We start from the raw sequence: 61228 nt of genomic DNA, 5'->3' as shown, positions 1-61228 counted from the left end.
GCAGCTCTCCCCTTGCCAGAGGCTGCAGAGAGGAATAAATGGAAATGTTTCCAGCCTGCCTGCCAAGGAGCACAGCGGGCCCTCAGTCCAGCACTGAGCTTCTCTTCCCGCACCACTTCCCAGTGGAATTGAAACCCTGGAGGTCTGCGCTCACTGGGGCACAGCTGAGAGGTGCCTGGGGAGCAGGGAGGTCACTCGGAGCATCCTGCCCTCAGGGCAGTGCCAGGCAGGGTGCCAGGGCCAAGCAAGCATGGGGAGGAGGGCGGAAACACAGCCCCAGCCTCCCAAAATACCAGATGGAGAAGGAATGAAAGGTTCTGGCTGGTCAGAAAAAACCTTTTAGTTCAGGTGAAGGCCTGGGCTGGCTATTACACCAAGGGAGGCAGCTGTGGCTGTGTCTGCCAAAATCCCCAGCTGTTCCTCTGCCCCCAGCCCTGGTGCTGAGCTGGCTGGGCCAGGTTTGCTCCCCAGCACAGGAGCTGTGGAGGAAGAGGAGGAGGAGGTGTTGGTTCACAGCCACGGAACAAAAATCACCCATGGAACAAAAGCTGTCCATGGCAGAGAGCCCCATCCCAGCACAAAGGTCTCCCTATCTGCCAGATCTCCAAACAATCCCTGAACTTTACAGCTGGGATTTATCTGGGGGAAGATCTGCAGGAGAATCCTCTGGGATTCTGCTTGGGCTGGCCAGGGAGTCAGCTACAGCCAAGGGAGCTAAGAGGGGCTGTTGCTCCTGATCCACACACAGCAGCTATCCTGATCCACACACAGCATTTATCCTGCCCCTGATCCACACACAGCAGCTATCCTGATCCACACACAGCATTTATCCTGCTCAGCAAACACTGACCAAGCCATTTGGGGTGGGACAGCCAAGCCTGCTCCAAGGTGTCCCTTGGGGATGGGCTGAGCTCTCTGCGTTCCCTGGGGCTGGCTCCCGGCCACTGCTCCTGGTGACCTCAGTGGAAGGAAAATCCAGCAATGCCATGAACCAAGGGGGCTCAGGTGCCACTTTCTGGGCTGGATGGACACTCAGAGAGCTGCTCTGGCCAGCCCAGGCTCCTTTCTCTAACCTGGGGGAATATTAACTCCCTGGCAGCACAGAGCAAAGTTTCTCCCTGTGATCACTGCCACAGCAGAAGACAGAGCAGAGCATCCACTGGGATCCCAACTGTGGGCAGGAGGGGAGGAGGAACCCGAGGAACAAAGAGCCTCCATGCACAGAAGTGTCTTCCCAGGGAAACAGAAAGAAAACAAACCCCAACCAGATTTCAATGGCCTTACAATGCAAATGTATGCAGGCCCCGCAGGGCACTGCTGGCTCTATCCAGCCACCTAATGAGGATTTCTTGCCTGCCCTGCTGCTGCCATTGCTTCTTCCTGGGGCTGCTGATCACCCACAGCCAGCCCCTGTGAGCCTGGGGCCATCTCTGTGCTGCCCATGGTGGGCACAGCCCGTGGCACTGCTGGCACTGAAGGGCAAACTCCATCCCCAGCCCCACTGCCCAGCCCTGAGTGCTGCCAAGCTGGGGGAGCTCAGGGCTCTGCCCCAAATTCTGGGGGCCAAAACCCACTCAGTGGGGCTGTGCCCAGCTGGCAGAACACAGGGATGCACAGGGATGATGCACCCAGACCCAGCTCCTCCAGGGAGGATGTTGGCATCTCTGTGATAATGATTGAACCACTGCCATGCCAGGGCAGCACCAATGAGACAGACAGGACTCCCAGCCCTCTGTGCACCCTTCCTGCTCTTCTGCAGGGCCTGGCACCTGAAGGGCAGCTCCCCCAGCCAGGAGATGCAGCTGCTGCCACAGTGGTGCCCATGGGCAGAGCTGATCCCAGATCTCCCCTTTGCAGCTTCTTTACAAACCCTTCACTCTTTGCCCAAGCAGTACTTGCTGCTCTCACTTACAGCTTTAAACTTCAACTCTTCTACTCAAAGGCTTTTCAGCCTCATAAACTTTACATTTATTTATGATCTTCTTCAACAGTGACAACCCGCTCCAGAGTTAACCCTGCAGTCCCCATCTCAGGCAGCATCACTCTCAGCCTGCCAGCACTCAGGGGCTGCTGTCACAATGCCACCAGGGGGGTTTGTGGGCAGAAATCACCTCCCCAAATGCTGCCGGGCCCCAGAGCAGATGGAGACAGTTCAAAGGTCCCCAGCAGGCACACACACACACACAGACACACACACACACACACACACTCACTCACTCTGTGGTTTTGTCCTTGCCTGAACAGCTAAAATTAAACACTGAGACTCTGCCTGCCCTGCCCTGGCCAGAGGAGGAACTCTCAGCCTCTTCAGAGCCAAACAAGCACTTTCTAACAATGGGGAAATACAACAAAGTAAAAATTTACTAACTAAATACAAGGACACAGAGGTGGGCTCTTGGAGAGACACAGCTGCCCCCCACTGCACCTCCCTGATTTGGCACCAAATCCCATCCAGGTGCTAAAGGAGGGGAGGTGGATGCACAGGCCATGCAATATTTCACCTTCCTTGGGCTGTGGGATCACCATTCCTTCCCCTCCTGCCCCAGGCAGAATGAGATGCACCAGGACAAACCCTGGACTTTGCTCACTATTTTCCATTCTGCTTCTGCAGAATATTCCAAGAAAGGGATGAGGAACAAGCAGGGTCTAAGCAGGACAGAGCTGCCCCATCACCTCCACAGCTGCAGGGAGTTTTTCTGGGACAGACAGAGGTGCCACTTTTGCAGCAGCAGCAGGGATGGAGTAACAAGAACAAGCCCTGACTTTATTCAAATCATGCCAGGAGCCCCCAGCATGACACCCATGCCAATCCAGCCCCCATCTGGGCACACAGGGGTGAGGTGGCCAATGCCACAGGAACTCCAGATGCCCCAGGGTCCCTTTCCCCCTTCTGTGCTCACCACCCTCCAAGGCAGGGCCTGCTGCTGCTGGCAGCTCCCTTGCCCTTCCCAAGGTACCAGAGAAGGCAGTGCAGCAGAGTGGGGAGAAGAGCCCACGTGACTCCAGAATCTTTCCTTGAGAGAAACTGTAATTCCAGCTGTTGCTGTCTCGGCTGTTTTATGGCCTGGAAAGGCTCGAGATGGCCTTGGGCAGCCCGCGCTCCAAAGGACGAAAAGAGTCTTCAGGTTTTTTCTCGGTCTTCAGTGTTTATTAGTTTCTTATCTACAATATTTTCTCTCGGCCCGACAGAGGTCTGCACAGCACGCCAGCCATGGACACACTGACTGCCTTCAGGGCAGTCACTTATCTTTATACCCTAAACTACGTACACAATATTTACCTATTTTCCCCAATACCTCTCACCCTTATTCACCAGTGCACTTTTAGTAAGAACCAATCCCAAAGTGCCACCATCACCACAGAAGATGGAGGCCAAGAAGAAGAAGAAGAAGGACAGGACACGCCCCAATTCCTCCATCTCACTTCTCCAGACCCCCCTGTACAGAAATCCTAAACCCTGTGTCTCACACTCTAATTAACTTATCCCTTCACCATTTATCCCAGTGAAATCCTCCCGTCCTCATACAGGTGTCGTCTCCCGTGCAGGATCAAAGTCCAGCCACCAGATGCTTCTGGCAACATTCCAGGACCTCCGAGCCCCCCAAGGGTGGTCTTGGTGACTCGGCACATCAGTCCTGCTGTGCTGAGATCCCACATCCAGCTAAACACAGGGCTGGGGATTCACTTACAGCACATCCCACAGCCTCAGCATCCTGCTGTAACCAGATCCACCAGCTCACGCCATCACGGACTATTCCAGCTGTGCCAACGCTCCCCACCCTACAGCTCATATTTGTGGGGTGTAGAGCACTGCACAGGGCAGCTCAGGGGCTCCCAAACCCCACAGCCTTCCAGAGGAGCTTCAGCTCCATGGCAAAGCCAGCCTCTTTCTCTGCTTCCCAAGGACAAACCCAGCACTGAGCTGCTCCCACCTCTGCACTACCTGGCTGTGGGCATAAAGCATCTCCACTGAGCATCACCTCATCCTCCTCTGGGCCACCAGCACCTCCTCCTGCTCAGCCCACCCTCTCCAGGCTGCCACCACCCCACAGCCCTCCATCCCTCCGCGCTAACAGGAGATGGGAGCAGCAGCCAGCCCGAGCCCGCACTGCACACTCAGCTGTGTGCTCAGCCACAGGGACAGGTGACGGCCAAGACGGGGGGAATTTCAGCCCTTTCCACGCCTCATTCTGAGCCATCTGCTCGCTGAGGCTCAGATTTTGCTGGTCCCAGGAGAGCTGGCACAGGCGCTATCTCAGATGCCAGGATGGTGTATCTGGCTGCCGCACGCGCCGCTCTGGTGCGATAGCCCCAGACGGGCATCTTGCAGATTTCCTCCCTTTAAATCAGATTAATCACAAGCTACTTAAAGGAAAGCACTGTGTTTCCCTGGTAATTCCCATAAAGATGATATTCAACACTCCTTCACTGGCTGTCCAGAGGGTGCTTCCCAAGGTTGATACAGCTGGGGACTGACTGCATTCAGCCACAGCACCACTAAGCTCCAAAATTCACATTAAAATACTGAGGGACCCAGGCAGAGCAGCACTAACCGGGTTACACACCACCAGAGTGCTGGCAGGAAAATCAAACAGCACCACAATCATGAATTTTCAATTGCATCTGAAACATAGAGAAGTGAGAAGAAAACAACAGGAGCACAGGGTTAACCAGCTGTCCCTGAAAGGGGGATCCAGGCAATGACTGCACACCTCTTACTGCACTCTCAAACTCTGCTCTTAAATGTCAGCCCAGGCAGAGCACACAGGGGCCCTTAGAACGCCCAACAAAGAAAATGCTGATGCCTGGGAAAGGCCCAGGACAGGCCCAGGACAGGCTGGGGAGGGCTGTCACGGGGCAGGGGGATGCTTCCTCCTCTGATGAGTGCTGGAGCTGCTGACCCTGAGGAAGATCCATTTAGGGGAGGAGGAAGAGGAGGAGGAAGAGGCCTCATTCAACCACAGCTGATGCAATTTAGGACTTCAAACTCTTGCCAAAAGACTGCAAAGGGCTGGACCCCTCCAAGCTGTGAAGCCAGGACCCTCAGGGGCTTGTGCTGTGCTTCAGGGAAGCCCCTTTAACATCACCCACCGACCTGAGAGCAGCCTTGCACCATCCTGGCTTTGGAAACATCTAGGAGCATAACCCAGACATAAAAAAACACAGGTCTGAGTGTAAATCACAAGGATTTGTGCTTGGTCGCTCTGATGCACTGGAGCCACTTCAGCCACAGAGCAGCTCACCAAGAATCACAGCCTGTGCCTGCTGCTGGGAGCTGGAGAGGGGCTTGGAGCAGCCCTTTGGAGGCAGCATTCCCAAGGTCCTTGTTCCTGGGCACAGGCTCCCAAAGCTGACTGGAGAGCAGGACAAACACTCACACGTGCACAGCACGGTGACAACACGGAGAGCAGCCACATACTTTGGACATTTCACCTCCAGGCAGCTCAGGAAGGTGAAGTGGAAACTTCCTCCAGCACTGCAGACTAATGCAATAAATATAAATGAACTAAATATTAAGCACAATTTGACATCAGAGCACTTGCTCTCCAGGCAATCTCGAACCAGCACGATACGGCCTCGGGGGGAAACCACCACCCCAAACAATCGAGCGAGAAGAAAATTAACTCAAGTCAGCTGTGGAATTAGCAGCATTAAAAGTGACATTCCCTAGCTGCCAGGACTGTGTTTGAACCGGGTTTAATGCTGATGCAATAACAACTTCCAGGCCGCGGGAAGTAGGACAGTGTGACGGCTGACAGTGCCTCCAGTGCCACCACACAGCCAGGCACTTGTGAAACAGCACTGTCCTCAATCCACCTGGAGAAACGCCCCGGGACATGTCACCACCCCGGCAAGGCTCTGCTTCGGAGCCTCCAGGATTTTCCCGCGGGAGGTCACAGGGTGTCACCTGAGCAGAGGTGTTCCCTGAGCCAGGAAATGACTCCTGAGCAATGTGCCAGCCCCAGAGCCAGAGGTGGCTCGTGGGACACTGGGCCACCACCGAGAGCTGCAGGGCACCGGCCAGAGCCACCCTCCCTCCTGGCACACCCAAGGACGGGGCCTTGGCATGGGATGTCCCTGGGAGGGGGACAGGGAGGAGCAGGGGCTTGGGGTGACCTTAGTGGCTGCACAAGGGCTGGCATTATCTGTTCCATGGGGACGGCAGAAGGACTTTGGGCATCCTCTACTACGTTTCGGCATGGGGTGCTCCTGGGACACGCTGGGGCTCCCGTGCCGAGTCACAGCTCGGGCCGCACCAGCCGGGTGGCACGGATGGCACAGGGGCTTGGGATTGCCTTTAGCCTGGCACGGCAGGAGCGCAGGAGCGGGGATGCCCTCGGCCGTGCACGTTCGCCCTTGAGCGTGCGGCGGGGCCGGCTGGGGACACGCTGGGGACACGCTGGGGACACGCTGGGCTGGGGACGGCTCCCCCTCACCCACCTGCCGAGGAAGCGTCCTCCGCGTCCGAGCTGCCGGCGCTGCCGCCCTCCGGGGAGCTGCCCGCGGGCCGGGGGGCGGCGGGGGGCGGCGGGGCCCGGGCCAGCGCCGCCTCCAGGTAGCCCACCTTGAAGCGCTCCTCGGCCAGCGCCCGCTGCAGGCGGCGCAGGTGGCGGCGGCAGCGCTCCAGCTCCCGCTCCATGGCCCGCACCGAGCCCAGCTCCATGCGGGGCGCCGGCTCCCCCGGGAACTGCGCCTGCCAGTGCCGAGCGAAGTCCGCCCGGGCCGCCTCGCCCGCCGCCATCCCCCGCCCCGAGCCGGGCTTCCCCCCACCCACCCCCGGCGCCGCCGCCTTCCGCCCCCCGGAGCCGCCGCCGCCGCCGCGGGGCCTGACGTCGGTGCCCGCCCCCGGCCCGCCCCGCCTCGGCTCGGCTCGGCACGGCCCCGCCGGGGCGGGGGCAGCGCTGCCACCGCCCCCCGGCTCGGCCCCGGCTGCGGGAGCGGGCGGAGAGGGGATGGAGATGGGATGGGGACACCGTGGGGACACCATGGGGACACCAGCGGGGCGCGGGTGCTGCGCTCCTGCAGCTCACACACTCCCGGTGTCCTCTCCGGGTCTCCCCGAGGAGCTGCGGATGAGGGAATGCCCAGTGCTGGCAGCTCAGGGCAGTAACGAGGTGATAATTAATGCCAGAACCCATCCCACGTGCTCCGGGACATCCCCGAGCTAGGAATGACCGAGCCTTAATGGCTCCTGTGACATGGAGTGGCTCCTGTGCCTTCCACAGCTGCCTTCCATGTGCCCTGGCCTTCACTGCAGAGCTCCGTGTGTCCCATCCTCGTCCTCTGGCCGGGGAAACTCAGCCAGGCCTGCTGGTGTCAGGATGGATGAGGGATGAGCCGTTCCTGGCACACGGAGCAGCAGGCACAGGCTCCTGTGGTGGGCAACAAGGCCTCCAACTCCCTGAAAGGAGTGTGAAACCTGGTGGGGGTTTGTCTCTGCTCCCAAGGAACAAGGGACAGGACAAGAGGAAATGGCCTCAAGGCTTAAATTGGATATTAGGAAAAGTGGATGGAGCAGGCTGCTCGGGAAAGTGATGGAAATGTCAAAAAAACATGGACGTGGCATTTAGGGGTTTAATGGTAACAAGGCAGTGCTGGGTTAACATTTGGGTTTGATTAAAGGGCTTTTCCACCTGGAACGGCTTTGGGATTCTGTGGAGCCTTTTGCCGCATGTGTTTAAGCCCGTGCCCGTGGCTCACTCCTGCCCCACAGGATGTGGCTTTCTGCCCTGTGCCAGGGCTGTTCCCCGGTGCTGGCGCAGGGATCTCACCCACAGGCGCCTCCAGGCCCTGCAGCGTGGCTGCCTGGCCGTGGATGAGTCACCAGCCCGTGTCCCGTGTGCCACCTGGCCCTGCCCCAGCAGGAACAAAGCACCCTCTTTATCTACCGGCGGGCAGTGTCGCAAGAGCCGCCTCCTCCTTCCCCTGTCACCAGGAGTGGGCACCTCCCTGCCTGCCCCGCCTCTCATCCATCCCCTGCCTTGCTCTGGCGCGTCCATTCCTGCTGGTGCAGCCTTCCCAAGGAGCATGGAGGGTGCTGGGACAGTGCCAGGAGCTGGGCAGCCCCCCAGCCCATCAGGGTGTGACCTCCAGTGCTCCCAGGTGGCTCCAGCAGCTCCCACATGGAAGCATCAGCAGTTTGGGGGTGCTGGGTGGACGTGGCAGCCAGCCCAGGGCTCCTTGCAGGAGCTCAGCAGCAATGCTAGGGATGCATACCCCAAACACACCTTTTGAGCTGTGACAACGGGCAGGTGCCCAGCACTCAGCAGTGCTCCAGCCCAGAGTGACACAGGCTGGGAGCTGGGGAGTCCCCAAAGGCCAAACCCCTTCCTGGAGGCTGGGGAGGGCCATGAACGGCCTGATCTATGTGTGGCGACAGATAATTACTGCTCTTCCCTCATCTGTCAGGCAGACGGGCCCGGCAGAGCCTCACAACACGTTTCTGCTCCCCATCTCAGGCCATAAATCTCTGCAGCACAGGGTGATAAATCAGCAGGGGCCGGGGGAGCAGGGCTGGGGGGTGTTCCTGCTGACCTCCCAGCCTGGAATGGGCACCTGGGTCGGAAGCGCCCAGGACGAGGTGGGGAAGGCCCAGGGATGTGCTAATTACAGGTGGCATCAGACTCCCTGTGATTTATGGTCTGGCCTTGCCTCCTTCTGAGAGCTGGGGCTGCATCCCTGCAGCCAGGGCTGCCCAGAGAGCCATAAAGCCTGGCAGTGCTTCCCAAGGAGCTCCCAAGGGCTGTGGGTGGCATGGGGACAGCTTTGGGACGGGCTTTGTGCCAGCTCAGCCAGCTCTGTGTCTGCTCTGGACTGCCCCTCCTGACCTCCAACACCAGCAAAAACACCCCCATGGCAGGGATCTGTCCTGCTCAGCTGGGTTTTAGACAGGCACGTCTGTAGGTGGATCTGACATCCATGTCCTGCTGGCACTCAAGCGTTCCAAACACCCCCTGGCTCCTGAACTGAGCTCTCTGGGTAAATCAGTGGTTGGGGAGCCTCCAAGCCTGGCAGAGAGAGATGCTGGGGAGAACAAGGGGCTCACAGTGAGCACAGGTGAGTGCTCAAAGATGTTTGCAAGCTTCACCTGCCTTTGAAGTCCTGCTGCCTCATCCTCCCCCCGTCCCCGAGGCCCTGGCTCCTGATTTATTGGGCTCCTGGAGCAGAGGCACCTAAATCAGCTCCAGCTTCAAAGAGCCAGGAGAGGAGAACGGCAATAGACAAATAACCCCCTACTAAGTGTGGCTATTGATCAAACATGAGCTGGGATGATCAGATAGGAAGGGATGGATCAAGGAGGGAGGAGCACGTTCTCCCAGAGCTCTGCTTTTTCACCAGATTCCCCAACAATTTGTCAGAACTGCTCCCGGGCCATTTTTCAAAGCATCACCCCTGGCACAGGAAGGCATTTAGCAACTGCTGGCTAATGGGATGATGTGCAAACACACGTGGCTGTCCCCCACTGCTCAGGGGTTGGGGAACCGGCCCTGCCCATGGCCTCCGGACCTGCTGCACCTGGCCAGCCCCTCATCCCACCAGCTCGGGATGCAGGAAACAAGGAGCTGCTTTCAGCCCCTCCATCCTCAAGTTAAGCACCGGGCAGGGCCGGGAGCGCCGGCCCAGACAGCTCTGCCCCCAGGCTGCGGGAAGGGACAGGGAGGCTCCGGAGGAGGCAGCACTTCAGCTCTTTTATCACTGCCCTGATCCCCCTGCCTCATCCCTGCTTCCTGCTCCGCGGGGCAGAGGCGTGCCAGGCCCTGCACATTCCTGCGGGGGTCTGCTCCTGCTCAGGACCCACCTCAGAGCTCTGCTCCTGCTCAGGACCCGCCTCAGATCTTCTCTGCTCAGGATTCATCTCAGACCTTCTCTAATCCTGCCCAGGACCCACCTCAGATCTCCTGCTCCTGCTCAGGACCCGCCTCAGAGCTCCTGCCCAGGACTCACCTCAGACCTCCTCTGCTCAGGACCCACCTCCCCCTGTCCCCAGGGATGCTCCCAGCTCACCAGCACTGTGATCTCTACACAAGCACAAGACTTGCTCCTTTCCTGCGTCTTCTGTACCAAGCACAAGACTTGCTGCTTTCCTCAGCAGTGGCACCATTTCGTGCTTCAGTTTCCCTCAGCTGAGAAACACCAGAGGTGCTCAGGACCGGTGAGCAGGGGAAGGGAGAGCCAGGCTGGTGGTGCCCCTCAGGGCTCTCTCTGCCTCACAGCACCATGAGAACCATGGCATGGCCTGTCCGAGGGTGAGCCACCTCTGGCCAGCAGAGGAGAGGGCAGAGCAGCACGGGGGAGCTCCTGCAGTGCCCAAATTATCAGCAGACGCTAAAGCAGGTGTGTTTGGTGGAGGTGCTTTCCCAGGCATCTGTGAGCACCCCACCACCCCAGCCCTGGAGCAGGGGGCAGGCAGGGCTCTCCCTGTGCCTCACCTGCGGCAGGTGAGGAGGGTCGGGGCAGACACGTGACGAGCCCCGCTGAAGGCTTTAGAGGCGGATTCCTGTCCCTGCAGGAGTGTCACCCACACCCTCGGCAGGCAGGAGCACAGCAGCGCCTCTCCCGCTGCCATGGCCGGAGCAGCCGCGGGGAAAGGGGGGCCCGAGAGCTCCGAGGAGGAGCTGGACGCGAGGGACGCGCCCCAGGCGCGCTACAGGCCGGGTTTGTGGGTGTCCCAAGGCAGGGGAGCAGACTGCAGCCCGGGGGACACGGACGGGATGAAGGTGAGGAAGAGGAGCCGGCCGGTGCGCTCCAAGGCCAGGAGGATGGCTGCCAACGTCAGGGAGCGTAAGAGGATCCTGGACTACAACCAAGCCTTCAACGCCCTGCGCCTGGCCCTCAAGCACGACCTCGGCGGCAAAAGGCTCTCCAAAATCGCGACCCTCCGGCGGGCCATCAACCGGATCGCGGCTCTGTCGCTGTCCCTGCGCGGCGCCGGCTGCTGCTGGCCCTGCGCCCACCCCGAGTGCCGCGCCCGGGCCGGGGTCCCCGCGCAGGAGCCGGGGCCGAGGGGCAGCCGCCCCCAGCTGTCCTGGGAGCCCGTTCCTGCCGGGACACGCTGCCCTCCGTCCCCTCTCAGCGCGGAGTTTCCCCTTCAGCGGCAGCTCCATCACTACGAGAGCCCCAAGGAGAATCGCGCCTGTGGCTCCGGCGGGACCCCGCACCCCGGCCAGCAGCGATTCACGGGTTCAGCGATTCAGGGCAGCCTGCAAGAGCCCCTGGCCGGGAATGTCCCCTGGCAGCCGGGCTACTGCCAGGGCTGGGGACAGCAGCGGTGCCTCCCCTCGCAGTGACCCGCAGGGCCGTGCCTGGATTGGTAACGGAGCCTTGGGACACTTGGGGGGAGCGGGAGGGACTGCAGGGTGAGGGAGGGAAGCGCTGCTGGATGTGCAGCCCAGCTGCGATGCTGGCGGGCTCAGAGAGCCCTCACACTCCGTACAGGACCCTGCTGCGTGTCTCCCCTCTGCGGGAAGGTGGGAATTCCTCTGGAAGCGCCGGCTCTGTGTTCCTTACAGCGAGGTCTCGATCGCCGCTGTTATTTATTCCCTGTGGCTTGCTCTGCGAGAAAACACGAGTTGCAAACCCGGCAGCAGGGCAGCGGCTGTTAATGTGTGTGGGATGGACAGATGGGCCGTGGGATGACGCTAAAGCCCCGGCTGGCGGTGGCTCTGCTGCCGCCGGTGAAGGAGGGGAGCAGGAGCAGGCAGAGGTTGCTGCCCTCCCTGCCACTTTTGACGCTAAGCTCATTGGTGCAGACGTTTGTGCCTGGCAGATTTGCGAGGCCGGGAGGGGAGACAGATGTCGGCTTTCATAAACCCACCCATCCAACTGGGGTTTCCTTCTGGTGCCAGGGAAGTGGCTCTGTTGGGACGGGCCAACAGCAGGGTGGAGGGGAGGAAGGGGAAATTTTACTGAGAAGGTCCCTTTTGGTTCCATTCCTCTGGCTTGGAGAGCTTGGAGCAGCTGCGAGGGCTCCCTCCTGCCCGAGGCTCAGCAAACTGGAATTGCTGCAGGAATCAGGCAGGGATTTACAGCCACACACACCACAGCTGGCAGCGTTTTGGGCAGGACATTTTGCACCGTGGGATTCCCACAGTGCTGAGCCCTGCAGAGCTCCCCCAGCCCCTCTGCTCCCACCATTCCAGGAGCAGCCTGAGCTCCCTCCCTGCCCAGGGACATGTGCTGGAACAACCACCCCGACCTCCTGCTGCTGAGTACCTGGATCTCCTCCTCCTTCCTTAATCCCTGGTGGGACAGGGGAGCTGATCCAGGAGCAGAGGAAAACTGGCGGCAGCCAGGAGAGAGAGCTCTTTGCTCAGCAAAGGAGCCTCTTGGAAGTGCTGATGGCGTGAGGCATCCTGGCTCCAGCCTCTCACAGGTGCTCCCCTGGCCAGAGAAAGGCCTCCAGCCACATCCCCTGAAGGAATCCTGATTCTCCCTGCAGATCTGGGTGAATCTCCCTGCTCGGGCTCTCCCATGGCCCTGCCCTGCCCTGTCAGCAGCCATCACACGGGGAGTGAGAGCCCAGCAAGAGCAGCATGCAAAGAATGTTTCAGTGGCTCCCTAGCTCATGAAGGAACCCTCCTCCCGAATTTGCATCTCCCTGTTTTTCCCACCCCAGCTTTGGTGGCCAGCCCAAGAGAGGCAGATGGAAACAAACGGTCCCAGAGGCAGGAGTGGAAGGGAACCAAAACCCCGTGAGACCCCCCCGAGCAGGGTCAGCCCACTGCTCTCAGATCCACACTCACAAACTGCAGCTCCTCATTCTGTTTGGAGGCTGTGGGATGGGAAAAGGCTCCGGGCAGGGCTGGGCAGCAGGTCCCGAATGGCAGGAGGCTCTTGGGCACCTCTCGGGGAGGCAGAAGGTGCTGGGTGTGCCCCGTAGATGGCACTCACTGCCAGGGAAACCCCTGGCAAATTTGGAACTGAAACATAATACACAATGGATGGAAAACATCAATTTTTTCCAGGCATCCAGGCTCTGAGGGTTGTTTTAGCCCTCCCTCCTGTCCCTCACATCATCCCTGCTCCCAAGGGTGGAGAAGATGTAACTCACGCTGCACAGGCACACTTTCTGCTCTGCAGGTCCTGTGTAGGGCCGTGGTGTGGCACTGATCTGGTGTCCCTGTCCCCAGCTGTGGTGTCACCACGGTCACCCACACACAGCGAGGGCAGGGCGAGCTCAGCACGGCGTTCCCAGAGCCTCTCCCAACCCTGTGCCTGGGACGATGCTTTCCCAGAGCGGCTGGAGCCAGAGGGCTCCCACACCCTGCCCGGGGCAGCTCCAGCCTCTCCGCAGAGATGAGGGGCTCGTGGCTCTGCTCCGCGTCGCATGTCCCCCAGCTGCCTGGGGAAAGGCTGGCAGCCAGCGGGGACAGCAGGGACAGAGCGGACAGCAGGGACAGCAATGCTGTGCGTGCCCCGCACGACGCTGCTCTCGGCATCCCCCGCGCCTCCGGGGCTGGAGGCGGCCCCGAGCCCCGCGGACACGGGCGGGGCCGGCTCGGGCTGGGCTCTCACGTCCCGCTGCAGCGGAGCAGAGCCCGTGCGAGCCCCGGGGACGAGCCGGGGGTCGGTGGGGCTGGGCCGGGCTGAAGGCGGCGGGGACTCCCCGGCTCCGCCCCGCCGCATCCCCGGGGGCCGCACGCACCGGGGCGGGCGGGGGCCGAGCGCGGGAAGGCGGCGCGGGCAGGGGGGGCCGGGGACACCCCGGGGGCGGTGCGCGGCCCCGATCCTGCCCCGGGGGCCGAGCCGGAGGAGGGGCCAGCCCGGCTCGGCCTCCCGCGGGGCGGCGGGCCCCGAGCGCAGAGCGGCGGCGGCGGCGGGGCGCTGCCCGAGCCCGCTCCGCTCCGCCGGGCCATGGCCAGCACCGGCTCCGCGCCCGGGGGCCCGGGCCCGGGCTCGGGCACGGCGCTGCCCACCCGCTTCCAGGAGACGGAGAAGCTGCTGTCGGCGACGGAGGGCCGGGAGGAGAAGGGCCTCCGCGGCTCCAAATCCTTCACGGCAGCCCTGCCCGGCGAGACGGAGCGCAACGGGCACGGGCTCGGCTACAAGTCGGTGTCGGTCGGGCACCTGGAGGCGCCGCCGCTGTCGCCGTCCCGGCTGAGCCTGGGCAGAGCCTCGTCCACGGCCACCAGCACGGCGGCGCCGGAGCAGGGCCGCCCTCGGGACTACCTGGTGCTCGCCATCTTCTCCTGCTTCTGCCCCGTCTGGCCCATCAACATCGTGGCCCTCGTCTTCTCCATCATGGTGAGTGCGGGACCCGCCGGGCGCGCTCGGACCCGCCCGGTTCGCTCCGGCTTCCCCCGCCCCGACGGCCGCCCCGGAGCTGTCCGCGGTGCTGCAGCCCCGGCAGGAGCCTCTCGGCTCCCGCAGCGCTCGGCCGGGCTGGGCCGCCCCGCTCGGCTCCCGCAGCGCGCTCCGGTGCGGGGCCGGGGGGCGCGGGCGGGCGCAGGCGGGCGGGGAGCGGCGGCGAGCCCGGGGCAGCGCTCGGGGAGGCGGCGGGATGGAGATGGAGATGGAGATGGAGATGGAGAAGGAGGCGGCGGGATGGAGATGCAGAGGGGGTGGGATGCCAGGGCAGGGCTCCGGGAAGCGCGGTCCCCGTCCCCCGGCAGCGCTCCCGGACTCGGCGGGATTCCCCGGGAAGGAGCTGCGGGCAAAGCGCTGACCAGGGACCTCCCTCCGAGCCCAGCCCAACCCTGCAGCACCGGGGAGACCCTGGCTGGAGGCTCCTGCCTGGCCTCAGGCTCTTCAAAGGGACAGGCTGCACCTGCAGCTGCTTTAGCCGCCCCGGAGAAGCAATTTTCCTCCATTAAACATCCCCCAGAGCTCAGCAAATACACCAAGAGCCGAGCAGGGGAGAATGAAGGCAGCCCGGCCTCCCACCCATCTCGGGTACAGGTGGCTCAGCCAGCACAGCCCTACAAGCGCAGCCACCCCCTTCCCCAGCAGATGCTGCTCTCTTGTACACACCCAGCACCTCCCATGCCTTTGATTTGCAACAAAGGCAAACCTTTTCTTTGAAAATCAGCTCCATTACCTGCTCACCACACAGAAATACACCGAGGGGCACACGCAGCCAGCACTTCCCCCCAAAAACCACCAACAACTTGAAGGCAGGCACGGGCACTTGCCACAAAAAGCCCTCCAGGGAGACCAATTTCCATTTTGAGGAGGAATCATCGTTCCTGCCAGTGCCAGCTGTCATCTGCGTAGTACAGTTGTGTGGCACAGCCTGTTTAGGCAGCAGCCAGGGAAGCCAGCCAGCCTTGTCTGGCTTTGCACTGCAAGGAGAGGGAAAGCAGCTGGGAGTTGCATATCCGTGGTAATAAACAAGGGCTCTCACGGGGATTTGCCAGCCACATTGGCCTCCATGCAGAACAGATCCTCACTCTGTCCCTTGCAGGCGTGGGGATGTGCCTTGGGCCACACCAGGAGGAGAGTTAACAGTGGGAAAAGAGCAGGAGCTGGTTCTCCAGCCAGGCTGAGATGGAGTGGTGGCTGTCACAGCCCGGGGAGGCAGGAGCAGCAAGGCAATGGGATTATTGGGCTGCCCTCTGCTTCCAAGGCAGCCCTGCCCAGGGCTCAGCCAGAGCTGGGGAAGGGAGGCAGAAGGTGCATTCAGCTGAGGACAAGGTTCATGGCACACACAGCACACCAGCAGCCAGTGCACATCCTCTGGCCCCTGCACAGCCGCCCCTGCACTCTCTGTCCTGTGCTTTAATTAATGATCCCAGCCCTCTCTAGTCCTGCACCATCACCTGCTCCACACACCCACCTGGCAGCCAGGGCTGAGGATGAGGAATGATCAGGAATCATCCATCCATCCATCCATCCATCCCCCTTCTCTCCCTGAGGAGCCAGGGAACATCTGGAGCAGCTCCCAGGGCAGGGGTTGATGTTTCACCTCCTCACAGCAGGGAGGAGCTGAGCTCCCAGTGCCCCCCAGGCTCAGCTTTTCTCTCAGAGCAAAGCCCAGGTGTGCCTGATCATGCCCAGGTCTGAGCAGGAACCAGGTTTTTGTGATTCCCATCGCCTGGGGAACCAGGAGCACCTTTCCACAATGTGCTGACATTCCTTTGGCTCTGCCATTGTGCTTTTCTTTCCTCAGTCAAAGCTTTTGCACATGAAAGCTTTTTCTTTTTTTTTTTTCTTTCCTGGGTAATAAGCAGCATCCAGAGAGGAAAGTAAATGAATGCTTTTGAGCTTAGTGTCTCATAAATCATTTTTCAAAAGCTGCTCTCAGATCCCAACAGGGCCTATGGCCAGAGGTGGAAAAAACCCTGCTCTAGCCATCCCCAGCTCATTCCTGCTAACACTGATTTCATGGAAATTAATTACCTGGAGGCTTCTCCATGGACTCTTGGATGTGTTTTCCTCACCAAGTGGTGATCTGGGTGTTCTGAAGGGTTCAGGTTGCTCCCCAAGAGAGGGAGTGGGACTGTGGACAAGGATATCCCATCTCCTAGGATTGCAGGGCAATGCTGGCTACCACACACCCACCCTGCATTCCTGCTCTGAATCCTTTCCTCTTCCCACCAAAGTGCAAAGCAGCCACATCCCAGAGCCCGAAACTCCAAATAAATGAAGGAAAATTAAAAAATCCATCCAGAACCACCACGTAGTAACATCAAGGGCACTTCTGCACAGCACTTGGTATCCAAAATAAATTCTGTCATTGCCAGAAGATGTGGGAGAAGTCAGGCTGCCCTCACCCATCGTCTGCCTCACTCTGGAGTTGACTGATGCCTCTCTTGGAATGTTTCCCTCAACAAAAACCCCAAGTATCCAGGATTAATGATTTATTCTGGGTAATTGGTGGACGGCAGCAGAGAGCATCCAAAACCAGTTCATCAGCTGGGAGGGATTGCAGGGAAGAGGATGGGATGATTTGTCTTCCCCATCCCTGGGACCAGCACAGCAAAGTAATTGCCTTCATTTGCACAAGGCCACTTAGGGGAAAAAACCCATTTTGGGCAGTAAGAGGAGCAGACAGCAGTGGGAAAGAGGTAAAATTAATAATCCCTGAGTCACCCAGGCTCACCTGGCCCTGGGGGCTGCAGAACAGCACCCACTGCCCAGGCCCTGCAGATTTCCTGGAGCTGGGAGTCCCCTGGCACTCTCACAGTGACTCACTCCCCCAGAGCCCTCGAGCTTTTTGGAGATGTTCTGCCTTGGTGAGCCTCGATTAATAAACAAGATGTTAATGTTTTTATGTGGAAAGCAAAACAGGGGTTTAGTGGTACTAGAGAGCTATAATCAAACTGTTCCACTCTGATTAATAATATATGTACAGTACCAAGTTCTTGCTAAACAGCCCATGCCAATGCTGATGTGTTTCTCATAATTGTGGAGCATAAATGAGCAGTAAACACTTCCAGAAGCTGTAGTGATAAATATATACATTGAATTTTGCCTGGAAGACAGCTAAAACTGCATATTTCTCTGCAATCTAACCCACACCCGGCCAAAATATTGTTGCAAAATTTGTTAAAAAAAACCAGAGCCTGAAAATTGAAATCCCCATAGCTGGAGCTGTCAGTGAGCAGGGCAGGGATCCTGTGGATCCCCGGGCTCCTGCATCCTCCCCATCTCTCACCACCAACCCATGAGGCTTCATTTTGTCACCTCCTGTTCTGGGATGAAAATAGCTCTTGGCTGCATCCCTTTGCTTTCAGAGTGGGTCTGGCAGAGCTGCTGGTGAGAGCAGGAGCAGCGAGGTCCTGAGCACTCCTGTGTCCCTGCTGGGGACAGCCCTGCCCAGGGAGGCTCCTGAGCGGGGCAGGACGTGGGCAGGGGGCAGAGGCAGCAGCCACCCCCTGTTTGGGGCTCTGCTGGGTTATTTTCGTGGTGATACAAACTCAAAGGAGCACATGGAAACCTCCAAAGCTGTGCTTTTCCTACGGAGCAGCTGCCCATGCACAGCCCGGGATGTTCTGGTGCTGCCAAGAGGCAGAGGAATTAAAGCAGGGTGAATGGGAAATGGGGCAATAACATCAATTATTGGTTCAATTCTCTGTGATGTTTCATGATTATTACTGGAGCTGACCTAAACCTCCCTGCTCTCATTATTTATTTTTTTAACATGAGGCAGGGGACCCTTTCCGTCACAGCTATTTCTGAGATTCACATTTTTTGAAAGGAAACTGGGGTTGCTTTAATCCATTTCCACCTTTAACTCATTTTAACTAGTACACTCATTTTTTTTTAAACTGAGAATTTCCCCAGTTTTAGCAGCCATGCTCCAAAGGGAGGAGCTGTCACACAGCACAGGGCTTTGGGGGCTGCTGCCCCACAGTTTGCCCCAGACCCCTCTGTTCTCCTCCAAGGCAGCTTGGCTGGGGATGGATGGGCCAGGGGAAGAAGCCTTTAACCCATGTTACAGTGTTAAATACATAAAAACAGCCCCAAAGGAGGAATATCTGCTTCAAAGCAGTTAAATCATCAATAAAACTCCACTCCCAGTGAAGTTTAGGGGGTTTTTTCCCAACTCCTCCACTGGACCAAGGATGCTGGGCTCCCTTCTCCCCCTATCCCACCTTGCTTCCTTTCCCCTCACTCCAAGCTTTCCCAACCAGGTGAAAATATCACCAAGAGGCCTTAAACCCCCTCACCCACTTTTCCTCCCTCCAGACTCCCTTCCCAATGGGTTTTGGGGGTGGCAGAAGGGCGCTGCACAAACCTGGGGAGGTTCTTTGGTGCCAGGGGCCGGGCTGGCAGCAAATGCTGACGCACGGTGAGTAATTCCAGCACAAACCCTCTCACAGCTGCCCTGTGCTGAGTGCTGGGTGCTGCCCCAGCCAAGGGCAGGATGCCCAGGAGATCCTTTCCAGCAGGACCAGGATCAGGAGGACCTGTCCCCAGCAGTGATGCTGCTCCCTCACCAGGAATCCTCATTTTTTACTTAGGAACCAAGCGATCGCCAGTTAAGGAGCAGGATAGAAAATGGGGCTCAGTGTGGGGTTCTACAGGCAGGGAGTCACCCCTGGAGCTGCTGCCCCTCTCAAGGGACTCTTTCTGTGTCTCCCCAGTCGAGGAACAGCGGCCAGCAAGGGGACACGGACGGCGCCCGGCGGCTGGGACGCATGGCCAGGCTGCTCAGCATCGTCTCCATCGTGCTGGGGGCCATCATCATCGTGCTCTACATCTCACTCAGCATCTGAGGTAACCCTTCCCTCTCCTCCCCTCAGCCCAGCTCCTGCAGGAGCCTCACCTGGCTCCAAGCTCCAGGGCATAGGACAGACCTGCCCCACATTCCCAGCTCAGTGCAGTGGGAGGGCGCTGACTCCAGCTTGGTTTGGCCATCACCAGCTGCTCAAACACCTAAAAAACACCTCAGAGAATGGGCTCCTTCCAGTAGAAACACGCTTTTCTACTGGAAAAATTGCCCAGTAGGATTTTTGCCCAAATGGCCAGCACGGAAAGCCTTCCTCTGCTGTCCAAAGTGCCCTGGTGACCACACAAGCTCTCCCTGGTGAAAGGCAAAGCCTGTGGTTGGGTCTAGAAGAGTGGAGTGCTGTAAAACCAGAAAGGTTTCAGGACACAAATCAACCTGCCCAGAAATACAACCCCAAAATATCTTGGGAATCCCCCAAAATCAGCCCAGCTCAGGCAAACAGGGACCTCAGAACCACCCAAAAGGAGAGTAAGGGGAGCATCTGCTGCCTGCGGGGAGCTGCCCTAAGCCACTCTTTCTTTTACAGCTTCCTAGAAGACGTTTCAGCATGCAAATACCTTGAAGAGGAGGAAGACAACTTTCCTTTTGGGGTTTTTACTTTCAGCCTTGCAACAAAACAAAACAAAAATTGTCACAGTGTAGGTGGGCAGCCCTAGACAGTCTGCTCTGGAGCGCCGTCGGAAGGAACGCATGCGTCAATTCACCGCCTCCTGGGAATGAGCCTGGGCCAGGGACGGGATAAAAATCACCCTGAGGAGCAATGGGAGAGGCCACTGAGGAGAGGAGAGGAGAAGGGGGAAATCCACTACCTCATTCGTGCAAGAGGAGGAGAGAGTCTCCAGAAGGAAGCTGGTTGTGGAAGGAAAACACAAGGCGAGAACGGGACGTTTCTGAGGAGTCCTCTTGAGAATTCTGGCACAAGTCACTGGATTTTTGGGGGGTTGTTGGTTTTTAAATCGTCAAATTCTCTGTCTCTACAAAAAAAAAACAAAACAAAACAGCAAAAACAAAGCTCAAACTGCCATCAGGAGCTGAGAGCTGTTCCAGGGAGGAGGAGGAGGGAGAGCAGAGCTGCAGCAGGACCACGGCTCTGCTCCGAGCGAAACGCAGCCGCCAAAGCTGGAGGATGTGGTGGGTGCTTTTGTATTTTTGATGAAAAAAAAAAAGAAAAAAAAAAGAAAAAAAAAAAAAGAGACAATGACCATTTGCATGCCTTTGGGAATGTTCTCCATGTCTGTTCCTACGAGCTCTTTTATCACTTAGGGCAGATCTCAGAGCTGGCAGAGGAGGATGTTGCTGCATGAGAACCCCGGACTCCTCCTCACCCCCATCCCAAGGTGGGCTTTCTAAAGGAAGGCAAAATCAGGCGTTCCCTGTGAACCCCCACATTTCTCTGTGCACCCAGAGGGAGGTTGGCACCCCTGGCACTGAGACAATGAGACAAGAGCCTGGTGGATGCCCAGCAGCAGCGCCAGGGCATGGAGAGCCCCCTCCACCCACTCACCCCCGATGCCACGGCACGCAGAGGCTTCAGCGTGATCCAGCCCCCAGCACTGCCAGTGCTCACCCCAAAACCCTCTGCGGCTTCAGCTTAGGGCCTTCCAGGAGAGTTCCAGGGGCACGGAGCAGTTTTAGACTCCTGCTCCTCTCCTTGCACCCCTCACACAGCTCTGAAAATCTCCGGCACCCCCGGAGCTGCCTGGGGGCACTTCCAGGAGTTGTTGTATTATTTTTTAATGTTTTGTATTTACCACAACAAGAAAACAGACTCTGCTCCTCCCACTCTGTCTGCAGGCACCACAGGCCCTGCCACGTCTTCCACAGCCCCTGGCTCCCCCAGCCCATCCCTGTGGCACCCACTGCCCCTGGAGGCTCCATCCAGCCCCAGCCCTTCTCCTCGCTGCTGTGGGGCCTCCCTGGGGTTGTTTCTCTACCCACCCACCCACCCACCCAGACTATGCAAAGCTCCATTGCCTGTTGTTTCAGCCAGGCTTTGTGACTTCTGGCCACGTCCATTGGCTCCCTGAGGCTCTTTGATCCAAACTTTGGGGACACACGACCAAGAGCTGCACTGCCTCACCCTTCTGTTGTGTCACAGCCTGAGAGCATGGACTGACTCAGAAATGCTGCCCTGCAGGGCATTTCTGCTCCCTAACACCCCAAATTTAGAGCAAATTCAATGCTTCCCTGGCTTGTCTACATGGAGAATCCACCAAAAGAACCCTCCCAAGATGGGAACTGCTTGGCACTGGCCCCTGCCCTGGGCCCTGAGTGGGCACCTGGCTTAGCACAGGGCAGGGGTGGGTGTAAACCACCCTGTAGTTACTCTGTAGTAACTAATGTGCAAAGCCACAGGCATCTCTGTGAAAATTCTCCTGTCACCTTTTCTGATTGCTCCTCTTTCAAGTGTTTTTTTCCCTCTAGATGTTGTTTGAATCCAGGGGGTGAGGAAGCCAAATCCCCCAGACATGCTGTCAATGTTTTGCTCTCCACTGGAAGGGGTGCCAGGGGCTCACAGCAATAGCACATCACTACAGCACCTTCTTGGGCTCCATTCCCATCCACCCCTTTGCCAGCACTCCATCACAAACTGCTGGCACCTAAAACGGACCAAATCTGCAACTTTTCCTTTTGCAATTTATCTTTTGTGAGTTCAGCAAGCAGGGAGTGCTGAGCATTGCTGGGTGGGAGCTCCCTCCTCCATCCTCTGCCCAGGAGCTGCCTCTTTTCCTCCTGAGCCCTTCAGAAACCCTCCCTTGGATGGTCAGAATTCATTTTATGGCTATTGAAACCCCATCAAACCCCCCAAATGTTTCCTCCTTTAACTCCTGGACTCAAAAGCTCCTTGCTGGGGGACATGTGGGGTTTTCTTGGAGCTACATAAGGGCAGTGCTGCCTGTCCCTGATTCCCTGCCCTCTGCCCCTGGAGCTGCTGGGATTCAGCTGATGGGAAGAGCCCAGGAAGCAGGAAGGGCCCTTTTTTTCAGGGAAAAGTGCTGGAGGCAGTTCTAGGACTTGAAAGCGCTGAGCGTTTATTAAGTAAGGATTTAAATGCTCTTTTATCATTTTATAAAGCCTTTCATCTAAAGTGCTTCCCTGCATCCAAAGGATCAAACCCTGGCACCCCCCACGAGGGGGGCTCACATTACTGCTCTAATTGCAGGGATGGCAGAAGCTCAGGCTCTGAGCTGCTCCCAAACCAACCCCATTTTCTTCTCTTTTCATCCTCCTCCTTAGCAGAACCATGGATGAGCACAGATTTCCTTGGAATCTGTGGGGTTTTTTTTTTTTTTTTTTTTTTTTTTTTAGTGGGATCTAAACAAATGTGGTTCCAAATGGGATTCCTGCAGCCAGATCAGAGATGGGGTTTGGGATGCAGCTGCAATGCTCCAGGCCAGGGCAGCACAGAGCAGTGGAGGCACCAGGATCCCCCTGGATGCAGGAAAAGGCAGAAGATTTCCCCAAAAACCCCAGGGTGATGATTTGTTTGTGCCTCCTGTCTCGTTGGACAGCTCAGGTGATGCTTCTCACCTCACTGTCAAGTCTAACAAAGGAGAAGAACTCTGACACTGAATCTAAGACACTGAATCTCTTTCATTCTAAAATCTTCCTGACTAGACACAATTGTATTACACCCTTGAATTCAGCTTTTTTTTCCTTCTTCTTATCCTGCATTTAAATCCAGAGGAAAGCCCCCTGACAAAATATTTACTCTGTTTGTAACCTGCCTCTGCAGTGCCTGAGGAACAAACTCTCCAGGGACACCCCAAAATCCCTTTCCCTGCTCTTCCACCACCTTCTCCACACATTTTCCAGCCTGTTTTGCAAAGTTTTGCCACTTTGCTCTCCCCATCCCCCAGCCCAGCTCCTTCTTTGGCTCTTTTTGGGTGGAATTTGCTCATTTTGGTGAAGGAGGAGCCTGCAGAGCCCCCAGCCCTCAGCACTCACCTGAGCAGGGTTACAGCTGAAACAGGCACAAAATCCTGGCCAAATTCTCCCCCCTGGTGAAGGAAAGGTGAGAGCAGGGGGACAACCCAGCCCAGGGCAGCTGAGCTGGCAGGAGGAGAGCTCTGAGGGGATGGAGAGGGAGGGAAATGTCTCTAAATGTGAGCTGGAGTGGGAGCCACCATCGAGTGTCGGCTCCTGGTGGGATGGAAATCCAGGGGAAGGGTTGGAAAGAATGGGAATCCAGGGGAAGGATTGGAAAAAATGGAGATCCAGGGGAAGGACTGGAAAAAATGGAAATCCAGGGGAAGGATTGGAAAAAATGGAGATCCAGGGGAAGGACTGGAAAAAATGGAAATCCAGGGGAAGGATTGGAAAAAATGGAGATCCAGGGGAAGGATTCTCCCAATGGAGCTGGGGCTGCTGGCACCTCCCTGGCACTGCTGTCCCTGAGATTCCGTGCCAGGATTTGGGGCAGAGCTGGGCTCATGGGGTGCCACAGCAGGGCTGCTGGCTGCATCAAGGCTGGGTTGAAGCTTTAAGCTGAACCAGCAATAAACTTTTCCTGGTTTTGTAGCAGCCCCAGTGACCCAGGGTCAGGGAAGGTCTGGCCCTGTCAGTGGGGTCACAGCAGCACCAAAGGGATCTGAGCCCCACCAGGGGAAACAAAGCCACCAGAGGACTTCAAAGTTGGCTGTGTTAGGATGGATTTGCTTTTTCTGGCTGATATTTTCACCCTGTTCCAGTTTCCTGCTCTGTCCCTGCTCTTTGCTGGTTTTACCACACTATCCCCTCAGCATCCCCATCCCCAAATTTGCTGTTAAGGATGGATTTCCTTTTTCTGGCTGGTGTTTCACCCTGTTTCAGTTTCCCCCTTTCTCCCTGCTCTTTGCTGGTTTTACTACACTGTCCCTCAGCATCCCACCCCCAAATTTGCTGTTAAGGATGGATTTCCTTTTTCTGGCTGGCGTTTCACCCTGTTCCAGTTTCCCCTCGTGGTTTTATCACCCTGTCCCCTCAGCATCCCCATCCCAGAGCTCTCCTGAGCCCCTCAGCCCTTCCTGCCCCTGCTGTCACTGGGACAGGTCCTGCTGCAATGGGATCCCATCTCTGGGTTCATCTCTGGGCTCAGGGAGCTCTGACCCCCTCCAGCCCACACAGATTTCTCCATGCAGACAAGGGGAGCAGATCCTGCCTTTTCTATAAAATGGAATCTCAACTTCTGCTCCCTCCAAGCCCAGGGAGAGGCTGCATCCACCCTTGCCCTGCTTTGTTATCACAACCAGGGTTGCCCTTCAAGCTGAAATTATTCAGATTTATTCAGTACACAGCCTTTAATTTTTGGCAGAAACCAGTTAGGTTTGGACAGAACTCCCCTGCTTGGGCCCAGTCCCAGGGGATGTGGGGGGACAGCAGCCTTTTCAAAGTGGGAATATTTGTAAAGCATTTGCTGACACCAGTAGGTAGCAAAAAATCCCAAGCTATAAATACCCATCCAGGATAAGAAACATCAGAAAGGGAACGAGTGCAGGGTTCACCAAGGCAGCCCTGGCACCACCTGGGAGCCCTTGGAAGGTGCCAGGGTTTGATCCTTGGCATGAAATTGCAGGGTCCATCCCCCCACTGGGAGAGCCACAGCTCACACACAGCATGAACACACCAGGAATTGCAGCTGGGTGCTTCTCTTTGCTGACAAATGTTTCTTTTTCTGCAGGATGGTATGGTATATCTTATAAACTTTCTTTGTATTTCTTGGCATGAGAAAAAAAAAAAATTAAAATGTAACATGCATGGTCAAAGCTGAACTGGTTTCTTCTGTCTAAATGAGGAGAAAAAGGAAATAATCCAAGCTAAAAAAAAAATTAATCCAATTCATTCAGTGATTGCTTCACACTCTGAGAGCAACCAGTTGGTGTTTTGGGTGCAGTGGGTTGCAAATAAAATGTAAAGGCATCCTCCCCTTGTAACAGCCCCTAAACCTAAAAGTGCTCTTGATGTTCAGCACCTAAACTTGATGTTCAGCTTCACAGCCCAGGAGCTGCTCAAACCTCCCCTAAGTTCATTACTCACCCATGCAGGTCCAAGCTGACACCACACTGCAGCTACTCCTGCTTTACACCAAGGCTGGCTTTGCACAAAGCCTCTGCTGCTCAGCCCAGCATCTCCCCACCCAGAGGCAGCACTGTGTGCACAGCTGGGGCTGCAGAGCCACATTCATCTATCCTGGTGGGGACACAAAATGTAGATATTTAGAAAATCCAGTGTGAGTTACTCCCCATGATTCAGCAAAGCCAAGAGGGTTTGGGTTGGTGGCACCTGTGAGCAACAAAAGGCACAGAGGAGTCTTGGTGGGGAGAGCTTTGGAGGAGCAGATGCTGAGTCTGAGGCTGCTTTAAACCATCTTCAGCCTTCTTTGTGCATTGCTGAAAGCATCCAGCAAGCCAGAAGACTAAGCAGGAAAAAAAAATTTAAAAAAAAAAAAAAAAAGAAGAATGGCTTTGTCCTGGAGGATTTGAATCCCACAGAACCCCCAGGCTGTGCAGAGATTCCCCTCCAGTGCTGAGATTCCCACCCTGACCATGTCACCAGCTGCAGCCCCAGACTTCAAAGGGCAGCCCAGGCTCTGATGTTTCCCTGGAACAAGGCAGGGCTGAGCTCTTCAGCTCCTGTTTTATTAATACCCTGCTCTGATGGGCTCATGTATAATAGATCCACACAGGAACAGCAGGAGGTTCATGTCCAATTTCCACGTTCCACGTTCTCTGCTGAGCACTCTGGGCTCTCCCTTCCCCTCCCTGGGTTTCTCTTCTCTGATAAATTTGAATGAATTTGGGGTTCAGGCAGAGGACAGAAAATTGGCCACCAGCTCCTCAACTGGTTTCCATGACTTTGTTCCAGCCAGGAATTAAAAACCCAGGGAGAACATTTCCATTTTCTCTCTGGCTCCTAATGCTGCTGCTGTTGGGAATGAGCAGCTCAGGGATTCCTTGGGCTCTCTCAGAGCCTCTCAGGAGTCATTGGGGAGGTGATGGAGCCCTGGGCTGCAGGGATGAGCAGCACATGAACATCCTGGCCCTGGTGTGCAGAGCCCCCAGCATGGCCCAAAAAGAAAAATTGCGCCCCAAATTCTCCCTGCTCACAGAGCAGCTTCTTAGCTGCAGAGATTTGAAAAAAAGATTAAATTTGGGTGTATTGTGGACATCAATATTTGAAGCAACTCACCAAACACACTCCTGATGGACAACAACAAAAGAGTTTAGAAAAAATGAATGAAATTAATTTGTCTTTGTGAGGGTGCTGAAAGGCTCCATCTCCCCATTTCCCTACCCAGATCCAGCCTCCCCTCTGCAGACAGGAGCTGATCTGCAGCTCTGCACCTTGCACCCAGTCCAAAGCTGTCCCTGCAAACAGAGTGGGAGTGACACAGCCCCAGCTCCACATCCCCACAGAGCCCTTGGACCAGCTCAGCATGGAATCAGTGGGGCTGGAAAACTCCTCTGAGATCCTCCAACCCTTCTGGGATCATCCAGCCCCTCTGAGATCCTCCAACCCAACCCCTCTGAGATCGTCCAACTTCATCCAACCCCTCTGAGATGATCCAACCCCTCTGAGATCATCAAACCACTCTGGGATCATCAAACCCCTCTGAGATCCTCCAACCCAACCCCTCTGAGATCATCCAACTTCATCCAACCCCTCTGAGATCCTCCAGCCCAGCCCTGCCACGCTCACCACGTCCCCAGGTGCCACCACGTCCCCAGGTGCCACCTCCTTGTGCCTCTGAGCCTCCCAGGGATGGGGATTCCACCAGATCCCACATGGTGGCTGTTTCTGTCACATCTCAGGGGAATTCTTTAGGAATTGACAAGTTTGGTAGACTTTGCACAAGCCTGGGTTAGGCGGTGAGGATTTGGGGTTTGTGTGTTGGAGGAGAGCCTGGCGTGCCCAGGTGAGTGGGAATTGCAGCAGCAGATCTGCTTTAAATCAGGACTTTTGCTCAATTCTGGATCCTTCAGAAGATGAGACATCTCAGAACACCCAAAATAGAGAAATGGGGATTTCTCCATGAGCTCAGCTACCTCGTTTATGGGCTAAAAAAGCCCAACCAACCGACAACTGCTGGCCCCCATTGTCTCCAGCTTAGCTGTGATGTGAGATGCTATTCTTGGTCAAGAGCTGCCAGTGCTTCTGAAGCTTGTGAAGTTGTTTGCTTTAATAGCACACAGCATGAAGCAAAGCAAAGACTTCCCAGCAAAATGCTCCTTCTGCTGAGCTCACTGCACCTCGCTGCCTCCTGGAAATCTTTAATTACAGCCTGAGGATTCCAAAGCCTTTTCTTCCAATTATTTGATCTCAGGTATAATTTCATAAACTCCTTGCTTTATCCTCCTTCCCAGCAAGGATCAATGCAGATGGATCATTTCATCAGCTCCAGATGGGCAGGAAAATAAGCCAGTCCCTGACACCGTGTGCTGTAATTCCTCACTGGTCTGGAGCAGCTGGCCCAGGTATGCAGCAAACAGCAGGAAAACAAAAGGAGCTCCTGTCTTAAAGCAATGCTCTATTTCTACTTTGATTTTTGACTGCAAAATAGAGTGGGTATAAGCTGAATTTTCCTAAAAAATGAGTTAACAGCTGAATTGTCCTAAAAAAATGAGTTAACAGCTCTTCTTCCTTTGCCCAGAACTCCCAGCCCAGCAGGACTCACCTCCCAGGGGCTGCAGAGGGATCTTGGCTGCTGGGTTAAGGAGCCCCATTGCCTCAGGAGGAGTGGGACAGGCTCATTCCCCCGGGATGTGGCTGTGGTCAGACCTGAGGATGCTGGTGGTGCTGCAGGATGGCCAACCCTGCCTGCCTGCCACGGCAAAGCTGACTGCAGGAACTCAGGTTTTCCAACACACACACCTCTGAGTGAATGGAAAGGATCCAAATTCCAAAATCCCCACAGCAGAATCCCTCCTCTGCCCTCCCAGGGTGGCACAGCTCGATCTGAAATCACCCTGAACTATTGCAATAACTTCTCATCCCACTGTGTTTGTTGGTTTTCATTTTAAAACAATTTCACCTAAGCCAGAGCGTAGGCTTGGGAATTATTTACATTTGCTGAAATGTTTGGAAACACAGGAAGAGCTGGCCAGCAGATCCTGCTGTAAGGAACACACAGCCTGGAGGTGCAGTTGCTGCCAGTACAAAGATCTATTTGTGCAGAGAGGGCAGACACACACCAGGAATGGTCCCTGCTGGAGCCAGAGCCCCCTCCTGCCTCCTTCCAAACTTATTTCTTTACATAAGCACTGCATGCTTTTCTAGGCCTGAGTCACAAACCTCCCCACCTCAGTAATATTTTGAAGTAAATTTAGCCCTGGTGATACATGCCTGACCTAGAGGGAGCTGCATTTCCAGCACAGCAGGGAAATATCCCCAAGTCCCCCCTCCTGCACTCGGGTGTTGTCCCACATCAAGGCTGACCAAGCCCCATTCCAGCCTCCCCTGACACTGAAATTGGGGCACACACAAAGGATCCCAGCGATTTCCAATGGGGACAAGGTCCTTGCAGGGTCCTGTCACTTTTTAAAGTGATAAATTGTGGTTTGTGTGTTAAAGCTGGACCTGCCAGGGCCACCCGATCAGCACTTTCCCAGCTACTCACGATTTCTTTTTACACCTGCAACATTCCCGAGCATCCTGCAGAGCCTTTAGAAAAGGCTCCCTTTAAAAAGCTGAGGTTTCAGCAGCATTTCACCCCGAAGGAGCCAGCTCAGCACAGCTTGGAGCAGGAGGCTGTGTAGCAGATGACATGCCCAGGCACAGGCACCACGAACATCTTGGGGAAGTTTCCACTGTACAGCTGGCAGCTCAATGGGGCTTTGCAACCTGCAGAGAGCAGCTTCTATTTTCAGTGCAGCTTTAGAAACACGGAGGATGAAGAATATTGTCCCCACTTCCAAGAACCTTGCATCAGACGGAGGGGTATGGGCAAGGGAGATAAGAAAAGAAATAAAACATTGAAACCATCCCTGCTTGCAGCATTTGTGGGAGAGCCCCGTGCTGGGATCGTGCACCTCAGGGGTTATCAGTGAATTTCCTTCAGGTTTGCCTTTGATTGATAAGCTCCAATCACCCTGGACAACCCTTCCGGAGTTCAAAGGATGCATTTTTAAGAAAGAAACGAAAATTATGAAACCAAAAAAAAAAAAAAAAAAAAAAAAAAAAAAATCCACGTGTTTGAAATGTCTGAACAGGAATGAAGGGAGAATGGGATGGGCAGTGCAGACAAAGCAGCACAAGATGTAAGATGTGAACGGCCCCGATGGCAGGAGACCTCTCCAAACCCACCGGGTGCCAAAACCGAGAGAACCAGAGCACAACCCGCGAGGAGAGGATGGCAAACGCTGCTCCAGGGGTGCGGGGGCTCTGATTTCCAGCCAGGCTCCTCCCGCCTGGCTCTGGAATCTGGGTTAGCAAAGCCTCAGGGTCCCATTAGGAACAAAGAACAGGGGAAGGGCTGCGGATGGAGCGGGGCAGAGCTGCAGCCAGGGGAAGATGAAGGCGACAGCAGGCTCCAGCGTTAATGAGCACAGCCCAGCTGCCGAGGCACGGCGCTGGCAGCACGGATTTTGTACCTGGAGATGGTGGATGAAAGGCTGGCATTCGGGAAACGGCAACACCAACTGTAAACAGCGAGGTTTTCTATTAAAACGCTCCGAAATCGAGTTCACGGCGCTGTACACCGCCCACGTTCGGTGAAAGGGAGGAAACAAAGGCACTGGTGTGAATTTCTAATGGAGGGCTCGGCTCCCTTTCAGCAGGAAAGCTGCTGGGGAAAGGCTCATCCATAATGCAGAACAGCCACTGCGCCCAGGCTGTCAGCGAGGACAGCGCTTCCCAACGCCAACAACGCTGCTCTGGGAGGGGGATGGTTAAAAATATATATCCTATGCCTGTGCCACTATAAATTATTGACTGTACAGGCAGCAGGAAAAAAGGATTCAGTGCCATTAATAATTTACTTTCTAATCCAAACGAAGATGGAATTTTATGCACCACTTATTACCAGCGCCGCAACTGGAAAAACTCACTGCACTCCCACTGTCTGGAACCAGAACTGCCTTTCCATTTTCAGAAGTTTTTTTGAAGTTTCTCTCTTTAGCTTGAGCTATACAGTCAAAGCCTCCCCTTGGGAGAGCATCTGGTCACTCCTGAATATTTAGCAGGCATTAAGGATACAGAGATGCACCCCTGCTTTAAGGCAGCGTTTACAGGCACAGCACGACAGCTCTGCAAGGAGAAATCCCTCTCTTCACTCCCAGGTACCACAACAGCAGGCAGCTCTGCTGCTCTGAGAATACAGATTTGGAGTGGCACTGAAACATTTAGCATTGATTGCAAAAGCAGCAGGCACAAGGTGGATCCTTCAGGCACAATGCTGCCTGGCTGGAACAACCAGGGAGGTGGAGCAGAGCACAATGGGGCTGGAAAACGTCACGGTAACAGAGTCCCCTCTGTCCTGAAAACAGAAATTCACAGAGAGAGATCTTCCTTTTAACACATACCTCTAAAGAAAACCATCCCTGTTCCAGCTGGTGAAGAAACCAAAAAAATAAATCCAGGGAAAGCCACCACGAGTATAATCAGCCCCCTCCCAGGCAGGAGGAACACAGGCCCCAAACCATTTTGGGTCAGAAAAGGTTCCACCACGTCTGATATTTGATATAAAACCTGAGAACACAGGTTTTGTGTCAGAACACACTGATTTGTATGTCCAGAGACAATTCCAAAGGGGTGGGATGAATCCCCTCTGCATCTTCCCTGAAGTTTAGGTAGGCAGAGACTGTCAAGGGGAGAAAGAAGGAAGCACCTTGCTTAGAATTCTAATTTATTATTAAATTACATATCAAAGCCTTTTTTTAAATTTAATACATACAGAGAATGCACAATAGGTGAGAACAAAAATAATTACAGTTACAATAGAAGTTTCAAGAACGTGTATGAAAAAGAAAAAAAAATAATCAGAAAGTGCAATCAGAAACTCATTTACAAGGTATGGGATGTTTTGTGAGAAAGGGCTTTGTTTTGGGTGTAGAGTGTTTATTGAACTGCTTTCCTCACTCAGTACCACACAGACCAACAGCTGCTTCTGTACTCAGAATTAAAACATCACCACTCAAATGTGCAGTGCCAGGAGAGGTGCAGGGCACAGAGGGCACTGGAGATGTGACCTGGCTCAGCTGTGGCTCATTGTGCCTCTCACTGCATTCTCCTGTCCTGCACATTCCACAATCCCATTCTGCTATAAGGAATTCCAGAACTTCCAGAATTTCCTCCTTCAGCACTGACAGCTGTTGCCCTCTCCTTCCTGTCTCAAATGAAAGCTTTGGGACAAAACCAGTAAAAACAGGAAAAGGTTATGCCTCAGGTGATCTTGGGAAACAAGTTGCTACATTTAGAGAGTTAAAACTCTCATTTAGTTGTGACTAAATGAGCTGCACCATCAGAAGGGGTGGAGCAGCCCCAGCTCCCTGTGCAGTTCTGGGAAAGCAGCACCTCAGGGGACACAGCAGGACAGCAGTGAGCATTGCACCTGACACTTGCACATCACCTAAAAATCTACTTCTGCCCTTTCATTGCCAACATCCAGCAAGGAACTGACTCTTCTCACATTAATCTTAAGACAATGCAACGAAAGGACTTGTGAGCTACGAATGAAAATTCTTGTTGATTACTCAGTAATCCAGCAGTAATTTATACCTCACTTTGATATGCAAAACTCCTGAAATCAATACTGGTTAAGAAAAAAGTGTTGCCCCGGAAGGTCAAAGCCCTGGCAGTGCCCTGGGGAGAAGCCACAGCTGTGGACACAGGTCTGGGTGTTGCCCAAATGCCAATGCTCTGCTGCAGCACCAGAGACTGAGGATCTGATGAACAGGTAAAAAATAACCTAAAGAACAGGGATAAAAATATTCCCACATGTGTGAAGTGTGGCACCAACATTACCAACACCATCCTTCGTGCTCCAGCGCCTGGCCAGGTTTGGAGAAGCTGCTTATCTGCTGGGAAGGATGAAGCAGAAATTAAAAAAGAGAGTCTGTGTGTGTGAAACACATCCTGTAAAATACCCTGGATTTCCCCCCTTCAATCCAGTGCTCAGCAATGATTTTCTTAGCACACTTCTGCTGGGCTGAGTTAGGAAACCGCCACTTTGGCAGGAATTGCAGGAATGAGGATTCTTTAACCACATCTTTTCTCCTCAGAGCAGGAGGAACCACACAGAATGAAAAACTCCAAGAACACATTTAGCAACAGGAGACACACAAACCTGTATTTTGGGATTTGAGGCAGAATGCTACCAATCCACTGTGTTCATTTTCCAGTCCATTGTCCTGACCGAGGTCCAGGCTGTTAGAGATGAATTATGAGGCTGATTCTCCTGAATTTGGAAGCCTTTCCCTGGGCCAGATGCAAACACATCCCTCCAGGGAGCACAGCACAACACCCGCTCGCTCTGCCAGATGATGATGAAGGGAAAACTCCAAAGATAATTAAATGTACTTTTCAACACAAAACTGACTCAAAACCAGCACAAACAAAAACCATGGAGGGGCTGCCAACACCGAAACCGTTTCCAGTAAAGCTTTATCAGAGATAATTCAGCATATTTCCATTATTTTATACTAAAATATATCAGTTCCTCCAGAACATTTTCATAACATGAAAAATCAATTATGTTTACATATTTATTATAATCTACATATTTTCCATAGCAGCTTTTTCACAATAAGATTAAATATATGCACCAAATAATCAGTTAAGTCCAATAAAAAGACTTGTTATAAGATTAAATAAATGGATTTATTTATGGTACTGAAGATCTTATATTGCCAACTATAGAGCAACCAAATCCTACAAATCCTAAACAGATGCACAAGTGCTGATCAGGGTCCCTTAGGGTGGAGGAGGAATCAAAAAAAAGGCAACAGGGAGAGTCTGATCTCCCAACACACAGATCCATTAATAACCCTCCTTTATCCATCAAGCTTTTTCATAAACCCCCTTAATAAACACTTCATCTCCAAATGGGAACGTTCCCAAATCAACCAAATAATCATCCTTTATTTCAAATTCAAGCCCCACAGTTTTACACATCTTAATTCCAAATGCTTCCAAATCCCAATGGCAGGATGGCTGATTAGAAGCCCTTGTTGACTTTTTAGCAGAGGGTTATTAAGTCTGCAAAGAAGCCTTTAAATCCAGACATTTTGGGTGTAACAGTGTGGGTTTGCACACTACACAAGTCTCTATTCCCTCCAGCTCACAGGCACTATAAAATGAAGTAAAAAATTGTGTCCATCCCGCTGGACTCTGCTCCAGAGGAGAACCTGGGGACTCTGTGACATTTGTGGGAGATGGAATACATGGAATCTGTTAGGAGCACTCTAAGTGGATTGTGAAAAGAGTTAATCAAGTTCTTAGAAAGGTATTTCAGTGCCAAGGCTTGAATTTATTGGGTTCTGATATGACAGATGGAAGAGTGTTGTTGAAAGAGCAGAAAAAGCTGCAATCTGGGAAGCTGCAGTACCAAAGGTGCAGATGTCAGCTTTGTTTACAGACAAACAACAGGGTTCTTTTTGCCTGTCCAGACCAAGAAAAAGTTTTTGCCCTCCCAGATAATGGTAAGTAACACTTGTTTCACTATTCATACAGTCAGCTCTTTGCTAGGAGGAGTTATGTTCAAAACCTTTGTTATAACCATCATCATTTTCATTTCCAATCAACAGTTTAGATCATATCCTTCTTACCTGCACTATCAGAATAACTTCACCTAAATTACAGTATAGGCTTTGTAAACTGCTTATTGTGTCTTTATAAAGATCTTTTATTATGCCAGCCAAAATGAAAGTATTTGCACCCAAAAGATTCCTTCAGGTGAACTCATGTTTGGTCACTTTTCAGATGACTGAACACTTGAGTAAACAGCTGCTGGGACACTGTGCTCCCTTTTTACACAGTGGGACTTTGTCAGTCCCTTTAAAGCCACAAAAAATCTTATGATCTCCCTCAGAGGGTACTTTCATATTCATGTTCTGTGCAAAAAGTGAACACAAACCCCCTTTTTTTTGTTAACTTTGAGGGATTTGTGTGAAGCACAGTTTTCACAGCATGAATTATGCAGAAATAACTAGAATCTCAACCAGGAGTTAAAAAGAATTACAGAACACGTATTTAGTAGTAAAGCAACCTGAAGGCTTAAAGCTGCAATATTCATCTCTCAGGGTGAAATTCAGTACTGGGCTGGGATTAGAGGGAAAAGCCTTCCTGCTGAGCTTCCACACAAGGCAAACTTAATCCTCTCCCACTCCCCAGCCAGCACCAAACCTCCCCAGCACTGCTGAGCACTGGAACTGCTCCCCCAGTCCTGGTTAAGCATCCCATGGGCACTTACCTTGCAGTGAGAAAGGGAATTAAAGACAAACAAATCCCACCAAATTTAACCCAAAGGAAGGTGAACAGCAGGGGAGGAGAAACACTGCAGCTTCAGCCCAAGCCCAGTGTCAGTGGCTACCATCAGAAGCTCCAGACACCCATGCTGACAGCCCCAGCCAGGAGCAGGCTGTGCGAGTCTGATGCTTCCCCCGAGTCCCTTTTCCTTGGCTGGGAGGAGGGAAGGGTGTGATGAGGTTTGGCAGAGTCCAGGGGGGAGCAGCCATCAATGGAAGGCGTAGAGGAGCAGCAGGATGGTGCAGACGCCGATGACGCCGCCCAGGATGAGGGAGTCGCGGCGCTTGCGCAGGTTGATCCTTTGGATCAGGCTGTTCACGGCTGGAAAACGGTCTGGGAGGGCTCTGAGTCAAGGGCACAGCACAAACAGGGATTCACCAACAAGCCCCAAAGGCTGGATGGGGAAATGCCAACACTGGGACCATTCCCAAGCTGGAGGAAGCAGGAGCAGTAAAGGCTGGTGGATGGAGAGCAGAATTACAACTGCACTTCAGTGACTGCAGATCAGCAGAGAAAAGGGAACAGCCCAGAGCTCACAGTTACACACAATTCACCACCTGATCACCTCTGTCACCCTGATTTTTTAAGATTTTCTGAGCCTTCTGATGTTTACATTCTTGTAGCAAACTTTCTCACACACTTTCTGTAAATAACTCATTGTTTTGCATTCTTTTATGGAGAAGAAGAATTTGATGGACTTTTGGTTTGTCCAGTGTCATTGGAGAGGTGGCACTTTCACCCTCCAATCCACTGTCACTTTTGGAAAACTAAAAATGTTGGAGTCAGAAAATAAACTTTCCTTTTCTTCACCTTGAGAGCAGCAGTGTGTGGTCGTGTTGTTTCATGTCCTGTAGCAGCAACCTCAATTACCATTTTAATCTCCACTATGTGAGGCTTAGTTACTTTTATTAATTGTGTTTAAATGAGAATAAAAAAAAAAAATGGGGTGGTTACATAAAACATCTGTGGAATTTCTTCAATGGGATTCTGTTACTGGTGAAGAGACAACCAAAGCATTTTCTTCAATGGGATTCTGCCACTGGTGAAGAGAACCACCAAAGGCATTTAACTGAGAAAATCCTGCACATTGCATGACCCACACTCTGTGCAAGCTCTGTAAAACCACCAGGGTGTAAATCTATCTCTTAATGTACAAAATACAACTGCCAACAAGACAATCAGAGCTTCGTGTCTTTGGAATCGAGAATCTTTTTAAGGCCAAAGCTTACTGAGATTTTATTGGAATGTTCTTGCCAGCTGCTAAGAACTGTAATGAAATTTCTGGGTTACCAAGATGCATCTTCCCAGGATGTCATGTGTCTGACCAAACAGTGCTGACATTGTCTATTGAAGAAGGGAAGGAATAAGTGGGAAAACCACAAACGTGCCTGACTTGACAACGTGGCACAATCTTCAGCCCTGAGACAGAACATGCACAGAAACCAACAAGCCAAAATCTCACAAGAGTGTGACAGACAAGAGGATGCTCTCAGGCCCTGACTTCTCTAAGCTGCAAACCACAGCAAGCAGTGAGGAACACCAAGCTTCAGCTGTTTTGAAAGCAAAAAGCACCTGAAATGAAATTGTAATTCTAGAACAGCATACAGCAGGGAAGGCCAGGAAATGCTGTTACAGGCCTCTACCTGAAAATGAAATTCTGTTAATTTATATGCAGTGCTGAAATTTGACCAAAACCAACTTACCACATTTCCCATTAAGATGCTTCAGTCAGGTTATCAGGTGAGCCTGATAAAAACCTGACCTGTTTGTCACTGCTGATGACAGAGTGAAACATTGTGCCACAACTCTTCTGAGGCACAGGCAGCACCAATATTTAGGGAAAAGGATACTTGCCAAGGTATTCATCTTGCTTTGTATTGACTTCAACATCCCTCTCTGAGAAGTCATATTTTCTTTTGTTGCCATGGCAATGCTGGGGAAAGAAAGAGGATCAAGTTGTTGGTGCTAAGAATAATCCACAGCTCCCGCAAGAGGAGAACAAGCAGGGAATGCTTCTTCAGAGGCCAATGAATGGGGTGAAGCAACATGAATGAAACCACAATTTTCCCATTAATCTCCCTCTTTTACAGTTAAATGATTTCAGTTTTATGTGAATTGTTAACAGTGTGAAACTCTGAGATTTCTTGAAACAGGCAGGGTTTGACTTTTCTCCTCCAGCCCCAATGAAAACTGGTATTACCTTACAAGCAACATAAGAATTATGCTCTCATGGCTTAAGCTGTAAATTTGGAAGTTTGTTTCATCCCAAATGATGCTTCCATCACAGCACAGAAAAAAATCAGTTTCTGAGATCTGGTTCTAATTAAGAATATCCCCCATGGTATATAAGTTTTCGTTTTCTTTGTTTCTTTACCAATACAAAAATGAATTTCCCATTTCAAATTTAAAATATTTTGAAGGTCAGAAAAAAAGCAACTCTGCTCTCAAAAACAAGATATTAAATGAAGATTATAAAGAATTGTTCAGTTGACAAAGCTTGAAGACACAGTGCCTGAGAAAGAAAAATATGGCAAATACTGTTCTCCTTGCTGGCATGTGTTTCAAAAATACATAAAGCAGGACAGAAATACAACAAGGCTTCATAATAACTCAGAAAAGTCACCTCTGCTGCTGTTGACTTCATCTACAGGAATAACAATGATTAAAATAAGTCCTTGGATGAGTGTAAGAGCCTTAAATATGGAGGGGAAATGTTCTGGAGGAGTAAAAGTTAAGTGGAAAAACACAACAGAAAAATATAAAAGGAAACCAAAGCTGTCATTTCAGAGGGAGGAAAATGTGAAATGCTGCTTTTACCTGATACAAACATACAATTTTTCAATGCAGGTATTTTAGTCCTCTAAAGTAAAAAACAACAAACTCACAAAACCACTAAAAATTTGCTGTTAAGAAAACCACTCAGGGAATTTTGAATTACTAAGAATCAAGTTAAAAAAAATAAAATTCCTATCTGCACACAGGAAAGTTTGTTCAGTAACCTACAGATTCCCATCTCCCACCCCCACACTGACTTGATATTTGTCCAGATGAGTTTTTAATACAGTGTCTCTCAAAGCACTTCTGAATTAAGTCCCATATTTTTGTAAGATGCATCCAATGACTCATTAAAACATCCATTCATTTACAGAAGTGAAAACACAAAATGATTTCCAGTATATAAAGTGCTCCTGAGCCACCTCCAAAATGCCTTTAGAAATAATTATTCAGGGAACACAAGGTTCCTGCTTTAACATCCAGGGAGTGAAACTCCATTTCATATAAAAAGGCAGCATGTAAAGGGTTAAGAGATTGAAACCAATTTCATTTTTTTATCCAGTATTTTCAAGAATTTAGCTCAAAGGGCTGGGTTTTACTGGAGAGCTCTGAAGGAAAAAAACCTGGGGTAATTATAATTTTTAATATGATATGGTCTAGTAATGAAATGTAATTGTGATATTCATGAACAAGAGCTTAACTGGATTCCAGCTACTATTAACAAATCAAAATTCAAGCAAAAAGCAATGTTGTTCACGTATAATTTGATTATTCAACCCTTGAGCTGGTTTATCTAAGCCTTCAGATCTGTAAAGGAGATTATTAAATCTAAGAAGCAGCAGAAATCAGAGTTCCTGGGGACCAGTCCAGAGATTGGTTCTGCATCTTGAGCACTGCAGACTCCTCATATCCTCCATCAGACAGTTTTGGTTCCATTCCCATCCCTGACATATGTTCATTGACTTGCTGCTGCCATTGCCTCACTGACAAATGCAGATTTAAAAAATGAATCCCATCCTTGCCATTCACAAGATTGGCCCCATTTAGCCACTCCCAGCCCAACCCCAGATCTCAGGACCTGGTTCTGCTGTTCCAGAACCCGTGTGGACCTTTCCCATTAAAGATGAAACATTTCTGACTGGAACAGGGATGACCCCAATTCCACATTTCACTTGGAAGCCAGCAGGAACTATTCTCAGTGCTGCACTGGCTGGAACTACCAGAGCTGGGTGCAAACCAAGTTTCTAAAACCAGATGGTATCTGGCCTGCTCTCTATATTTAATATTAAAGCCCTGCTCAAGCACAATGCTCAGCACTGCTGCACTTCTGGAGAAATCTCTCCCAGCTAAGCCCAAGGTCACAGCCATAAAAACCCCACCTATCTCCTCCCCAGAGCAGCAGGAGAATCTCAAATTCCTGTGCTTGCAGTCATATTTCCCTCAAAAGTTCTGCCACATTCCAAGTTTGCCCTTGATTGTTCAGCAGTGCCGTGGGTATGAGAGCAGCCAAACCTCCCTCCAAAGCAAACCCAACTGATATTTGTACTCTGTCTGCTCTTTTCACTGGCATAAAACCCTCAGGGTAATAAACACTTCCAGGCATTATCCCAGATGGACAAGTCTAACATGCAGAAATACACTTTTAATGCTGCCTGAGTTGGAAGCAAAGATTTTTGAGTTAAATTAATGTTTAAGCTGTTATTTCACCCCACACTGCAGCCACATCCATCCAGTGCCACTGAGGGAAATGCAGCAAAAAATCAACTCCTGGCTTCACCCATTGAGACACATCAGTCAAATCTACACTGCTGGAGAACTGAAACAAAACTCTAAAGAAAGAAGTTGTGTTATTAAAAATCAAATAATTCACGTATTACTGGAACTCCTGCTTCATTCTGCATGCCATGAATCATACTTGCTCATTGAAATTCATGACAAGGTCTATGATTAGGGAATGGACTCTGTGACTGTGCATAGAAATGAAAGCTCTAGGTTTAAATTGGTAAAAATTCTGATTGCATCACTTATTCTTTGTCTGGAGATACATTTCTATCTTTGTATCTCTAAATATACACATATGTGTGTGCACCAATGCATACCTACACTCACAGCCTGGCAAATCCCTTTATATATTCCTTTATTTATTCCATTGTTTCCTTTGATGAAGCCTAAGATAAAAACAGAGGAAACATTTCCCCAGGAATGCAAGTGATTTTGCCTGGACAAAGTGGTTGTGAAATGAGAGAATTCTCCAAACATGGCTCATGCCTTTAAAAAGTCAACACTCAGTGCAGCTGAGCTTTTCCCTTTTATTAAATCCTAATTACTACCTAAAGAGACACACAAAATACATAAGGAGACCATTTTAAAAAATGGAATTTATGGCTTTGGTCTGGCTTCAGTCCAATCTGCCAATATACAAACATTGATGGATCAGGTCTCAGAAACAGAATTACAATAAAATCCTAAGAACTTGTCACACTGTACAGGCAAAACTATAAAAAATATTCCAACTGAGCCAACATAAAAACAGAAATTGTTAGAAAACAAGAAATAAATGGTCTGCTTTTTTGGAGGAGTGATAATGTTTGAAAATGAAAACCTGAGAACTCCAAACATATTAAGCAAAATCTCTGCTTATATTTAAATCTGGCCAAGAGAAGTGAAGGCTGTTCCAAAAGAACTGCAGTACAAAGTATCACATCCCACTCGCTTCTGGAGAGAAATATGCTGCAGTAAGAACCCATGGCACGTAATTCATTTAAAAATTGATTAAAAGTTTAGTAATAATGACACATCTGGAGTGACAGCCCTGCTCAGTGCTGTGGTTACTGAATCATTTCAGCTCAGGTGCCCATGCACTCCCTGGCACGGATGTTGGCTCCGTGGAGAGCAAGATTCAGACTCCTCACTTCTCTTAATGACAGAAAATCAGAGCAAGGGCTCACAATTAGTGGCTGCAGCTCATCAACAAAAGCCTCTGCACACACAAAAATGTGCTTCTCAATGTTTGGAATCAGTGCTTGGTAACAAAGCCTAAGGAAATAAAAGTGTGAAGGAAATAAAACGTGATTTCCTGACTGGCTTAATTAAAAAATGAGTAGTGAACTGCAGCAGATGTAAACCTTGAAGACAGAGCAGTAGCCAGAATAAGCTAATTACATCTCAAGGAATCTGTCCTCAAACAGCTTCTTCTGCACAATCCCCTCTTTTATTTGGGTTACAATAGATAAAACAATTGGTGAGTTGGGTAAACTCTCATCTGGTAAATTCACTTGGGAGGCAGCAGGATTTGCCATCAATTAATGTCACACCCAAACATTTGTCATTACTGGGGGCCACAAGGAAAAAAATTCACCAAAAAAAATTCATCCTGGTTTTAAGAGAGGCAGAATTCAACTCAGATATAAGTGGAATTACATTTCCTACTCCACGTTGTTACCAAACCAGCTCTTTTTGTACCAAAAAAACTGTAAAACATTTCTGGCAACAACTCAAGCAAGAATTTACTCCAGATAACAAACTGTGCAAGGCTGAGAGCTCTGAGCTCCTCTGATGACACAGAATCCAGAAGCCAGGCCAATGACATAATTACCAGTAATTACATGTAATTTTGCAGGATATTAAGAGTAATAAATCACCATATGCTGCTTAATGTTCTGCTTACTTGGAGTGGCAGCAAAGAAGAAATTCACCAAACACTGAGCATTTCTGAGATGGAAAAGTAAGATTACAAGCAGGGCAATAAAGGAGAGGAAAGGACTAGAACCCAAAACAAATACAGCCGGGCTAAGCTGGAGAAATATTTCTGTGAGGCTGTGGTGAAATTGCACCACATTTTCAGGTATTATTGCACTGATCACTTCTGGCTCATCACTGCACACTGATGTGGTTTAACACATTTCTCCTCCATGTTAATTATCCTGAGCCCACTGTGTGCACTTAAACCAGCCCTTAATGGACACAGCCCTGCTGCAGCTCTAATTATTCTTCTTGATCATTTATGTCAGTACATGCATTGTCTGAAAGCATATCTTACTTGACTTCTTACCTTTTTTTTCTTCTCTTTTGTTTTAACGCAATAATCTAAAATTTAAAACCATTAAACTGGGCATTATTACAGTTTGAGTTATTGGTCTGCAAAAGGTTGGCTTGGAAAGGGCACAGATAATAAAATTTGTGTTGCTGCAGTTCTATAATGTCTAGATTAGTTAGAGAAGGTATCATTTAAGTATCCAAACAATGTAAGAAAAGATAAATAAATGTACAACAGCAATAACCTCTCAAGCAGTTGTGGTAAAAGCCCTCACCTCTATCAGCTGCACACTGGGTGCTGAATATTCTGAATACATTGAAAGGCACAGAAATCAGGTTTTACAGGAGTGTCACTGTGAGAAGGAACATCTTGACTACAGGAATAGCCCTCAGCAGCTCAGCCTGGGATTCACTCTGCTCCAAAGGTGATTCACCCAAATTTTCTAAGCTAGGGTGAATAAAATATTTAAGCAACATTCCTATGTCAATATTGAATAGGAAAAACCCAAACCAAACCCAGCAGCAATTCATTGTAGTACTGCCAAGGAGCTGGAAACAATACAGTTACTGTATAAATTTAGGGACTGATATATTTAGACACAATTTAATGGAAATGCTGATTGTATGGAAAATAATGAAAATTTTTACATTCATTCCTACCTTATTGTTTCTTCTATCAGTCGATCTGAGCTGAAAGCCAAAAGAAAAAAAAAACAAGTTAAAGAAAGTAACAAGCACTAAGTACTACTTTAGATCACTAATCAATGATCCCCATCATCATCCTAATAAATTTGCTCTTAGAATGTTTTATTTCTGGATGTTGTCATATTTTGCTGCTACACGGGTTTGGTTTATACAGAGTTTAGAGAAGATGCACTGGAGGAGTGTGACCATGTTCACAGGGGTCTGAGGATGAGGGAAGAGATGAGGATCTGACTCCATGTTTCAGAAGGCTTGATTTATTATTTTATGACCTATATTATATTAAAACTATACTAAAAGAATAGAAGAAAGGATTTCATCAGAAGGCTGGCTAAGAACAGAATAATAAGGAATGATAACAAAGGCTCTGTCTCAGACTCTCTGTCCGAGCCAGCTGACTGTGACTGGCCATTAATCAGAAACAACCAACATGAGCCAATCACAGATGCACCTGTTGCATTCCACAGCAGCAGATAATCAATGTTTACATTTTATTTCTGAGGCCTCTCAGCTTCTCAGGAGGAAAAATCTTCAGGAAAGGATTTTTCATAAAAGATGTCTGCAACAGAGGAGCATTTCCTAAGTGTAGCAAGAGCAGCTGCTGAGGAGAACATAAAACACTGAGAAAACAAGAAAAGGGGAAATAGCACTGTGATTTATGTAGGCCTGTTTCGAAAGGAGTATTAGAGAAAGGAGCAGCTAATTTTATTGCTTTTTAATCCTGCCCACCCCTTCAAAAAATATCATTAATGATTAAAAAGCTGAGATTGGGTCCATCTCAGAGCCCTGCTCAGGATCAGCTCCCCAAACCCTGGCAGAATCCTTCTGTGGAACAGCAGCTGGATGAGAGCTGGGCTGATGGAACTCAGCACAGCCCATGTGTCACACACAGCCCTGGTGACAGTGGCCCTGTCCTGCCTGTCACACATTGATCCAGCCCTGTGCAGAAAGGGCAGCCTCAAGCACAGCCCAGAAAGGACATTTCATTTAAAAACCCAACACACACCATTAAAGAGAGTAACAAGATCCTTGGAGGAGTGCAGCTATTTCCCCTTTTCTGTGCTCAGCTTTCACACAGGGTTTTCATCACTGCTTTGCAGGCAGTTGTGAAATGTCACAAAAAAAAACCTCTTGTCACAGCAATCAATATCTGCAATGTAACCCTGCCATGGAACAGGTGCCTGCATCATTCCCACAGTGCACCCCTACAACTGCTCTGTTTATCCCACAGATTCACACAAATTCTTGGAGAAAAATGGTAAAAAGAATTCAGTTTGCAGTTTGAGGAGGAAATGAGCCTGACAGAAAAGCAGTTTGATGCTGTACTGGCTACTGCTTCCAGTAGTAAATCAGAATTGATTGCTTCCAAACTCCAAGATGCCAGCAGGGCATGGCCACCTCCACCCTGCACCCTCCTCATCCCAAGTGTTTTGCCAGCCCCCAGAGCAGCACAGCTCTGCCTCTGACTCAGCCTGAGCTGCCTGATTTGGAACTTTTCTCCTTCCCACAGGAATTCTGGAGATCCCCCCACAGCTCCAGCTGGAGGAACGTGCTGGGCCACGTGTGTGACCTGCTGGGGAGGGGGACAGGCAAACACAATGACTTTATTCCTCTGTGCAGAGAACTGAAAACACCAAGGTTTCTATTTCAGGCTGCCCATGGTTAGAAATACAGACACAGAACAGAGCACTAAAAATATTTTGCTCAATTTTAAGCTGCCAGGGACTTGACTGGGGCAGCAAACAGAGCTGCACTCTAAGATTCACATCAGCTGTGAGCACGTTGGTTTAAGCAAATAAAATCAGTTTTATTCACAGTGAGGTGTTTATTCCACTGGCACAGAGAAGGGAAACACCCTAGCTGTGTACACAGAGCAGTCTCACAGCATCTCCCCATGTCCCCAAGGCAGGCAGAACAGGAAAGCAATGCATTAAAGATTTCTGTAATCACTGAGACTCCCAGAGACACAATCCAGCTGAGAATGTGCCTTTCATAGATAGTCTCTAACAGACTAGTGTGTTATGTGGGCAGGGCATAATCAGAATAAACTGCAAAACCATTAGAAAACAGCCTCAAAAGCAAGAGCAGTGCACAAGAATGAATCATTTTAGAAAAGGTTCAATTCTTTTTAAAAAATATCAATGAAAAGGTATTAAAAACCTTGCTGCTAACAGGCTACACTTTAAAAAATTCTGTGGAAGAAAATGTTACAACAGCCCTATTAAAAAACCTACCTTAGAAAAATCATTACCAGCTCTTTGTTCATTTAACTGATGAAATGATAGAATTTTTATGCTGATGAACTGAAGATGACAGAGAAGCTGAACACTTTTACAGACCTCAAGTGAACCAGGATGCCCTCCAAGGCTTTTAGAGCACCCAAATTAGGCTTGCCAGCTTGCAGCAGGGACACTCACTGCTTTTTATGCTAGAGAAAGCTGTAGATGGGCAGTTTTATTCCTTAGTCAGACACATAAACACAAAAAGTGACTTAAAAGCTTCAGATGACATGACACTGCTTTATTTTTCTATGTGTATGTATGTTTATACACACACAAAAATAAATTCTGGGAATGAGTAAAATGATTCTAGAAAGTCATAAAAATGTATAAACCAGTAAAAGCCAGTTCTGAGCACCAGCACAAACAGGCCTGAGCTGCAAATGCCAACACAGGGCATTTAGAAGGCATCTGAAACCTCAGGATCAAATGTTTCTCAATTGATGTGGAGTGACCCCAAATATTTAAAAGGATGAGATGCACAGGAATTTTCTTCAGAATGAAGATGTGTAGGTGAGGGCAGACTAAAGGAAGCACAGATTTATTAGCACAGCTTTCAAGCACAAGAAGAATCAGCTCTTGAGAGGATTTCCAAACTCATCCCTCCTTCCCATGTGAACAAACCCCACAGGAATGGCCACGACATTCCCTGGTACAGGCAGGCACTGTGAGCAGGAACATTGCAGGGATTCTGCTCTGCAGGTTTGGATTCCTTGGCAAATGCAGATTGTAAAGTTCACTCACAGTGACACCCAAACAGAAGCATCTGTTTCATTCATTTCACAGCTCATAACCATAAAAATAAGTCAGATTTAAGGAAGATCAGGAACACAAAGTACAACAGGGCCCAGAGACACAAGGGAAGTTTGCAGATCTCTGACTATTAATAACCTGTTCTCCACAAATAGGAGCTGTTCTCACAATTAAAAATAATGTTCATTTCCCAGAATAAAAAACTAACATTGAACGAGGCAATTGTGCTTAACTTACATATTCAAAACACTACAAAAAGAAGCTCTTAAATTAAAATCTATTGACTTTGTTCTTCTGCTGTCCAAGCAAAGACAACAAATCCAGTGGACATTTCCTTATGAACACCCAAGCAAAAAGATGGTTCTGGGCATTATTAATCTGACTTGCCATCTGTTACAATAAACTCTGCATTTTCACCTGTCCAGACAGACAAAGCTTTTTAAAAATCCTACAGGAAAGAAAGGCTGGAAGCTGCTGAGGCAATCAGCTCCTGCAGGAACGGCACAAACCCAGCAGCAGCCACACATATGGAACAGCCAGGCCTCTGTGCAACTGCTGCCTGCAGAATATGGCACAGCTTGTCCCTTAAATACGCAGACAGGTAAATTAATCTGAAGGAGAAATTAAGTGAAATATGCCCCCCATGATAGAAAGAGTCCTGCTCACAATATCAGGCTTTTAGAATTAAAAGAAAGCATTTTATGTTGTTTGTAAGGCAAATCTGTGTGTCTGTACTTCAATAAAATTCATTAATAGAGATGAATACTTAGCTGAGTAACACTCATCTGCACACAACTCATCTCACAACATGCTTTAAACCCTTCAGATGAAATTAAGGGCAATATTATCACATGGGATAATTTAAAAGGGATAGGGAAAACCCTGTAGAATAAACTAATATAGCACTTGATAACTATTTTATTCCTTTCAGAAAGAATAACTACAGAAATAGTAATTTTACTTTGTTCTTTCTCTAACTGCAAGATAAATCACTAAGTCTCTGCTCTCTGAAACTGCTTCCCATAAATCTTTCAGATTTTCACAGTCCTGGATCACCAGGCAATGTGGAGCTTCCAGGAATGCAAATCCTGCAAATACACTCTAATACAAATCTACAGGTATGAGATAAATCTGATTTATACACTCAGTTATTTCCATCATCATAATAACAGAATAATAGTAAAAAACCACTGTGCACACACACCAAAAAAACCCAAAAAAACATCTCCAACTCATTTTTTCTGCTTGCCATCAACATTCCTTATCATATTAAAAATTCATAAAGTCATTAAGCTCTTTAAAAACTTAAGTAGAAGAATGTAAAGCAGAACACTTTTTTTTTTCCTCCCTGTGATATGCCAGATTTTGTAAGACTTGTCCCAAGTTTGATTCAATTTAGTTTCAAAGTTGCTAAAGAAGACAAGAATTGGTGTAAAGTGTACTTATTTATTAAGAGCAATATATCTGACCATGAAGCACACATCTTCCACTTCCAGCATGAGAAAACTTGGCTGGCCAAACCCAAAGGCATGGGGCATTTTCAGGGATGAACACTTTCCCCACAGAAACCACTCCAAAAGCAAAGAAAGGTTCCAATACTGACCCAAACTGCTCTCTTTTGTTGGTTTTCTTTGAGTGCTAATTCAAGCACAAATCAGGATGCTAAGGAAATGCAATTTTGTCACACTGTCTGTTGCAGAAGGCAACAATCAAACACAAAACCCAGGACAAATGTGAGCATTAATCAATGTATAAATTTGCTGAACATCATCACACCTACAATCTCTGAACACCTCAGTGAGCTTATTTCTGCACATCTCAGAAATCACTTTCTGTAAGAATGAGGAATAGTTGCAAAATTGGAAAAGAAAAAAGCAAAATATCACGTTGCTTTTCATCAACGCAAGCAGTTTGTTAAATCTAGAATGAAAGGCACTGGAACAGAATCCATTGCTCTAGGCAAGAGTAAACCAACATTGGCTGGTGCTGAATTTCTTTCCAGATGGAAAGAAATTGTACATGAGGGCAAAAAATACACAGAAGGCATCTCTTTTCACTGCAGGGAAAAATCTGCCAAAGGATTTCCAGGAAAATAATCTGGTGAAACCTCCTCCAACTGCAACCCTGTAACACAAATTCAGCAAAAAATCCAACTTCTAGCTACATCACTAAGTAAATAACTCACCAGCTCATCAGTTCCAGCCATTTGGAGTTTAGATACACTAAGAAAGGCACTTTCTTTGCAGCTAACACCTGTAAACACGTAACCAATAAAAAGATTAGTTGTTCTAACTCAGTTTAAAGGAGGCAAACAGGTACCAAGGGATTTTCTCCCTTAAAACAGGGATCCACCTTCACAACATCTGTTTCTCCTGGATTTCCAAAGGGTATAGCCTGCACCACCACTGAACTGTATGGAGTTGTGTGGGGATGATCAGAGTGGGAGAACAGTTTCTCTAAAAGAGGAGTTAGCCAAGAAAGCTCTTTGGCATGCAGACGACTGGGAGAGTGCCTGAGAGCCCCAAGAGGGTGAGCAGCAGCAATACTCCTTCCCTTAGAGCAAATCTATAAGGGAATAAGAGCTTCTCAATAACCTGCAGTGCTCAGTTTACCCAAAGAAGTCAGGTAAAAACTTTAAAAATGAGAGCAGCTTCTGCTCTGCACATGAAGGGCACAAACCAGTGCCAGGGTGGCACCACCAGGGTGGTGGGAGAAGTTCTTGGAGAGCCTGACCCTCCCCTATAATTGCTCCATATTACCCATAGGAACAAAGTGAAATGAAGTGAGCAGGGCAGGCCTTACTGTAAGTCATTATCAGCAACCACAACTGTCAGAACAATTCCAGTAACTTCCTAATGGACTCCATCGGCATTTCCTCAAATTTTACATCTGCACGCTCTGCCAGCAGCCAGGGCAGGGCTGCCTGCACCATTCCCCTGGTTTCAAACATGGAATTTGGATGGGACCCTGAACCAAAGGGAAAACCCCTCCAAAGGAAGCAGCTCAGGCTCTGCTGTCTGCCATGACCTGGGTGCAATGGAGCTCTCCCAGGATAACCTGGCACGGCTGATTTGTTGGGCACACACACACAGGAGATGCTCAGCTTACAACAAACACAAGCTGTTTGTAATCTGTGCTGTAACAAAATAGATGGGATCACTTTTCTAGCTCAGTGTTTTTTGACTAAAGCTTGGCAAGGCTAAAGAGCCATGCTACTATTCACACATTCCTAAGTAAGAGGAAAACACAAGGTGGAATGTCTTCTGCAAGAGACCCATCACATAAAAACCTTCATAATTAATATCTTTTTAATTTCCAGTCCAGCTAACACAGAAATGAAGTGAGAGTTATCCTTAGGATGACAACCCAACTTTAATGTAGTATGAAACCCTAAAATCCACACTGACAGACACGTGTTCTGCTCCCTAACTGCATTTCCACCTGCTGTGGTTTTGAGGGTTTTTTTGGGAGAAGCTCTGTGGCTTTCATGCAGGACTTGGCTGAGGCGCCTGATTTACAACTCTCTACCTGCCTGTTAATTAAAGCTGCAGAAAATGATTCTTAAAGCTGCATAGATAACTATGCGACATAACAAACACTTGTGGTTCAAAATGTAAAGTGCACACAACATTTCAACCATCCACAAGCCAAACCCAGGATGCAATTCATTAATGGGTAAAGATCTCAGCATTTTTCTCCTGACCCAATTTCCCAGGGTTCTCAGGGCTTTTTATCTGAGACTGAACAAGATGCATTCTTCCAGAAGTGCAACTAGACTTGATATAAACAAGTCTCTCAAGTGAGAGGAAAACACTCTGCATCTTTCAAATTACAACAGGACTGAAGTCCTTGAAAAGTTCTAAACAGAACTCTATTATTAGGATAAAATAGGGATGCTTTAAGGGTAATTTGGATCTAGTTCTGCTTAGCATCATGGATTTGATGGAACACAAAGGAATCTGCACAGCACTCATTCAGCAGCCAAGAATGAGAACCTAATTCTGATGCATTAGGAGAGGTTGAAATTAAATAAAAACTCAAGAATGACATTTATGCAGCAGTATGGTAACTTTCCAGAGATACACTCTGCATATGAGAAAATGGAAATAATCACTATTTAACATATCCATACACATCAAATTGAGTTCAACAGCTTGTTTTTACTGGAGGATCCAATAGCAAATAATGAGCAAGCACTTCTGGCCCTAAGGAATAATGAAGTGCACAGCCACACTGACAAAAAAATGACATGCTGCATTAGAATATAAAAGTGATTCTGAGATTGCACAAAAGGAATTCTATAAAACTTCACAATTGTTGATTCTCTTGAAAAGCTGCACCTGCTTTTCAGAACCATGCAGGAAGGATTTCAGCACTCCTGAAAGCCCTAATTTCAACACAGACCTTCGAGGGGGGAAGCTGTCCTAGTTAAGAAACAACGTTGAAAGGAAAGCTAAAAACAAATAAAACATGCATCAGTGACTTGTTTATTTCTGAAAGGAACAAAAAAACTTCAGAAGAAACCACAGAGCCCTGAAGTCTTAAGTGTGGTTTTATATCCTTCCCTTTCCCCAGATTAAGACCAAAGTGCTGTTTCTAAGGGGAAGCCCAGAATCAAGAACCAGAGCAGAGTTTTTGTCCCAGACACTTGTTTTTTCCATTTTATATTCAGGCAATCTTTCACTCTGTGAGGGTTTGCTCTTTAACTCCTGCAGACATTCATAAACACCTACAAGAGTTTCCACAGCCACTTTCCCTGGGTACATGGAATTTCCTCCATAAACCTTCACTTTTTATACAGATAAAAAGCAAACAATGAGCTTGAAGCTTTTAATGTCAATGTGGTCACATCCATTGTCACCTGGATAATAATAAAATTCAGTTTTGTACTGGGAGTTGCACAGGAAATTCCCAAACTAAGTTTTGTGCTGTGTCTGGAGGGTTTGATGGTTTTTTTCCTCATTTGGTATCCCAATCACTTTAGACATATTGAGGTATAAAAATGTCACAACAGTCATCAGTGTCAGGGAAATTACTGATTACAGTATTGTTAAAGCAATCCAACTATCAGGAAAGCATGCAAATAAACACTGAGACAGAGAAGCTTTGGTTTAGTGGCTTGGGGTAGAGGTTTTTTATAAATCCTAAATACAGCACAGGAAGATTAAAAGAAATAGTTGATTTTACCTTAATGAAGCTCAAACTATTTTTAGAGAAAAAAAACCTCTTAAATCCTGAATTGCTTGGCTGATTTTCATGATCTTTTATTAAGTTATTTATAAATAATAATAATACCCAAGAGAGCATCTTCCTTCATTGCCTGGAAGCTTTGAACCTCCCCAAATTCTCATTAAACTACTTCAATAACTTGCTCATACAGTCACATAATTATATATAGTGAAGTTTCTCCTTTCCCAGAAGACATGAATTGTCTCCCTCTCTGAGCATTATATATATTTACTATTAAATAAGAAAACAGCAAATTATTCTCAGTCTGGGGCAGCAGTTGAGCAGATGATGTGCCCAAATGTCATTTTCAGTCTGGGACTGTGACAGGGGAAGCTGATCCAGCCACTTGCAGAGTGGCCTCTCCCTGTGCCAGGAGTTTTCAGGAGACACAGGCTCTGCCAGCAGCCTGGGAGATAAAACCCATTCAAGCCCAGACAGAGATAAGGCTAAAGCAAAGAATCACTGATGCAATCAAGAAAACTCTGCAGCCACAGAATAGGAGACAGAGCAGAAAGACAGACTAGAATTGTATTTTGAAACAGGATTACAGGACAAGCTGTTGTGCATCCTTAAGTAAGCCTTTGCAACACCAAAAATCCTCCTTTGCTCAAATCCCTTCTTTGCAAAGCATTTTCTTTGTGCTGCTGCTCAGACAGAGCACAGAGCCCTGCCCCAGAGCTGAGTTATTCAGTGCTAAGGCAGGGAGGTGATTACCACAGCCAAACAGCACTGGCACACGCTTTTAATGCAGCAATTTCTCAAACTTCTTCCAGAAACAAAGAAAACAAGCCAAGAGTGTTTGGGAAAACAGCAGCACACCATTGCCAGAGCTCTTGCAATTAATGGCCAGCAGAGAGATGTTTTAACCTAGATTCCCCAATCCCTCCTTGCACTGTAAATTCCAGTTCAATGGGCAGAGTGCTGCAGCCCCAGAACCAAACCCTCCAAATCAGGGCCATGCAGAGCTCCTCTGTCCTCCCAGGGCAGAGCTGGTTGGGTTTTTTTCATAACAGCAAAGATTATTCATTCCCAAGTGCTGCTTCAGTTAAAATCTGCATTCAAATTAACAGAATGAAACCACAAGAACACTGCATTCTGCTCTGACATGAACAAAAAATCAGTTTAATTAAGAGGCAAGTTTGGTAATTAAAAAAAAAAAATAATAAAAGCCTTACTCAGGCTGACTAAAGTGGAGCTCAGCAGTGCTGAGGCTGCAGAGCAGGCAGGCAGCAGCACCCAGGGAAGGGCTGATCACATTCCTCCCTCCCTGCTGCTTCCCCAAGCACCTTGGGATGGAAAAAAGGAGTTGGTGAATGAGCTGGTTCTCCTGAACTCTCTGTTTTAAAGAGAAGATGAAGGAGATGCAGATGAACTGTCTCAGCTGGAGCAGTCACTGTGTGTGCTCTGCAACTGGAAATTGGGGAGGGGATGGGAAGGGAGGCAAGCACAGCTCTCTGGTCTGAATCCAACCCTGAAGTTCCACTGAAATCCACAGGAATCTGAGCAGCAACAGCACAGTGAATGGAAACCAGGGCATGCAGAGCAGAGAACAGGGAGAACCAAAGAAAAATAAATTCTATTAAGGTAGGAAACTGGCAGCTTCCTCCCAAAAGATCAAATCACCTGTAATCAAAAACCCTGCAAGGTGTCTCTGAATTTTGTTGAGCTGATTTCTCTCTGCAAATCAGTGCTGAAGTGAAAATTTGTCAGGAAAGACAATATTTAGAGAAAAAACAGTCACTAAGGCACTCCCTCCATGAAGATCTTGCCTGTACCACCACCAAAGTTTGGAAGCAGTTTTCCTGGTGATTATTCTCTACTCAATGTACCATTTCTGCCCAAACAACAGCAGGAAATTTCAAATAGCTCTGCTGATAACAAAATCCCATAATGAAAGCAATAAAAGTGTTTACTACTCCAGAGTACTCCACATACATGAAGCACGGCACAAACATTAATTTCTCCTCATCAGCTCAGGTATGTATTATTAATCAGCACCATTACACAACTGCTGCAGGTTCCTGTTATTTCTTTTGCTCACTCCTCTTATTCCTCTTTTCTCTTTCCCATGCAGCACAAGTCCCTCTGATTTGTTTACTCTCCTCTTTTTCCTCCTTCAAAAAAAGTTCCTTACTCACCTAGTCTGGCAATCTGACCCTCTTTGTGCCAGTTTTGAATATTTTAAGACACACAGAGGTGTCTGAACTCTTGCAGCAGGTTCATCCCCTCTACCTGCACCATTCACACATGAGACTCCAACTAAGAGGATTTATAAAAATTTTTACTGGATAGATTCACAGGCTGCATAGCAACACTCAGCAGAAACATGCAGTCACCTGACAACAATTAAAACCACAGCTAATGAGATCTGCACCACACAGGCACCTGCTTCACCACCAGCCACTGCTTTTAGAAAGGGATAAATGACTAATTTCTGAGTGCTGGAGCTGAGTAATAAAGCAATAATCACACAGTTGCCCCACAATGACAGAATTGGTGTGTTTTCACCCAGTTTTAAAAGGAGTTCATTATGGGTAGTAACACCTGTAATTTCAAGCTAAACTTCTGAAGATTTCATCAATTTTTACACAAGCTCATCAGTACCCCCTGCTATCACTCACCTACAACACAAGAGAGATTTTCACTTGCATACACACACAATATTGCAAATTTAATCAAGGACATTAATTCCTTCTTTGCTGACTTAGACTATAACTCATCAATAACTGCAGAATTTCTCAGGGCAGACTCTAAGTGAACAGAATTGTTTCCTCTGAGGCAGCACTTTTCAGAGCAGTTTTCAAAATGCTAAGCTAGATCTATTCATCAAAATTGCTCTCTTTAGATGGAAAACAGCATTAGAAGAAAAAGGATGACTTGTTTGTACCCCTGGCCAATAGCACACAAACAGAGAAGATAAAATACCTTTAGGGAATGGCACAGACCCAAGAAAACAGGATTTCAAAAATGATCAGCAAACATGACCATGATAGATTGGGTATTTCTTTAAGCATCTGACATGCCAAGAAATCTGAGGTATCAGGTAAAAATATTAAAAAAATGTATTAATATTAGGGTATCAGTACTCACTAACATCTGTCTGCCAACCTTATTTATATTAACAGGAGTTAATTTTTTATTTAAAAGATGAGGTGTTATTGTTCATATCTCCAGTGGTTGGTAAAGCTACTCTGGAATTACCTGTCTAGAACCCACATAGGAAACTGGGTGACTTGGACACTCCATGCCTCCTATCCCCAACTAGCAGAACTTCTTTCTGGAAAGGAGAAACAAGTCTCCTTTCCCAACAAAAAGCTGATTTATCAAATGGACTGAGCAGCAGTGAAGCTTTTGAAGGGAGAAGAACAGGATGTGTTTTGTGTCACCCTCCCTGGTGTGGGGAGCAGAGCACAGGGCCCCCAGTGCCCCCTGCCCAAGGGCTGCCCCAGCTCCAGGGGGATTCCAGGGTGGAAATGGCACAGCTGCCAGCAGCACTGACACAGCAGCCAGCCCCTCCCTGGGAAAGGGAGGCCAAATGGATGCAGGATCCTCATGGCTTAATGGAGAGCCAGGCACTGGCAGGGTTTCCTCAGTGCTTTTTGCCATTCCCTGCTGCCTAATGTGTGCTGGAACCTTTGATTCATCAGCATCTGGTACTCACAGATTTTTCACTTCCTCTCCTTTTTTAGGATTACCTACATGTGTAGCATTAAGAGGATCTTCTTTGTGGTGCTCACAACGTGACAAAAAAATGAAAGAGGTAGATTTAGGCAAAAAGCAGAAGTTTCTTGTCTCTCCTGTTGCTCCCCAGTGAGACATCCCACAAACAATCCCAGCTGCAGCTTTTTGAAGAGAATTCATGGAAAACACAGCCCAGAGCAAAGCCCAGTTTGTGTTTATCCTGTCTCACATGTTGTGCATGAAGGAAAAGGCTGACAGAATATCTGGCACTCAGCACTGGGGCAGCAGCTCACACATTCTGTTATCAGATCATGCAATAAATATGTAATAGGTTGAAATACTTAATATAATAAATTAGGCAGGGTCAAGAACAAGTGAATGCTGCAATATCTGACATGAATATGTAATTCCTGTGGCATTATCACACTGCTTTGGAGAATATAATAATAATACATTGCAAAGTTTATATTCCTGTGTCTGTTTTTCAAGCTCTTTTCATCAATTTCACTCCACTGAAAACATTTGGATTTTTACTCCTGTCTCTTCATGTAAATATATTCATCATCTACTTCTGTCAATTAGTCTGGCACCAGGATTTACTGCACTACAAATATTCAGCATCATGACTCACACAAAGCTTGTCAATTTATCCTAGGAGCATGTTTGGTGTAATTTGCCAGCTCCTGGTGATTTCCTGGGACATTTTCTTAGTTTTTTGGCATGAATAGCTCATTAACTCCTTCCTCTGAAGACAAATATGTTGAAACTCTCTAATAATTTCCTCTGCCAGTATCTTTTTCTGAGCTTACTGATTCTAAACTCAAAAGTTCTGCAAGCTTTGATTTCTTGCCAATGTTGTCTTCTCCTTTTACACTGGATTTCTTCACAGCCCTTACAGTTATCTCCACCTTGCAGAGTATTCCATGATTAGTTTTGGCCCTGTTTACTAAAGATCCCCAACTCACACTTATTTCTGGTTTTCTTTTCCTCAGTGTTGTGGTGGGGTTTTTTTTTCAAGTCTTAATTTTCAAATAATCACCCAGATGGTTTTAAACTGTTTCTAAAACTGCCTTAACTTTATTTTTCATGCATTTTAATCCTATAAACATACTGCAGAGCTTAGTATATTTAAAAAAACAAATAATCAATGCTTCAATAAACGTTAGACTCAAATTCTGAAGACATCTGCTAGAAAATGCTTACAAAATGCTGTAACTTTTCTGCTCTTGATTTTTACAAACTTTTCAAAGCAATGGACTCAGGACAATATCAGTTTCTTAGTAGGGTATTTTACAACTCCAGAAATATTTAACCATTCTATTTCAAGATCATGCTTAATAGAAGTCCTAATTCAAGCTTTCAGTCAATTAAGTTTTAAATACATTACAGAAAACTGAGGATGAAGTGGTGATAAATCACAACTGGAAAAAAAAAAATTATTTAATTTCCTGTGGAAATTCCTTGTGCTGTTTTGGCTATAAGCTTAAACATAAGAAAGCCACATGTAATTATTTATTTATTTGGTTTTTTAAATGCAAGCCTGCCCTCTCGTGTGAGCCTGAGATTTAGCACAACTACAGGCAAGGAGAGAGGCAGGAAGACCAGAGCTATCTCCTGACTCTCCAAAAACCACAAATCCTCCAGCTCTTTGCTCTCACCTGTGCTGTTTTTGCTGGACACACAAAGCAGCTACTCATTACTTAATGTCCTCTCTGCAACAGGAATAACAACAAAGTGTTTTCTATTTGGCTTATCTGCTAACCTAGAATCAACATGCAAATATTTAAGTGCATAGGTAATTTAGGAATTAATCTCTTCCATCACTTTTTGTCTAGAGACAAAAGGAGAAAAGGTTTTTCTCTGTCTGACTGACAGAAAAAAAAGGAGAGGGAAACCCAGCCAAATCATGGGAGTTTCTGTTTAGTTTTTTAAGCTTTACCCCAGTCAGAATGAAAGGCATCCACTCCCTTGGGAGGAGGAGGTCTGAGTCACAAGTGACTTGCAAAAGCCCCTGAAGAAAACACAAAACTGGCACTGACAAAATCCTAAAGCCCCAATCACTGACACTGCCATGAGTATTGTCCACCCCACACAGCTCACACTCAGCACAAGCCATGAACACTTAACCAGCTGAGTGAAATTCAGGTGTTTCACCTCCAGAGAAGTCAGGCAGCAAAGAGAAAACAACACCTACTTGCGGAGGTGCTCGTGCTCCTTCAGGAACAGCTCTGTTCTCCTGTTGTTCACGCCAGAGCCGCTTTTATAGGACCTGAAATGCAACAGAACAGAACCTCACTGAGAACTGTGGCTTCAAGGAACAACTTCTGCTTTATTCAGAGCACAGACACATGAGCTATGCCAAGCATTCTCTGCACCCTCCCCCTCTGAGGACAGTCCCACACCTTTGCTGTACCAACACAACTTACTCGATGTCTTTCCGTACTGAGCCCAACAGGTTCTCCCTTTCTCGTATTGCCAAGAAGTTTGCTTTGGTTTTGTGGAATTCGTGTGTGTAATCCTGTAATGACAAACAGTTATCCCAAAATTAGGGTCCTGAGGTCAACTGAGCAACACAACACACCCACAGGAGATCCAGCCACCTTGAAAATTGTCAGTTGTTCTCTAATACAAAACGCAAGACCAATTCAGGAATTTAACAGCAAAAATGCTGGAAGTTAATCCAAACTGTTCTTAAAACTCACTGCTCTTAGAGTAGCTGCTAAATTGGATGGCTACAGCTGTGGAGGGAAATCCACTGCAATTCCTTCTCCCAGTTTCAGATATCCTCACCTTTCTGATGAATTGGTTTGTGTTGAAACTTCCTATCAGAAGCCTTAACAAAACCTACTTCTTTGGTGTGGTAAAGATGTTTTTGAGTTTATTCTGTTGGTACACCAGATTAATAAAAAAATAAAGATGACTGCTATTTTTAAGATGCAATTTCACATTTTAAACCATGTCAGGCAGGTGGTACTTCTCAAAACACAATTGAACTGACAGCTGGAGTGCACCAAAACCACTGTAACCATTCATACAAATGCTATTGATTTTCACACTGTGTATGGATTGCACAGACACCAAACAGAAATCAAACTGTATACAACCAGCCAAATAAAATATGCATTTTAAGACTACTACACCATGAAAACATGGTTAATTTATAGCACTGACTAGTAGCTTTAACCATCACATTTCCTTCATCTCCCTTGAGAAGCTTAGGAGCTTTTACAATCATGTTTTCTGAAGTGTGACATTCCCTTGCACACTGCTACATGACAAGCCACACAGACAAGGTAATTCATTACATTTCCCCTTTTGCTATATAAAACCCACCCACACAAGGCAGCACCCTTTATTGTTCTTTCTCAGCTAAGTTCCAGTCACCAACATGACATAAAAAGCACAATTTTCTTCAACTCAGAGTTCAGCGGGTGCCTGGAGAGAAGCGAGATGGAATCGGTGGCTTTCACAACTCCTGGTGAGACACTCTGTGATACCAGCAGAGATAATAATAATAATAATAATTTTAGCCAAAGAGAGAGCAGAAAGGCAGGGAGGAGGCCCTTGGTTACCTGCAGGATGTCCCTGTGGCGCTGCAGCGTGTGCATCAGCGCCGCGTTCAGCGACGGCACGCCCGCGCTGTTGGTGTACTCTGCCATCTTGTCATTTATCCCAGTCAGCTGCAGGAGGAAAAGCACCCAGAAAATGAGAAATGGCTTATTCTTGCAAGAAAACTACAATGCACAAGCTGAAGGAGGCAGCTAGACGTGCACAGCTTGTTTAATACCCACACTGGGATTTTCTAATATCTGTCACAGAATCCGGATTGTGATGCTGCCTAAATGCTGAAATCAGCCCAAAGTAACTGGAGTTACCTTTCCTAGAAGTTGCTCAATCTCCACAGCCATGGTCTCAAACATTCTGTCCTGGCTCGATCCATTTAGTAGAGGAGTTGTGTCAGAGCTAAGGAGAAGAGGAGGAGCAGTTACTGCAAAGTTGCATCATTTCATGAGCACCAGAAATAAGGAACCACCAGTGACAGGGGCTGGCAAGCTCCACTATACCCAGGTCTGCTAGAGATTAAATAAGCTCTGAAAAATTACATTTTCTTATTCTGCATGCCTTTAACTCTTATCTGAACAGATAACACAGTACCATGTGCAGGAAATAAATACCACCTCCCCTGGGAAGAAATTCCTGACAGCTGTCTGGTACCAGTGTCCTCCTTCCCCCAGCTTTTAATCTTCATTTATTTATTGACTGGCAGGAGAGAGCACTGCACTCTTAGCATGTTACTCCAGCAACATAATCACAGCTTAATAACAGTGTTAGGACAACCTGTGACCTATTAAGCAACCACTGTCCCACAGAGCAACACACACGACACCATTTATCACAATTAGTTTCACACACCTTCCATGCTTGCTTGTGAACTGAAACCACAAGGAAAAGTCACATCCCAGACCAGCCTGCAGATCTGTGATAACACCCCTGAGATTACTCATGGGTCTGGTAATCTGCCTTGAGTAAAAGAAGTAAGTTTGGCACAGGACAGCAAAAATAATGAAAACAACTGGATAACATGGGAAGTAACAGCACAGAGGCAGAAACAAAAGTGAAACTAAAGCTGTTCAAGATTATCATTGCTGAGATGCTCTCAGGCTTCCAGAACTGTAAATTGAGGGAGAGGTATAAAATGGACTCAGTTATTAAATTAAATAAAATAGAAAAATATCAACACACATACCTAAAGCAGCAACACCCACAACAGATATAGTTAATAAGCGAAGAAAAGCTTGCAGATGGACAGAGAGGTTGATAATTCCTGCTGTGGAACTGCAAGGAAGAGCTCACCTCTGGCTCACAAGATACACCTGAAGAGTTTTACCACATTAATTCTTCAGTCAAACATAAATGTAATTAAAGCAAACAGAAACCACCTCTGTATATACACAGAGACCACATGTGTATTTACACACATCTAAAAATACACGTGCAGCTCTTATTATTCTCATTAACACTGTCCCTGTCCATGGCAGAGGGGTTGGAACAAAATGATCTTTGAGGTCCCTTCCAACCCAAGCCGTTCTGTGATTATTACTCACCTCAGCAGAAAGACAGGAAGAAATAGCCACTGGTTTTGAAGAGAGGGCTTGTTCCCTGCACAGCTCCAGTTCCCTTAAAACTGGGATTACCAACAGCACACCAGCCCACCTGGGAGGTATAAAGCTAAATTCCCCTAATACTGAACTCCCTGAAAACCTCCTGTTAGTTTAATACAAGAAAAACTCAGAATTAAGCCAGTGTAACAAGCATTAAAAAGCTCACTGAGCGTACACAGACCAAAATCCAGCTTTCCCCAGTGACCTGTCACCCACAGCCTGACTCACACACCAACATCACATCCAGAGCAGCACCAGCAGCGAGAAGCGCTGAAAGCTCCCCAGGAATCCAAGCCTTGAGAGCCACAGGTGGGACCAGCACTCAGCAAACGATAAAACCGCACCAAGCACCACCGGCAGCGTGTAAAACATAAAGAAACGGGCTAGTACCTATACCTGTCGCGTCTTCCGTCTCGGGAGCTGCTGTAGCTGGTGCAGAGCTTGCTGAAGGAGACCAGCTTCAGGTCCAGCTCGTTCTCCAGCTGCCTCGCCTGCTTCCGGAGATCTGCAGGGCCGGGGGACAATCACGGACCCGGCCGGGGACCTCGCACCTCCGCGCTCCCGTAAAGAAACCCACAGGGGAGAGGGGGCCCTCGAGGCCGGGGCAGCCCTCACGCCGATAGGAGAGCACGGCTGGGCGCCCGCAGCTCCTCACCCGCAGCCCGGGAGGGTCCGGCGGGGCCGCGGGCTTCATTCAGCAGGCACCGGCGCCTTACGGCTGACAGGCCGGCACCGCCCGCTGCCCGTCCCGGAGGGAACAGAGGGGTCCCGGCGGCGGCCCCGCCCTGCCGTGCCCGGGCCGTGCCCCGGGGGCCCCGCAGCCGCCCCGTGCCCGCCGCCCCCCGCCCCACTCGCCTTCCCAGTAGTTGCTGCTCCCCGCCGCCATCTTTGTTGTCCAACGTCAGCGCGGGCCGGGCGGGGCAGAGCGGCCGGGGAGAGAGGGGCGGGCCAGGCCGAGCGGGCCTCCCGCGGCAGCGCCGCGCAGCGGCCGGGCGGGGAAACACCGCGGCCGGGCGGGGAAATACCGCTACCGGTCCCCGTCCCGGTCCCGCTCTTCCAGCCCCAACCGCGACCGCGATCCCCATCCCAATCCCATTCCTCTAGCCCCGATCCCCATCCCAATGCCTCTCCTCCAGCCCCGACCGCGATTCCGATCAAAATCCCGCTCCTCCAGCCCCGATCCCCATCCCAATTCCGCTCCCCCACCCACGACCCCGGCCGCGATCCTCATCCCAATCCCGTTCCTCCAGCCCCTATCCCCACCAAAATCCTGCTCCCCCCAGCCCCGATCCCCATCCCAATCCCTCTCCCCCAGCCCCGATCCCCATCCCAATCCCGCTTCCCCGGTCCTGCCCGCCCCGTTGTAAGGAAGAACGAGAGAACGCACGTGGACATCAAAATAGTTTTATACAGATTATTGATCTCGGAATACAGGTAAAAAACAGGCGGCGGCGGCCGAGGGCAGAGCCAGGCCCAGCCCCGCGCCGCCCCCTCCCCTCCCGCTGCCCGGAACGGCGATTCAAGTCCCTTTGAAAATTACATTTATTTATCTGAAGGCACAAGTGCACGGAGCCACAGCGACAGGGACGGTGCCCGCGAGGACCGGCTCCTCTCGGCCCAGGGCACGGCTGCATGGACGGACAGACGGACGGACCGAGGGCACGGGAGCCGCTCCTGCCTTCCCGAAGCGCCCGGGAACAGCCCCAGGGCCGGCCAAGCTCCGAGCGCGGATCTGGGGGCAGAGCCAGGCACCTCCCTCGGTCCTGCTGCGTAGAAAAGTCTCACACGTTTGCAAAATATCTCAAATCCACTCACCTTAAATATACACACCTACTCCCACAGCTAATTCTGAATGCATTCTGAGGGAAAGGGCCAGTTCCTAACAGGACTTATTGCTACAGGGACAAAGCAGGGCCAGCTCTGTCCATTTCCTGCTGCCAGAGCAAACAAAGCCCAAACGCAGCCCCAAGAGCCATTTGCAAACTCGACTTTAAATA

The 61228-nt window shown here is 49.3% G+C and overlaps 3 protein-coding genes across 4 annotated transcripts; 2 read left to right on the top strand and 1 right to left on the bottom strand.

Moving 5' to 3' along the window:
• Positions 1-10565: 10565 nt before the first annotated feature.
• BHLHA9 (basic helix-loop-helix family member a9) lies at positions 10566-11288 on the top strand. The gene has a single exon (XM_054287510.1). The coding sequence runs from the start codon at positions 10566-10568 to the stop codon at positions 11286-11288; it is 723 nt and encodes a 240-aa protein (XP_054143485.1).
• A 2550-nt stretch (positions 11289-13838) lies between these two features.
• Positions 13839-20172, top strand: TRARG1 (trafficking regulator of GLUT4 (SLC2A4) 1). The gene is made up of 3 exons (XM_054287347.1): positions 13839-14244; positions 19029-19161; positions 19701-20172. Exons 1-2 carry the CDS (start codon positions 13855-13857, stop codon positions 19158-19160), a joined length of 522 nt encoding a protein of 173 aa, XP_054143322.1. The 5' UTR covers positions 13839-13854; the 3' UTR covers position 19161; positions 19701-20172.
• Positions 20173-31006: 10834 nt separating this feature from the next.
• Positions 31007-59732, bottom strand: GOSR1 (golgi SNAP receptor complex member 1). Of its 2 annotated transcripts, none has more exons than XM_054287299.1 (8): positions 59622-59732; positions 57945-58032; positions 57642-57749; positions 56496-56587; positions 56264-56338; positions 42086-42115; positions 36466-36548; positions 31007-34948 (listed from the first exon to the last, which is right to left on the bottom strand). In XM_054287299.1, the coding sequence occupies exons 2-8, from the start codon at positions 57987-57989 to the stop codon at positions 34824-34826; spliced, it is 558 nt and encodes a 185-aa protein (XP_054143274.1). In that variant the 5' UTR covers positions 57990-58032; positions 59622-59732; the 3' UTR covers positions 31007-34823. The 2 variants fall into 2 exon arrangements, with proteins under 2 accessions (XP_054143274.1, XP_054143275.1); XM_054287300.1 differs by having other exon boundaries at positions 59628-59732.
• Between the last annotated feature and the right edge of the window lie 1496 nt (positions 59733-61228).

This window comes from Melozone crissalis, unplaced genomic scaffold (assembly GCF_028551555.1).
Source record: "Melozone crissalis strain CALT ecotype California unplaced genomic scaffold, PUWL_Pcris_2 ptg000057l_1, whole genome shotgun sequence".
Classification (NCBI taxonomy): domain Eukaryota; kingdom Metazoa; phylum Chordata; class Aves; order Passeriformes; family Passerellidae; genus Melozone; species Melozone crissalis.
This window is presented reverse-complemented; position numbering and strand designations above follow the sequence as displayed.

What these genes read in the sequence shown, in the direction of transcription:
- BHLHA9 (XM_054287510.1), top strand. Translation starts at nt 10,566, where the DNA reads ATGGCCGGAGCAGCCGCGGGGAAAGGGGGGCCCGAGAGCTCCGAGGAG.
- TRARG1 (XM_054287347.1), top strand. Translation starts at nt 13,855, where the DNA reads ATGGCCAGCACCGGCTCCGCGCCCGGGGGCCCGGGCCCGGGCTCGGGC. An exon ending in CCCTCGTCTTCTCCATCATG is followed by an intron (nt 14,245 to 19,028) that starts GTGAGTGCGGGA and finishes GTGTCTCCCCAG; the next exon opens with TCGAGGAACAGCGGCCAGCA.
- GOSR1 (XM_054287299.1), bottom strand. Translation starts at nt 57,989, where the DNA reads ATGTTTGAGACCATGGCTGTGGAGATTGAGCAACTTCTAGGAAAG. An exon ending in GCCACAGGGACATCCTGCAG is followed by an intron (nt 56,588 to 57,641) that starts GTAACCAAGGGC and finishes TTGTCATTACAG; the next exon opens with GATTACACACACGAATTCCA. An exon ending in GAGCACGAGCACCTCCGCAA is followed by an intron (nt 42,116 to 56,263) that starts GTAGGTGTTGTT and finishes TTTGGCTTTCAG; the next exon opens with CTCAGATCGACTGATAGAAG.